This window comes from Rutidosis leptorrhynchoides, chromosome 1 (genome assembly GCF_046630445.1).
Source record: "Rutidosis leptorrhynchoides isolate AG116_Rl617_1_P2 chromosome 1, CSIRO_AGI_Rlap_v1, whole genome shotgun sequence".
In the NCBI taxonomy this organism is placed as follows: domain Eukaryota; kingdom Viridiplantae; phylum Streptophyta; class Magnoliopsida; order Asterales; family Asteraceae; genus Rutidosis; species Rutidosis leptorrhynchoides.
This window is the reverse complement of record NC_092333.1, coordinates 647600074-647672162: the sequence shown is the minus strand read 5'-3', so window position 1 is coordinate 647672162 and position 72089 is coordinate 647600074. Positions and strand designations below refer to the sequence as shown.

The window sequence follows — 72089 nt, the reverse complement described above, 5'->3', positions numbered from 1 at the left end:
GACTTAAGTTAAACAACTCAATAAAGGAACGATTTTTAAATAATTTTGGAGGTATAACTTGGTATGTACTAACCAAAAATAAGTAAAGGTAAATTTATTAACTTAAGTATATACATACATATATAATTTTATAAATTGCATAAGTGACAGGAAAATTTTATTATTTTCATTTGTCCATAAATCTCGTGAGGACCGCTCAAATAAACAACGTGCAAAAATCTTGATAAACATAGTTTTTCGTATTTCAAAGGTTACAAGTTGAAAAAGATTTAGTGAAAAATCTTTGAATCATCGGGTGACATGTCACTAGGTAATGAAAACTTAATGAATTAAATGTATTTTTGATAATTTTCAGGACATAAGTCTTTGGACAAAAAATGTTCACTTGTGAAGCCGTTGCTAAAAAGTGAGGTATGAAGGATAGAGCATGAGGATGAGAAGTTAATCGCTTCTTGACTTTGCAAAATGCCAAACAGGTTATGACTAATACTAAAGTCGGAATACTGATGGTGTTAATATCTCTAAATGAGAATCTCTCGGAATAAGTCAGGACTTAGAGTTATGCAAGAAATAGCATCGTTCCAACAGGCGTGGCAAATAAGATCCTTGAGGTAACGTAATAGCTTTGAATGGTTTAAGTGTTAGTGGATGCCTGAAGTCTCTGCATGACATGGTAGTAAGTGCCTTCATCACATACACACACACATGAATTTCTCAATTTCGACGGTTGTCATTCTTCATGATGACTTGGATACGAATAAGCAACGAAAAATTTTATATAATAAGCAACGAAAATTTTATAGAAATCGTTTAAGGTGACAACGTAAGAAAAGAAACGAAGTTCTTAGTAAACTGGGGTTATGTACAACACGTACCATTCAAAGTAAGATATCTTTTGAATAGAAGATTTGATTTGTAAAAGTGAAAGTTAAATTTCATATGTATTTGTCAAAAATAAGTAATCATTTACTTTAGTTTATATAACATATACGATTTCAAAATTTGCACGAATGGTAAATAAAATAAATTTACTTTTATAAAACCTTGAGAGGTTCGTACCGTAAAATAGTGTGTGAAAAATTTTGGCAAACAAAATTTTCATATTTCGGAGGTTACAAGTTGGAAAAAGATTGATGAGGATTGAGCAAAAGATTTTGAAAATTTCGGGGGATCTTTGAGGTACTAAAAACCATTGAGTTTAAATGTGGTTGATGACTATTGGTAGGACATAAGTCTTTCGACCAAAAATGCTTAAATGTAAAGTTGTTGCTTATAAGTGAGATACGAAAGGGAGAGTATGAAGATGAGAATTAACCACCCATTGATTTTGGAATATTTCGAACTGGTATGACTAATATCGAAGTAAGAAGGATGACGGTGTGATTATCATCGATTAAGTATTCTCTCAGAATAAGTTAGGATTCAGAGTCGCGTAAGAATGAGTATCAAATAAGATTCTTAGGTAGTCCTTAATATAGAATTCGAATCGCTGAAGTGACGGGATACAATTTCCTCTATGTATAGTTGTGCAGATTTGGTGAGATGGTCAACAATTACCCAGATAGTGTCCTAGCCGCCTACCGTTTTTGGTAGCTTCGTGATGAAATCCATTGTTATTCCTTCCCATTTCCATGGTGGGATTTCGGGTTGTTGTCATGCAACTAACAGGGTTCAACTTCGGGCTACTTCTCTCCCAATAAACTATTAACGGCTCACCATGCTTGTGAGATATACGAATGACCTTCTCACTATAAATAACTTTCGTTTTCATCCTTGAAAGCCATTCCGTTCCAACTATTTCATCAAAGCTTCCTAACTTGATGAGTATTAGGTTAATCCTAAAGTCCATTCCAACTTTTATATCAAGCTTCCTGACTTGATGAGTATTAGGTTAATCTTAAGGTTCATTCCAACCAAATTTTATTATACTATCGCGAAAAATTCTATCAACCTTCTCAAATAACATTTGTTTGTGCATAGGTAACTAATCCTTTCCAACTACTTTATTAAAATTTCCAAGTTTTATTGGCATGTGGTCATCTCCAAATGACCCACCTGTTAATTTTAAGGTACTACCTTAAATCATTCCTCTATCTCTGCCAGCTTACCATTAGCTTATCCTAGAGAATACTTAACTCTCATGGTTATTAACGGCTTATTAGTCATAACACTAAGGTCCTTAGATATAAGGTTTCTATCGCTCTAGTACTAAACAACTCCGAGATAATAAAACGTTGTGACGAAACGTACCCTAACTAAAATTAGGATCCATGCGGGTCTCCATAGCTGAGATAACGATTGCTCTATCGCAAGTAAGTCCAATGTTTTTCCTATTTGAGAACTTTTTCCTTAAGTGTCCAGGGTGTCTATATCATTAACAGATTTTTGGGTTATCGATTTTGCAATCAAGGCCCTTCTTGTACAGTATCTGGTCTACGCGGTCATTCTTTCCCTACCTCTAATAGACCATAATGCGTATACTCAAGTCGTTCCTATCAAAATTTTCTCTGAATCACTTCATATTCCTTATATAGTAACATTGGGACTTCTGCATGATTTACTTTAATATAATCACGCTGGCCTGTCGTCGTTATATTGTACTAAATCGTACGTTCATTCCAATATCACCCCATACGGTCAATGTAACGTGATCACTTCAAGTTCTACTCAATTTCATCTAACGGCGCTTTATCTATGCTATCTCAAAACAAAATCTACATAATCAATTTCACTTTTTCTCGGTGTGGGTGCGTAGGTTCCGTAGATCATGCATCATTGCCTAAATGTCCCGAAATTTTCTTCAAAATGTCCAGGTTCAGGTAATGCCGTTAGGTTCCTTTCTAGGAATTCAAGCTAGGTCTCGCGTCGAGTTATACGTGTAGCAAGTAGTAATACAATATGTTTTGAGGCGGTTCCCAAGTCTTTGGGTATGGCTGAGCATCAGTGGAAGACACTATGACTTTGTGAAAGGAGATGTCCTCCCGACTTCTCCAATGCCTAAGAGTGTTAGGGACCTAAGTCCAGAAGTATCGTTAGATCGTCGAGTAGTGGTGTAGAATGAAAGAGATAAGTGACGGTCATGAAAGCGTACAGGATACGAATCAACTTGCGGAAACTGAACATCCTTCTAATATTCATAAGTTGTATGTGGCTAATTAGGGTGAGCTTGGGGTGCGGTTACTCCGACAAGTCCTCACATATCTCCTCCTCCGAGGATTAACTTTAGTGGGCTTGTAATCCGAGGGGTACTCCTTCTAGATTGCGTGAAGTAATGTTTCGATCTCTGGAACGATGGAACTATAGTAGCAGGTGGATTACATTATTAGTTCTTAGGGTTAGACGAGTGGGAAAGTAGTTCAGAAAAACATCTGAACTGAGAAGGATAAGTTCTCCAAGTCGGTACAGCGAAAAGCAGACCGGTATCAAGCACGAAATCAGGCACTACAGCAACCTAGATCGTCTACCGCAGTACATAGCATGGCAATAACAACAGTACTAAACAAAGGTAACATGCAATTCAAAGCAGACAGTAGCATGCGGTAACGAGGATAAGCAAAGCATACATCGAGTTTACATAGCAGTAAAAGGAAACGGTAGCATGCAGCAAGTTCATACGGCAGTATAAGTAAGCAGTAACATACAGCAGTAGTAAGCAGTAACATGGAGTAATATAACACAGTAGCATGCAGCAGGTTCCGCAGAAACAAGTAAACGAGCAAGTTGTAGATTAGTCCTATTAGTGAATCCTAATCGGTCCGATCTAGACTCACTAATGTAACCTAATTCCCTACAACCAATGCTCTGATACCAAATGTGATGCCCTGTATAAAACCATCGTGTACGGTTCATCAACAACATGATTATTACAAGGTCAAACACTATATGCTGTTAGAAAACCAGTTTTGCATTCATAAAAGATAGCGTTTTACAAAAGATAACGTGCTTCCTATGAATAGAAGCATTAACATAAGTATGTGACCTAAAGGTCGTTACAAAGCCATTGTTTGAAAATAACATAAGTTATGAATGCAAAATATAAGTTTCATGATTGAGACATCTCTAAGTAATGTAGCGGAAATCTAACACAGCAGGTCCATAACAGCAAGTCTATAACACCAAGACAGCAAGTCTAACAGCGGAAGCAACAACATCTAAGCACCTGAGAAATATACGCTTAAAAGTCAACATGAATGTTGGTGAGCTATAGTTTGTTTGTAATCAGTAACGTAATGTAGACCACGAGATTTCAGTGCTTCAAATATCGTTTCAAAACAGTAAGATAAAGTATATGCTTATCCGTGGGCACCCGGTAACTAACTTAACGTAATAGTAATACCCCCTAAAAGTACACTTGGTGAGTGCGTATGTCCTCGAAGTATCAAACACCCGTAAAATGCTAGCGCGACTAGCCCGAGTGGGGATGTCAAACCCTATGGATCCATATCTAATATTCGCGTTCACCGGTTCAAAAACTAATGATTAAACGTTACCGTGCTAAGGGGAAAGTTTATGCCGTTATATAACTCACACATATGTAAAGTTTAAGTACTCATGTAAAGTAAGTAAAACATAAAAAGCATATGTATTCTCAGTCCCAAAATAGTAAAGTAGAAAAAGGGAAGCTATAACTCACAGTGAATAAGCAGTAAAAGTCGATACGAAACGTATGCAGGTAGTAAGTTGGTCCGAAAGGTCGTCAACCTAAGTCAAAGGTCACTAGGTCAGTATGTTGTCCCAAAAGGTTAAAAATTAATAAATTAAGTTTAAGTGTCATCATCGACATCATCATTATCATCATCATTCATCAACACTAAGGTAAGTTTAACAAGAATAGAGATCGAAATAAAAGGCTGATTTTGGACAGCTGTTACGACCTCTCTACAAAACAAAAAGATGCGTAGTCAGTGGCTATGGCTCCGTATGTGAGTCCTCTAACCGCTGACCAATTTTCAGAACCTAACTCATCTTTGTTTGACCGTGGAGACGGTTTAAGTACGAGTAGGTCAGAAATTTCAGCACAACGTTACAAGGGCGTAGTGACTTTCGGAAGGCTATAAATCTAAACCGTATATCGGATTAAGTCGAGGCCTAAACAAAAAGTCATCTACTCGAAACGAACTATCTGAAAATTATCAGATCCTAAAAAACAGTAAAAAAGTGCTCCGGTGAGGTTCTTGGTGCTTGATGCTCATCACGGTTCTCATCCTTGATGCTTGTAAGCTTCAAGTGTACAACTCTTTGATGTTTAGCATCACTTTGACCAAGGTTCAGCCATCAATACACAACTAAGAGTAAAATCTATCATTCTACAAGTTTTGAATATCAAGATTGCCTCTTTATTGCATAGATCCAATAAAGCTTCAACATTTGTCCATTTTACACAAGTTTATGCATCTCCATCATATATGATGATGAAGACTTGATCTTTATCATCACAACAAACACAAAAAGGTTTCAAGTAAGTGAGATGTGACGATCGCTCCAAATCCATATGGACAATACGTCATTCATTGATTTCATTGCGAGGTATTTGACCTCTATATGATACGTTTTGTAAACATTGCATTCTTTTGAAAAGGCACACCATAAATGAATATTTAAATCAAAGGTTTTTAACATCTGATGATTTCTACATATAGACAATCACTGTAAATAATAGTTTACAATAGTACTTCCGTTGACAGTACAGTCAAAATAAGATACATGGTGATGATTTGGTGAATGCAACGTTTCCTTGAAAAATATGCCATGTATGACTCCATGCACATAGCTTGTCTAACATATAAGCAAACAGCGGAAGACTTCTAGAAACCTGAGAATAAACATGCTTCAAGTGTCAACACAAAGGTTGGTGAGTTCATAGTTTTAATATTACACATAATCCGTATATCAATGTGGATTTACAAAAGTTCAGTTGTTTTATTCAAAACATTTATCAATAGGTTTTACATAAAAGGTGGATCACAAGATTTCAGTTGTTTCATCCGAAACGTTTATCAATAGGTTTTACATAAAAGGTGGATCACAAGATTTCAGTTGTTTCATCCGAAATGTTTATCAATCGGTTCTACAAAATTGAGCACCCTGGTAACTAAACTTTAATGCTTATATAATTTGTACCCTTTGTATAATCATCTTAATAATACACGCAAACCAACGTGTACGCTTCTCAAATAGCATACGTCCGTTAAAAGGCTAGTGCTCTAGCTCGGACGGGGATATCAAGCCCTATGGATCCATATACTACTACTCGCGCCCACCAGTTCTTATAACTGGCAGTTAACAGTTACCAAAGCTAAGGGATTTTCGGTTCAAACTCAGTGTAGAATTTAGTATGTACTTGTATCCATTGCGTTTAAAATAAAGTGCATGTATTCTCAGCCCAAAAATATAGATTGCAAAAGCAATTAAAAAGGGAGCAATGAAACTCACGCATATAATTATTGTAAAACAGTTAATAAAGCATTTGCATGTATTCTCAGCCCAAAAATGTAAAGGGTAAAAGGGATCATATGAAACTCACTGTTTAATATTGATATACAATATTGCAGGAAAGCACGTAGACGCATCGGAGATGATAAACACGAGGTTTGATTCACAAAAAAAATACCCCCGAACATTACCCATAACCTCCTTGGCAATAACCCATAATTTCCTTAGCTCTAGCTTGCTCGAAAACTCATTTTGAAAAATACTTGGACAGCACTCCGTCGTAATATTTTATGTACATTATTATTTTTGTATCACAAAAATAATAACACTAATAATAAAAATAATAAGATTAATAATAATCTTATTATTATTAATAATAATAATAATAATAATAATAATAAAATAAATAAATACGGAGTAAAAATAATATATATGTGTGTGTGATTTATCTGGCCAAAACTCGAGAATTTATAGCACTTGGCCTGAAATCTGGAGTCATGCGACTCGCATGGAAATGGCCTTCTGGCCATGCGACTCGCATGAGGACCAGGGACAGCTCACATTGATTTGTAATTTAGCTCGTCGACATAATTAAATATTAATATAATATATATAATTTAAATAATTAATTATATATTATATTAAATTCACGTGCATAGTTGACTTGTAATTTTTGTTCCGATAAGTCGTACGTCATCACTCGACTTATGTCCCGGTTCTGGTTTTTCGAATGTCCTTTCGTACGCTGAGAAAACTTGCATTTTACGTTTCGTGACACGTACCTTTGTCAAAATATAGCCTTAAGTTTTCCATAAACTATACCACTCATAGTATATCTTAAACTTTCGAGTATTTTGGTCATTTACTTCTATAAATCATCATCTCGTTATTTGCTAAAAATACATTTTAAAATAGTGTTTTACTGTAGCAAAGTTACTGTAGCAATTCACTGTAGCAATTCACTGTAGCAAAGTCAATTTCACTGTAGTAAATAGTGATTTTCGAAAACACTGTAGCATTTTGAGTAATGTGGCAATTTGAAAACACTGTAGCAAATTAGTGTTTAACTGGTTCATCTTAAACGCTTTAGTTAACTTATCTAAATATCAATTGAATCAATAAACGAATGTTACTATCGTTTATTATATATATGTATATATCTTTTTAATATACATAAATCAGTTTTTAAATACACATTGGACGTTATTTATAAATAAATTTTAATAATAAATATTTAAATTTATCATATACATTAAAATAGATATTTAAACCAATAAGTTTAATGTACGGTATCAAACAATTAATACATTGTTACCTTTTCATGTTATAGTATATATGTATCTTTTTACATATAATTGTTCGCGAATCGTCGAAAACAACCGAAGGTATTTAAATATATAAAAGTAATTCAAAAATTTTGAGATTCAGTTTTACAGACTTTGCTTATCGTGTCGGAATGTTAATCATACAAAGATTAAGTTTAAATTTAGTCAAAATTTCTGGGTCATCACATGAGATCTACAATAATAACTTAGATCTCAAGTATTAAGAAAACCCTAAGCTAGAAAGCTTGGATCTTTACAAGATTAATGAGACCATAAGCTAGAAAGCTAAGATCTTTAACAAAATAATGAAAGTAATGAGACCATAAGCTAAAAAGCTAAGATCTTTAACATAATAATGAAACCCTAAGCTAAAAAGCTTGGATCTTTAGTGTTCTTGAAGCTCTTGAAGCATAAAGCTTGGATCTTTAAGATACATGAAGATTACAAACACAAGTTTGAATCTTTATAACTAAATAACAAGATTAAAGCTAAAAAGATTTAGATCTACAAAATAAGTGAAGATTCAAAGCTAGAAAGCTTGAATCTTCCATGTTCTTGAAGGATTCAAATCCATGTTTGAATCTACAAGATGTAATAAGATCAAAAGCTAAAAAGCTAGACCCTTTAATGATGAATGATGAATTCGTGAATGATGAAGGGAGAAGAAGAATAAAAATCAAAAACTTACACTTTTTAGAGAGAGAAAGACTAGAGAAAGAATTAGAGAGTAAGTGTGTGTAAATTGCAAATGAGATCAAGTGTAAAATGGGTGAAATAAGGCTTGTATTTATAGGTGGTGAGGTGAAGGGAGGGAGGTGGTGGCCGTGAGTTGTATGGGGGACAAGGGGGACACCTTTTTGCTTTTTGGTTAATGGTTGTCTAAAGTTAGTGCTTATGTTAGGATCCCATGTAACATTAAGGATAATGCTTAACAAAAATGCTAGTATGTTCCCTCTAATAAATGAGCATTTGTCTTTCATTAATATGGGTCATTAACTTATTTAAATTGGACTAATTAAATAGTCCACTAGCTAGTGTAGGGTGGGCTAAAGTCCAACAAGGTAGAAAGTCCAACAAGACCAACTAGTGTGCTCTAGTAAATTACTAAGCGTAATTAAGCATCCAAAAACCCAAGTAATTGTTATTATAAAATAACAATTAGTATTACGCAGTCATAATATTCCGATTATGACCAAAGTTAAACGTGTACCAAGTACATAGCTCGTTTCAATCGTAAAGTGACACCAACGGTCGTAAAAGCATTCGGGGATCAAGTTAAGTGATTACACACTTAATAGCACGTTGTAAGATATTAATGAAAGTAATTAATCATTAAATAAGATCCCAGAGCATAAACTAGCTCAGTACGCACATATACGCAGTTTCGTGAAAGCACAAAGCACGAAAGCAAGTCGGAAAAACCAGGTCGTTACAATTAATACTTATAATAATGATAATGAATATAATTATAATACTTATACATGTGATAATAATAATAATAATATTAACAATCATAACAATAATAACAATAATAATAACAATAATAATAACAATAATAATAATAATAATAATAATAATAATAATAATAATAATAATAATAATAATAATAATAATAATAATAATAATAATAATAATAATAATAATAATAAAATTAGAAAACTACCTCAATTGAAATGTGTTTAAAAAAAAACAGTCCATGCCTGGACTCGAACCCGTGACCACTAGTTAACCCGCAAACACCCAAGACCACTGAACCAATTCGTTTTATCTGATTAAAACCCGTTTTAGTTAAACTTAAACTACCTTCTGGTTTCTCTCTTCTTCTTCAACAGATTGTGATCGACTAGGGATCAAACCTCTTTAACAGCGAATAAATACTTTGATTTAGGATTTGAATATTAACTGTAACCACTCTAAATTGAATACCTTTATTCACTAGATAAAAATAAAAACAGAAAAGTGTTGTTGCAGCCTCACGATGAACATCCTATACTCAAACCTTGATTTTGAAATCCAGACATGTTAAGACGATAATTGTAAAATGAAAAGTGTTTTAAATGATTAATAGAATCTTTAGGATTCATGAATTTCAACAGAAACAAACTAAAAATCTTCAATTTGATCTTAGAACACTCGGTTGACTTTTTATTCAAAAACCTTTGACTCCAAAATTCGTACTCAATATGAAAAATTGGCGTTTGATACTTTGCATAAAGTTTAAATGAAAGTTTTCTAATAACTTTACATTTATAGATTTTGAATTTTTATTCTCAATCGAGTTATTGATAAAAAGTTACACAAACAGAGGTACCTGCTGTGTTCTTCGTTTTTCTGTTTCAATTTGTTTAGATAAAGGCTGTTAAGATTAATGGTATTTGATATCCGATAGTGTACAGTCGTAATGCACCATTTTAACAACTAATTTGGATTCATTAATAGCAAACGTGATCGACAGATTAAAATCATCCAGTACAGAATAATAATAAAAAATAAAAGTTGAAACAGACATTTAACGGACTTTGGAATGTTTCAGTTTTAATTTCCACAATTTGAAGCAGTAGTTATCAATCAAATACAGTTTAACAATGTTTTAGAACTGATTTTGGATCTTATAAGTATATATACGTATTTTATCTATATTTATATATATGTATATAATCGAATTTATATATCTGATTATGTATTTGTCTTGTTGTTATATGTATAATACAGTATTATATATAATAGCTATATATGTAATGAAATATATATATTTATAATCGTATTATATATATATATATATATATATATATATATATATATATATATATATATATATGTGTGTGACAACCCGGAAATTTCCAACCAAATTTAAACTTTAATCTTTATATGTTTCCGACACGATAAGCAATATTTGTTAAGTTAAATTTCAAGAATTTTAAACTATGTTCATACATTCATTCAACCTCGACCAAGTTCCAACGATTCACGAACCATTAAACGAATATGATTATATATGTATGTGTGTATATATATTATAACTTGAAACGTAAACAAAATATTAGATTAAATACTTTATATGATTGTATCTGTTTCAAAATGTTTATCAATGGAATTAGAAGATAAGATCAAATGATTGAATTATCATATATATTGAATTATGATTACAAGTCTCTATTAAAAGGCCCACGTAGATTTGAGAAATCTTTCTATTTTAACAATATTCAGAAAATGGTAAAGTGATTTATAAATAAGAACAAATTGTCAATCATTGAGAACTAGACAAAGGATAGTGGAAGATTAAATCTCATAAAGACTCGATTAATCTATTTAGTTTCAAACGTACAAAAAAAGTTTTCAGTTTAAAAAGAACTTTATTATTAAAACGTATATAACTTTTATAAATATCTAGAACCACTTTTGACAACTCATTACTTAACTAGTATGATAAAGATAACGATATTTATATTTTATTTTATTAAATATATATAACGATTTAAATTGATATTATATATATTTATACGCGTATTATACGTACATAGTTTTATACTTTTACTATACTTAAACTTTACCTTTACTTTATTTTTACTTTACTTTAACTTTAATAATTCACTTTAATAATTCATACTTTAATAATTCACTTTAATAATTCATACTTTAATAATTCACTTTAATAATTCATACTTTAATAATTCACTTTAATAATTCATATTTTAATAATTCACTTTAATAATTCATACTTTAATAATTCACTTTAATAATTCAAAAATCTATTATAAATAGAATTCAATAGGTTTCATTATTTCATAGAAACTTGAAAATATTTTTCTCTAAACTCTCTCAATCGATTTACATATATATATTTACTCCGTATTATTTCAAGATATTATTAGTATACATAAAATATTACGACGGAGTGCTGTCCGAGTGATTTTGAAATTGTTTTTCGAGTGGGATAGGATTAAGGAAATTATGGGTTATAGCTATGGAGGTGATTGAGTATGGTTCATGGGTATGCTCGTGAGGTCAATATAGTGTTTATCATTTCCGTTGCGTCTACGTACCTTTCCTGCAATATTGAATCTCAATATTGATACGTGAGTACTCATAATTTAACTTTTACATACTAATAGTGTATCCCTGACTAGTGCTCGAGTATTTAGGATTATGCATGCTTGTACTTTTGATATTGCCCTTAGACAGGTTAGGTTGAATCTTGAATTAGTTACACTTGCGGCTGAGATAAGGTATAAGATATGCATGTCCTTGGAAAGCTAGCGAAAAATTAAGAACTTTTCCTTTAGATATCGAATGGTTTCGATGAACGGATTAGAAGTTATAATCAATTGAATTTTTGATATTTTTATTAAAAATGATTATTATTATCGTCGTTTTTATCGTCGTTCTAGTTTTATCTTATTATTATCATTATTATTATCTTTATCAATAAAAGGGATTTATCATTAAAAATTGTTATTTTTTTTATTATTATTATCGTTAAAGTTATAATTAGTATTATTATTATTATTATCCAATTATTATTATTATTGGTATTATTATTATTATTATTATTATTATTATCATTATTAATATATATATTATTATTTAAAAAAGGTTATTGTTATTGTTATTATTATTATTATTACTATATTATCATTAAGATAATTATTAGTATTATCGTTAATAATGTTATAGTAACTATCATTATTAATATTAGTGTAATTAAAACAAATATTTGTAACACCTAATTATTTTGATTACTATTATTATCATTATTATGAACACGATATAAAAGATGATTAAAAGCTATTAAACGAAACGATTAGGAAATAATGGGTAAGAGTATCATGATGAAATTAAAATATTATAAGATATTGATTTAGATAAAATTATCGTTCTTATTATTTTTATCATTACTATTATTATTAAAAGTAAAAGTATCGTTAGTATTAAAACTATCATTTTAACAAAAATTATCATTTTAATAGAAATGTCATTGTTACTATAAAATATCATTATTATTATTATTATTTTAAATAGAATTATTATTTTAAAGGTAATATTAAAAATTATCGTAAATATTAAAGTTATCATATTTAGAATTATCGTTTTATCATAATGTCATCTTAGTAATTATAAATATTGATATTTTTATAATAATAATTATTATTACAAAATAATACAACTTTTACTTACTATCATTAAAGATATTATTTTATCAAATAAATATGTGATACAAACATATTTTACTACGTGAAATAACTTAATTTAATAATACCTATCATATTATCTTTATGATATTAAATGAACCCTATAAATGTTATTACTTAATATATATAAAAGTATATTTTATTATATAACTTTAATATAAAATTTTATTTATTAATAAATAAATTATATTATTTACTCTAATAAATCTTCTAAAAATATTTAAAAATATAAAACGACGATATTTAAACTATATATTAATCATGTATAGATTTTTAGAAATTATTTTGAGTCAAATTTACTTTTGTTGACTTTTGCATATTAGTCTCGAGCATTAGGATTGTGGTACACTATGACTTGACCTAAATTGTTAGACAAATATTGATCAACACATAAATATATATAATTAATTTAGGTTCGTGAATCCGAGGCCAACCTTGCACTTGTTCAATGATGTTATATGTATTTTTATTACGAAATACAGTATGGTGAGTTTCATTTGCCTTTTTACCCTTTATATTTTTGGGACTGAGAATACATGCGCTTTTATAAATGTTTGACGAAATAGACACAAGTAATTGAAACTACATTCTATGGTTGAATTATCGAATATGCCCCTTTTTATTAAAGTCTGGTAATCTAAGAATTAGGGAACAGACACCCTAATTGACGCGAATCCTAAAGATAGATCTATTGGGCCTAACAAACCCCATCCAAAGTACCGGATGCTTTAGTACTTCGAAATTTATATCATGTCCGAAGGAGGATCCCGGAATGATAGGGGATATTCTTATATGTATCTAGTTAATGTCGGTTACCAGGTGTTCACCATATGAATGATTATTTTGGTCTCTATGCATGGGACGTATATTTATGAGAACTGGAAATGAAATTCTTGTGGTCTATTAAAATGATGAAAATAAATGATTATGATAAACTAATGAACTCACCAACCTTTTGGTTGACACTTTAAAGCATGTTTATTCTCAGGTGTTAAAGAAATCTTCCGCTGTGCATTTCCTCATTTTAAAGATATTACTTGGAGTCTTTCATAGCATATTTCGAAGAACGTTGCATTCGAGTCATTGAGTTCATCAAAGATTATTATTAAATCAACTTATAGTTGGATAGTGGATATTATGAAATGGTATGCATGCATGTCAATTTTCGATGTAAAGAAAGATTTTCTTTTAAAAACGAATGCAATGTTTGTAAAATGTATCATATAGAGGTCAAATACCTCGCAATGTAATCAACTATTGTGAATCATTTATAATGTATATGAACGGGTCCTTTCAGTTGGTATCAGAGCGGTGGTCTTAGCGAACCAGGTCTGCATTAGTGTGTCTAACTGATAAGTCGATAGGATGCGTTAGTGAGTCTGGACTTCGACCGTGTCTGCATGTCAAAAGTTTTGCTAATCATTTTGTGTCAAAAATTAACTACTTATCATCCTCAGGAAATTACCTGCTTATGATTTTTAGTCTAAGACACGTCTTGCTGCATTGATTGCATGAATAGTGTATAGACAAAAATTCATATCTTAGCATATCTGCTAAATCATATCTTATCGTATCTGTTACTTTAAACTTTGCCTGACATATCCCGCAAAGTCCTTCGTAATCTACGAAATCTTTTGATCTATATATATATATATATTCTATGTAATTAGAATACCATCCGTTAGCCAAAATCATTTCATATCGGAAAAAAAAATCCTTTATCCAATCGTACGAAATGAAATTCGTCATCAGTTCAAGTCACTCAGATTCCGAAATGGAATCCCATTCAAGCTCCGAAAGCAGTGTGACCGGAATAGATCAACCAATCAGTCATCACCTATTCTGGATGAATTGGGGATGGGTTCGTAGCCTCCTCAATCATTGGAGACAAGAAGAAGGTGATCCCTTCCATCCACCATATTGCCCTCTTGACGAAGAACCTGAAGCACTTATCGGCGAACCTGTCTGAAATACCATGTTCTCACTCATTTCCAGAGTTTCTCGTCACGATTATATATTACATCAAATTTTAGATTTTATTTATCCGCTCGTCCGAACCGACAATCACCCCAGTGTAATAGAAGAAGTCAACGAGCTTCGCGCTCGGATAGTGACTTTGGAGAATATGGTGCAGAGATTACAAACACCAGCAGCAGCATCAACAGCATAACCAGTACCACCATCATCAACGCCAACAGTACCATTACCACCTCCAACCACAACCGCGTCGTAAACCTCAACTTCACAATCTGTCCCACGAGCATCAACGTCATACGCACCATAGATACCAAGGAGTACCAACAACAATAACTGACGAAGTATTAATTCATAACTTCATTGGAGAAATATTTCGCGGCGATTATGTAATCTCTAAAGTCTTAGAGATTATCTAATCTAGCCCTAACCATAAATCAGTTAAGCGAACCAAAATGATAGAAGGAAGAGTAGAAACCCTGACAAAAATGGTGTGTGATTAACAAGCTAAACTTGCTTTACCAACAGCATCAACAGTAACGTCAGCGTTACCAGCATCGTCAGTACAGTCAACATCCGAATCAACAACACCGAAAATATCACAAACTCCGTCAGTTCAAGAATCAATGTGTACATCATTACGAATCAATAACGTATATATTGTATCAACGAGTTATGAAGAATTAACTCATTCCCTCTGAAGAAATTATATGTATATTATATATATATATATATATATATATATATATATATATATATATATATATATTTGAAATAAATCTTTCCGTGCTAAGCTATTGTGTGTGAATCTTAACTACTCGGTTAATTCATATTACAAATATGCAATAATGTACGTCCTTCGGCCGTAACTTAACCAGTGTTAACTACAATCTCTGTTGCAATTCAACAAATTTCAATTCATAATAAATCAAGTATATATTTGATTTTACACTTTCATCATCGATGTACCCGAAACTTTTCAGATAACATCATTCGTACTTTGCGAAATTCACAAGAATTCCACGAACCGAACATCATACATCAACAAATAATGAAGTATTGATTCATAATTTCAATGTCATTAAAGAAATACTGCGTAAAAGTTATGTACTTTTTAAAGCCTTTAGGGATTATTCAATTCTAGTTTCAACCGTAAATCAAATAAGTTTAATTTAACATTAACTCATTAAATCTATGTTACATCTGAAGAAAATATACATATATATATTTTCATAAAGACTGTAATAAAATTCTTTTGTACAAAATATTAATTGTGAAATTTTTTTTTACGGGTAGGTAATACCCGACAGATATATAAATTCACAAATAATATGTTACATTCTTCGAATCTGATTCAGCAAATCATCCATTATACTCCCTACTTTCACAACAATATACATTCTTTTATAGAAATCAAAACAACCATACTCATTCAAAATTTAATTACATATTCTGATTTTGAAATCTCAAAATTCAACTCGAGATATGACCAAAATCATCACTCTTAGATCCTTACATCTTTCACAAGCTATATTTTGACTTCAAAACTGTGTTAGAACATCAAATGTATGTTAACGATTACAATATGTGTTCAAACCCTTCGAAAATTTCTAAAGACACTTCGAATGATGAGCAATCGAGATGATGATCCAACCACATGTTACCCACATTTATGTACCCGAAAAACTCTTGAAACCAAAGTAAAAGTTTAAACAACGTATCCGCGTCAGATTCTTTGGCATTTATTAGCAAAAATAACTTTGCGACTCCTATTCAAAGTGGCCAGTTTTGTCACAGCTCCAGCAAGTCAACTTCGACTTTTCAGTCAGACTAACCTTATTATAACCTTGAGATATACACCATCGTTAACAGGGAACCTTTTACATTCCAACACATTATTAGCAGATGTACCAACAACTTCATTACCCTTTGACTTTAGCCTCTCCAAAAAGTCATTATAATTATTTATTGAAACCCCATCATTTACTCATTCGCATCTTGTAATGAGAATTGCCATACGAATCATTGGGAATTAGCAATCAGTATTTTGAAATCTCGCAGCATGTCGACGCCAACAGTTATATGTGTATATATAACGTCTATCTTCTGGACTTAATTTGAATGTGAAGTTTCTGAAAAACACTCCGAACTACGAATTGGTTCTCCGAAAATGGAAAAAAAAATGCTGATGAAGCAGCAAAAACTATATACGACTTTAAACGGTAAAAGCTGGATGATAATGATGAAGTGTGCTGGCAAAGCGCAGAAAAAGAGAAGTTTTGGAACTGGAAAACGGATTGAGCAAAGTAGGAAGGAGGCTGTGGACAAATTACAAAGACTGAACCTGACTTCAAAGGATCCAAATGATTCAGTACCTGCTGAAGTCATTAACGAATACCTTGCTCCTGACTCTAAACCCCTGCGGACAATATTCTTCATCATCCTCTGATATTAGAAATTCTAAAATATCATCATATCTTTCATTATAAATATCCTCCATAGTTCTGAAGATATTTTCTTAATTTTTCTTATTTGAAATCATTTACCTCTTCGCGCTATCTGTATTACATCATAAAAGAAACTATTTTAGTTTCTAAATTCTGAAACATTCAAGTTTAAAATAGGAATATTTTGAAGTAGTGTTGGGAACTGAAGCATGAATTAGTATAATATAATGACACTTGATCAACGTGATTATATTACAGTAAGTCATGCTGAGTTTCTAAATGGAACGTGATGATTCACAGATCATAACATCATCGTGTGCCATGTTATACAACTCTTGTATTCTATTTAACCTCTAAAATATCAAGAAAATATTTCTTGATGATTCGGCCTTTTCCAAGGTATTATAGTAATTTGACAAGTCAAGATCGTGCCATCACAATTTCCTTCCTAGAACATTAACAATGTTCATTCCGAAAATCATATCTGTGAATTCTGGACCATTACAAGCGGTGCTTAATCGCAAGAAGAAGAAACGAAAGGTCAAAACTCCGAAATAGAAATTGGGGTATAAATTGCAGCAAATAAAAGAGAGCATTAACTGTGAATGATAATGATTATAGAAGACAGAAGCAGAGACTTTGAAATATAAGGGAACATATAAAGCCCAACGATAAACCAGAAATTATAAACCATATATATCGATGCATATAGCAATATAAAGATATGGGAGAACTAGAAACACTATAAACCCAATAGTATAGTAGAAGTAAATAGATTCTTCCGGTGGTAGATGAAAAAGAAGAATGACCGATATGAAAGTTAGAAGTATATCGAGAATCAGAACTGGATGGAGCATATTGATGAATACTTTAAAATATGAGTTGAGGGAGAAAGAATAGAAGGTGATGAAACATGACTAGGAACTTAGAAATCAACAGATTTAACTCACACAATGGCGGAATAAGTGAATCAAACCCTCTAGTGAATAGGTTAAGTTTTTTTTTTTGATTAATTTAGTCAAACCACAACTAAATCAAGTGTGATTAGATCAACATCCAGAGCTATTATTCACCACCTGGGTGATTTGGACTGAGAGAGAATCGGAGGAGCTCACTAGATCTGAGTGTGTGTAATAAATGAGAGGCTTAACCTAAAATGAAGAACATAAGACTTTATATACCCCTGCTGTTGACTCACCCATACGATTCATTCATCACACGTACGAGTTGGCTTCATCAGTCGTACGGGTGATCACTCACTCGTGCCTTCTCATTTAGGTTGTAATTGTGACTTAGCTCAGCATCAACCGTGCGTATGAGCCTGTCAGCCGTACTAGTGAGGCTTCACTCGTACGTCTGACTAAGTCTAACATAGTCAAACATCTAAATCTCGTTCCTACAGTTCCTGTAACCACATACAAACATGGATAGGATAATAACGAGCAATCATGGTGACCTGTAAACTGTTGTACCTGCAATGGACGTGGGTAGATGTCTAGGGACTTGCATAAAATGCATCAACAGAAGGTGTGAGTTGTAAGGAAACGAAGGAGGTGAATTTATAAGAAAATCTCCGATAGAACAATTAAAATGGACGATCGCATTTAAAGTTGATCCTAATTCCCTTGATTACCAGAGAGTCAAATCTTATTAAGAAGATTTTCTTCAAATCCTTTGAAATCTGGGAATCAATCATATCTACGTCAAATGATAAGATGAATCTACACTTACTCATTTCACTCTTCTATGTTAGCTTCATTCGTACTCTTCATATAAATGAATTGTTTATCCAAATTATTCGCTGATGATAAAACTCTAATTTTCAGCCCGTATGCATCATGAAAACATGCTTATTATCATTCACGACCTTTCCACTCAAATTTCGGGACGAAATTTCTTTAACGGGTAGGTACTGTGACAACCCGGAAATTTCCAACCAAATTTAAACTTTAATCTTTATATGTTTCCGACACGATAAGCAATATTTGTTAAGTTAAATTTCAAGAATTTTAAACTACGTTCATACATTCATTCAACCTCGACCAAGTTCCAACGATTCACGAACCATTAAACGAATATGATTATATATGTATGTGTGTATATATATTATAACTTGAAACGTAAACAAAATATTAGATTAAATACTTTATATGATTGTATCTGTTTCAAAATGTTTATCAATGGAATTAGAAGATAAGATCAAATGATTGAATTATCAGATATATTGAATTATGATTACAAGTCTCTATTAAAAGGCCCACGTAGATTTGAGAAATCTTTCCATTTTAACAATATTCAGAAAATGGTAAAGTGATTTATAAATAAGAACAAATTGTCAATCATTGAGAACTAGACAAAGGATAGTGGAAGATTGAATCTCATAAAGACTCGATTGATCTATTTAGTTTCAAACGTACAAAAAAAGTTTTCAGTTTAAAAAGAACTTTATTATTAAAACGTATATAACTTTTATAAATATCTGGAACCACTTTTGACAACTCATTACTTAACTAGTATGATAAAGATAACGATATTTATATTTTATTTTATTAAATATATATAACGATTTAAATTAATATTATATATATTTATACGCGTATTATACGTACATAGTTTTATACTTTTACTATACTTAAACTTTACCTTTACTTTATTTTTACTTTACTTTAACTTTAATAATTCACTTTAATAATTCATACTTTAATAATTCACTTTAATAATTCATACTTTAATAATTCACTTTAATAATTCATACTTTAATAATTCACTTTAATAATTCATACTTTAATAATTCACTTTAATAATTCATACTTTAATAATTCACTTTAATAATTCAAAAATCTATTATAAATAGAATTCAATAGGTTTCATTATTTCATAGAAACTTGAAAATATTTTTCTCTAAACTCTCTCAATCGATTTACATATATATATTTACTCCGTATTATTTCAAGATATTATTAGTATACATAAAATATTACGACGGAGTGCTGTCCGAGTGATTTTGAAATTGTTTTTCGAGTGGGATAGGATTAAGGAAATTATGGGTTATAGCTATGGAGGTGATTGAGTATGGTTCATGGGTATGCTCGTGAGGTCAATATAGTGTTTATCATTTCCGTTGCGTCTACGTACCTTTCCTGCAATATTGAATCTCAATATTGATACGTGAGTACTCATAATTTAACTTTTACATACTAATAGTGTATCCCTGACTAGTGCTCGAGTATTTAGGATTATGCATGCTTGTACTTTTGATATTGCCCTTAGACAGGTTAGGTTGAATCTTGAATTAGTTACACTTGCGGCTGAGATAAGGTATAAGATATGCATGTCCTTGGAAAGCTAGCAAAAAATTAAGAACTTTTCCTTTAGATATCGAATGGTTTCGATGAACGGATTAGAAGTTATAATCAATTGAATTTTTGATATTTTTATTAAAAATGATTATTATTATCGTCGTTTTTATCGTCGTTCTAGTTTTATCTTATTATTATCGTTATTATTATCTTTATCAATAAAAGGGATTTATCATTAAAAATTGTTATTTTTTTTATTATTACTATCGTTAAAGTTATAATTAGTATTATTATTATTATTATCCAATTATTATTATTATTGGTATTATTATTATTATTATTATTATTATTATTATTATTATTATTATCATTATTAATATATATATTATTATTTAAAAAAGGTTATTGTTATTGTTATTATTATTATTATTACTATATTATCATTAAGATAATTATTAGTATTATCGTTAATAATGTTATAGTAACTATCATTATTAATATTAGTGTAATTAAAACAAATATTTGTAACACCTAATTATTTTGATTACTATTATTATCATTATTATGAACACGATATAAAAGACGATTAAAAGCTATTAAACGAAACGATTAGGAAATAATGGGTAAGAGTATCATGATGAAATTAAAATATTATAAGATATTGATTTAGATAAAATTATCGTTCTTATTATTTTTATCATTACTATTATTATTAAAAGTATCGTTAGTATTAAAACTATCATTTTAACAAAAATTATCATTTTAATAGAAATGTCATTGTTACTATAAAATATCATTATTATTATTATTATTATTATTTTAAATAGAATTATTATTTTAAAGATAATATTAAAAATTATCGTAAATATTAAAGTTATCATAATTAGAATTATCGTTTTATCATAATGTCATCTTAGTAATTATAAATATTGATATTTTTATAATAATAATTATTATTACAAAATAATACAACTTTTACTTACTATCATTATAGATATTATTTTATCAAATAAATATGTGATACAAACATATTTTACTACGTGAAATAACTTAATTTAATAATACCTATCATATTATCTTTATGATATTAAATGAACCCTATAAATGTTATTACTTAATATATATAAAAGTATATTTTATTATATAACTTTAATATAAAATTTTATTTATTAATAAATAAATTATATTATTTACTCTAATAAATCTTCTAAAAATATTTAAAAATATAAAACGACGATATTTAAACTATATATTAATCATGTATAGATTTTTGGAAATTATTTTGAGTCAAATTTACTTTTGTTGACTTTTGCATATTAGTCTCGAGCATTAGGATTGTGGTACACTATGACTTGACCTAATTTGTTAGACAAATATTGACCAACACATAAATATATATAATTAATTTAGGTTCGTGAATCCGAGGCCAACATTACACTTGTTCAATGATGTTATATGTATTTTTACTACGAAATACAGTATGGTGAGTTTCATTTGCCTTTTTACCCTTTATATTTTTGGGACTGAGAATACATGCGCTTTTATAAATGTTTGACGAAATAGACACAAGTAATTGAAACTACATTCTATGGTTGAATTATCGAATATGCCCCTTTTTATTAAAGTCTGGTAATCTAAGAATTAGGGAACAGACACCCTAATTGACGCGAATCCTAAAGATAGATCTATTGGGCCTAACAAACCCCATCCAAAGTACCGGATGCTTTAGTACTTCGAAATTTATATCATGTCCGAAGGAGGATCCCGGAATCATAGGGGATATTCTTATATGTATCTAGTTAATGTCGGTTACCAGGTGTTCACCATATGAATGATTATTTTGGTCTCTATGCATGGGACGTATATTTATGAGAACTGGAAATGAAATTCTTGTGGTCTATTAAAATGATGAAAATAAATGATTATGATAAACTAATGAACTCACCAACCTTTTGGTTGACACTTTAAAGCATGTTTATTCTCAGGTGTTAAAGAAATCTTCCGCTGTGCATTTGCTCATTTTAAAGATATTACTTGGAGTCTTTCATATCATATTTCGAAGAACGTTACATTCGAGTCATTGAGTTCATCAAAGATTATTATTAAATCAACTTATAGTTGGATAGTGGATATTATGAAATGGTATGCATGCATGTCAATTTTCGATGTAAAGAAAGATTTTCTTTTAAAAACGAATGCAATGTTTGTAAAATGTATCATATAGAGGTCAAATACCTCGCAATGTAATCAACTATTGTGAATCGTTTATAATGTATATGAACGGGTCCTTTCAATATATATATATATATATATATATATATATATATATATATATATATATATATATATTTATGTAACTGATTTTTATATATCTAATTATATATATCTGTTTATATACATACATAATTCATAAGTTTTGTTAATTAACAAATATATTAATACTATTAATAATATTATTAATAATTAATGATATTAATAATAATAATATTATTGATAAATAGGCTAGTAAAAATATATGATAATTAATAATATAATAATGTTAATTTTAACAAATTTAATTAATAATAATGATAATAAAAATGATAATAATAATTTGTTTCATGATACAAACAATAATACTAGTTATAATAATATTAAAATTATTATTGATAATAACATTAATAGTAATAATAATACAACTTAAACATATCAAATTTTTTATATATATATTTTATATTAAAAGTAATAATATTATTAATACAAATATAAATATTAATATTAACAATAATAACAATAATGAAAGTAATGATACTATTAATATATCAATTATATTCAAATTTGTTATTTAATATAATACCATTTATTATTCATGTAATATTATATTCTATGATGACATTTACTGAATAGTTAATAGTTATATATTTTATATATTTAATAGAAATCATATATAGATTCTTAATAACATATATATATATATATATATATATATATATATATATATATATGTTATTAAGAATCTATATATATATCTATATTTATTTTACTAGTAATTTAATTATTCTAATTATTATTTTTCATTTTTAAAGTGTACTTTATTAAGTCCCAAATATATATACACTTTTAATTATATATATATATATATATATATATATATATATATATATATATATATATATATATATATATATATATATATATATATATATTTACATATTTATTTACACACAATTGTTGGTGAATCGCCGGGAGTAGTTCAAGGTTAAATGTTTTCCCTGTAAACAGTTCAAAGATTGTGAGACTTCACATTACAGACTTTGCTTATAGTGTCAAAAACATTTAAAGATTAAGTCTAAATTTGGTCGGAAATTTCTGGGTCGTCACAGTACCTACCCGTTAAAGAAATTCGTCCCTGAAATTTGATAGAGATCATCATGGCTGACAATATGTATGTTTTCATGATGAAACTGAGTTGTTAAATAGAGTTTTATCACTATTGAATAATATAGATAAAACAATTTGATTACTCGAAGCGTCCGAATGAAGCTATCACTAAATAGTGAAATGAGATAGACAAGTTTCATCATAACTTTCCACTAGTCATGGTTGAATTCCGGAATTCCAGGGATTTAAAGAAAATCTTTGAAATCTTTATAAGATTTGATTCTTCGGTAATTAAGGAAATTAGGATCTCTCTAATTAAATGCAGAAATCTGCCTTGATTTCTTTATCGACTATTTCACTATAAATTAACTTCTTCCATTCCATTATTTTTACCACTCTTATACTCGATTCCCAAATTCAAAAGATTGTGAAAATGCTTAATCCAGTTCTGATTCTTGTCCTTACTATAGCAGCAATCATCCTCCTTTTCCAACTTTCACTGGAGGAATCTGTTTTCTTCTACTTCGCCCTTGGGGTTATAATATTTTTAATTCATCCTTGTCTTTATGTTGCAATAAACATTGATACACACGGTTTGTAATTTATGTGTTGTTATCGGGATTTATATTCTCCCTTATATTTCGGAGCTCTTTGCCTTTTTATTCTCTTCTCGACTCTAAATCAAGTGAAAAATGGTCCAGAAATCGTAGGTATGAAGTTTCGAATGAACATGACTAACGTTCTAAGAGAAAAATTGTAACAGCACGATCTTGATTTGTTAAATTACTAGAATTCAAGAGAAAAGATAGAACTATCAGGAAATTATGTTCTCGATATGTTCAGGGATTAGGTAGAATGTAAGAGTTGTGTAACATGGCACATGATGACGTTATGGTCTGTGAATCATCACGTTCCATTAGAAACTCAACATGACTTACTGTAATATAATCACGTTGATCAAGTGTCATTATATTATACTAACTCATGCTTCAGTTCCCAACACTACTTCAATAACATTCATATTTTAAGTTCGAATTGTTCAGAATTTAAAAACTAAAACAGTTTCCTTTCTGATGTAACACTGATATCGTGAAAAGATAAATGATTTCAGATAAGAATAGTTATGAAAATATCTTCAGAAATATCGAGGATATTTATAATAAAAGATACGATGATATCTTAGAATTTCTAAGATCATAGGATGATGAAGAAGATTTGGCCGTAAGAGTTTAGAGTCAGGAGTAAGGTACTTGTTAATGACTTCAGCAGATACTGAATCATTTGGATTCTTTGAAGATAGGTTTAGTCTTTGTGATTTATTCACAGCCTCCTTCATGGTTTACTTAATCTGTTTTCCAGTTCCAACTTTTCTGAGCTTTGCCAACACACTCATTCTTTATCTTTATACCTTCGACTGTTAAGGTCGTGTACAGTTTTTGTTGCTTCATTCAATTTTTTAAAATTCAGAGAATTGATTCGTAGACTGGGTGCTTTTCAGAATTTTAGAATGGAAGGTTATAATTCTAAGAGATAAATGTTATATGTATACATATAACTGTTGATATAGTAACGCTATGAGATTCAAAATACTGATTGCTAATTCCAGGTAGTTGGTATGGCAATTATTGTTACAAGATGTAAATGAGTACATGACAGAGTTTTAATGAATATAATGATTTTTTGAAAGGTCAAAGATCAATGAAGTTGTTGGTAAGTTTACTGCTAATGTGGCGGAATATAAAAGGTTTCCCCGATAACAATAAAAGAGCACGCATATATATCAGGGTTATAATAAGGTTATTTCGAACGAAAAGTCGAAGTTGACTTGCTGGAGCTGTGACAAAATTGGCTAATTTGGAAAGGGATTGCAAGGTTATTTTCGGTAATAACAACGCCAAAAGAGCTAACACATATACGTGTTAAACGTTTACTCAGGTTCCGAGTGTTTTCAGGTGCATAACTATATGCATCAATCTTTTCTTCCGTAATTGAAGTGCGGTTGGTTCATCCTCTCGATTGAGGTGTTTTCAGGAATCATGAAAGGTTTGAACGCAGTTTGTAATTGTCAAGATACAAATGAGGTTTAAGATGAAATCAAGTGGCAAACTTGAAGAATTGTTTAGTTTCATATGTTATAATCAATATTTTAATTCATTTTAATTGTCCAATGTTAGTAGTCCACAGTTAGTAATTCAATAATTCATATATAGTTTAATATATAATATTCGAATTAATTAATACGTATCGTGACCCATTGTATACATGTCTCAGACTCGATCACAACTCAAAGTGTTTATATTATTTTAGAATCAACCTCAACCCTGTATAGCTAACTCAAGCATTACTGCATATAGAGTGTCTATGGTTATTCCAAATAATATATATAGATGACGTCGATATGATATGTCAAAACCTTGTATATGTGTCCCGATATTTAAAGTGCATAAAATAAATAACAGAAATTAAATAACAATAAATAAAATTGTGAGAATTAAATTGCGATAAAATAAATTGCGATAATTAAAATGTAATAAGGAATTAGCAGTTAGCTAGGAACAGTTAGCTAGAATTTTGTTAGCGTGGATTCTTAACAAAATTTCTCATAGTTAATTTGTTTGTTTCTAACAAATTTTATTTTGTCCAATGTTTTCTTCATTATGCCACTTAATGGATTCTGTTAAGTCAAAATCCAAATATGAAATTGAATGAAAATGGTTATTCTGTGGTGAACGGATTCGTATATCTGTGGATATAAGTAGGATAGTAAATGACTGTTGAACCAGATTCGAAGAATATACAGTGTAACTTATTAAGGTGAAATCTAAATATTCTTCGGGTATTACCTACCCGTTAAAATATTTTCACCATTAACAGTTTGTACAAAAGAATTTTTAATTACAGTCTTTATGAAAATATATATACATATATTTTCTTCAGATGTAATATAGATTTAATGAGTTAATATGATATTAATCTCATTTGATTTTTCGGTTGAAACTAGAATAAATAATCTCTAAAACTTTAGAAATTACATGATCGCCATGTAGAATGAAGATAAAGTAGATAGATCGATACGTAGAACTATGATTATATTCGAGGTACAGAATGAGATGTTGAGGCATGTGATGTTGAAACTTGGGTTGTTGGTGGTACTGGTACTGTTGGTGCCGGTGATGTTGCTGAAGCTGGTACGTTTTGCACCATATTTTCCAAGGCTACAACTCGGGCGCGAAGCTCGTTGACTTCTTCTATTACACTAAAATGATTGGTGGTTCGAACGAGCGGATGAATAAGATCTAGAATGTGAGATAGTATATAATTGTGACAAGATACTCTGGAAATGAGAGATAAAATGGTATTACGAACAGGTTTGCCGATAAATGCTTCAGGTTCTTCACCAAGAGGGGAATGTGTGGGATGGAAAGAATCACCTTCTTCTCCTTTCCATTGATTAAGTCGACTACGAACTCAGCCCCAATTCATCCAGAATTGAAGATGACTAATTGGTTGATCCATTTCATTTACACTGCTTTCGGAGCTTAGGTGAATATCAATGTCGGAATAGCTGTCAGAATCCGAGGAATTTGAACTAGTTGTGAGTTCCATCTTGTACGGTTAGGTAAAGGGTTTTCGATATGAAATGATTTTCGGATATCGGATGATATTCTAACTACACAGAATACTTATATATATAGAGCAAAAGATTTCATAGATTACGGAGAAATTTACGAAATATGTCAGGCAAAGTATACATTAATAGATAAGCTAAAATATGAATTAGCAGATACGCTAAGATATGAATTTTGTCTATCCACTATTCATGCAATCAATGCAGTAAGACGTGTCTAGACTAAGAATGATAAGCAAGTGATTCCCTAAGAATTATAAGCATGTAATTTTCGACACGAAATGATAAGCAAAACTTTTGACATGCAGACACGGTCGAAGTCCAGACCCACTAATGCATCTAAACAACTATCAGTTAGACACACTAATGCAAGACCTGGTTCGCTAAGACCACTGCTCTAATACCACATGAGACAACCCGTCCTAATCCATAAGAACGAATATAATAACATATGATTACATCGCGAGGAATTTGACCTCTATATGATACATTTTACAAACATTGCATTCGTTTTTAAAAGACAAACTTTCTTTACATCGAAAGTTGACGGTATGTATACTATTTCATAATACATCCAACTATAATTCTATCATAGAATGTAGTTTTAAATATTTGTGTCTATTTCGTCAATCATTTATAAAAGCAGTTCATGTATTCTCAGATCAAAAATATAGATTTCAAAGGCATTTAATAAAACAGTTGTAAATCAGTTATAAAGCAACGCATGTATTCTCAGCCCAAAAATGTAATGAGTAAAAAGGGATTCAAATGAACTCACAATACGATATTTTGTAGTAAAAATATTCATACGACGATACTGAACAATGCAGGGTTGGCCTTGGATTCACGAACCTATATCATTTGTATATCTATTAATAAATATAATGGAAATCACATTCATCCATTTATTAATATATATTATTTATATATTTGTAGTTATATAGAATTTATAATACATTCAATTTAAAAGCGTTTACTTATTTTATATCTTAGATTATATGTTATCTATATATTTATTTTGTATATGTTTTTAAAATGATTAATATCTATATGAAATTTTAATATAATTATAGTATACGTAATAAGTATATTTTTATATACAAAATATTTATTTATAAAAAAATGCTAGTTTTGATAATATTGACTCTTTTAATAATAATAATAACTTTAATAATAATGTTAACACTAATAGCGAAAATGATAATGGTAATAATAATAATAGTAGTTATGTTAATAATAATATTACTAATAATTTAAAATAATACAAATTCTAATATTCATGATAATAATAAATTTTTATTACTTTCATAATACTAATAATAACAATAATCATAATCATAATAATGGTAATAATACTAAAATGATAAGGTTATTACTAATAATAATATGATTAATACTTATAATAACGATAATGAATATAATTATAATACTTATACATGTGATAATAATAATAATAATAATAACATTAACAATCATAACAATAATAATAATAATAATAATAACAATAATAATAATAATAATAATAATAATAATAATAATAATAATAATAATAATAATAATAATAATAATAATAATAATAATAATAATAATAAAATTAGAAAACTACCTCAATTGAAATGTATTTAAAAAAAACAGTCCATGCCTGGACTCGAACCCGTGACCACTAGTTAACCCGCAAACACCCAAGACCACTGAACCAATTCATTTTATCTGATTAAAACCCGTTTTAATTAAACTTAAACAGCCTTCTGGTTTCTCTCTCTCTCTTCTTCAACAGATTGTGATCGACTAGGATCAAACCTCTTTAACAGCGAATAAATACTTTGATTTAGGATTTGAATATTAACTGTAACCACTCTAAATTGAATACCTTTATTCACTAGATAAAAATAAAAACAGAAAAGTGATGTTGCAGCCTCACGATGAACATCCTATACTCAAACCTTGATTTTGAAATCCAGACATGTTAAGACGATAATTACAAAATGAAAAGTGTTTTAAATGATTAATAGAATCTTTAGGATTCATGAATTTCAACAGAAACAAACTAAAAATCTTCAATTTGATCTTAGAACACTCGGTTGACTTTTTATTCAAAAACCTTTGACTCCAAAATTCGTACTCAATATGAAAAATTGGCATTTGATACTTTGCAGAAAATTTAAATGAAAGTTTTCTAATAACTTTACATTTATAGATTTTGAAATTTTATTCTCGATCGAGCTATTGATAAAAAGTTACACAAACAGAGGTACCTGCTGTGTTCTTCGTTTTTCTGTTTCAATTTGTTTAGATAAAGGATGTTAAGATTAATGGTATTTGATATCCGATAGTGTAAAGTCGTAATGCACCATTTTAACAACTAATTTGGATTCATTAATAGCAAACGTGATCGACAGATTAAAATCATCCAGTACAGAATAATAATAAAAAAATAAAAGTTGAAACAGACATGTAACGGACTTTGGAATGTTTTAGTTTTAATTTCCACAATTTGAAGCAGTAGTTATCAATCAAATACAGTTTAACAATGTTTTAGAACTGATTTTGGATCTTATAAGTATATATACATATTTTATCTATATTTATATATATGTATATATATGTATATAATCGAATTTATATATCTGATTATGTATTTGTCTTGTATTTATATGTATAATACAGTATTATATAGAATAGCTGTATATGTAATGATATATATATTTATAATCGTATTATATATATATATATATATATATATATATATATATATATATATATATATATATATAACTGATTTTTATATATCTAATTATATATATCTGTTTATATACATACATAATTCAAAAGTTTTGGTAATTAACAAATATATTAATACTATTAATAATATTATTAATAATTAATGATATTAATAATAATAATATTATTGATAAATAGACTAGTAAAAATATATGATAATTAATAATATAATAATGATAATTTTAACAAATTTAATTAATAAAAATGATAATAATAATCTGTTTCATGATACAAACAATAATACTAGTTATAATAATATTAAAATTATTATTGATAATAACATTAATAGTAATAATAATACAACTTAAACATATCAAAAAAATTTATATATATATTTTATATTAAAAGTAATAATATTATTAATACAAATATAAATACTAATATTAACAATAATAACAATAATGAAAGTAATGATACTATTAATATATCAATTATATTCAAATTTTTAATTTAATATAATACCATTTATTATTCATGTAATATTATATTCTATGATGACATTTACTGAATATTTAATAGTTATATATTTTATATATTTAATAGAAATCATATATAGATTCTTAATAACATATATATATATATATATATATATATATATATATATATATATATATATATATATATTTATTTTACTAGTAACTTAATTATTCTAATTATTATTTTTCATTTTTAAAGTGTACTTTATTAAGTCCCAAATATATATACACTTTTAATTATATATATATATATTTACATATTTATTTACATACAATTGTTCGTGAAACGCCGGGAGTAGTTCAAGGTTAAATGTTTTCCCTGTAAACAGTTCAAAGATTTTGAGACTCCACATTATAGACTTTGCTTATCGTGTCGAAAACATTTAAAGATTAAGTCTAAATTTGGTCGGAAATTTCCGGGTCGTCACAATGAAGGTGAAGCATCTGATGTTGTTCGTAGAGAAAGTGCTCAACATTTTTTAGCGGATGCTTTTAGAAGCATTGCGCCTAAGTCAATGCAACATAAGTTTGAGCAACCGAATTTCTTGCAAGATATGATCGCCAAATTCTGCGCGGAGAATACTGATACTCGCACAAAAAAGGTGACTGAAATCACCACTACTGCAGACAAGTTTGTCCAGCATATTTCTGATTATCCAATTGTTGCACCGCCTATTGTGCCAGCAACATTGGGAGTTTACTCAGGGTTGACTGACCCCTTGGATTTTTTGCAGCGATTTGAAGGTGTGGTAAGCACCTATAATTGGGATGAACCGGTTGCGTGTAGGGTATTTCCTATGGTTTTGCAAGGATCCGCCAGGGAGTGGTTTCATATCCTACAAGCTCGCAGTATTATTGGCTTCATTGATCTTCGTGATAAATTTTTGCTGCACTTTCAGAATCTCTTACCGCATAAGAAGACACATATAGAATGTCATGATATTAAGCAGGGCAACAAGGAAACTTTGAACGCATTACTTACGCGATACATTTATGAATACCAAAAGATACCAAGTTTGAATAAGGATCAAAAAATCTCTGGTTTTTGCATGCTATTAATTCGCAGCGACATCCAACGCTTGTGCGAAGACTGCGAAGAGATGTCTCGCCAACTTTTGCTAAGGTCCAACAAGAAACATATGATTATCTCAGAGGTGGAGAAGATTGTACTATAACCCCTGCATGTGGGTGGGGTAAAGACAAAAGTTGGCGGCATGACAATGATTCTTTTCATGATGGAAATGGTGAAAATTACCGCGGTTCTGGATATCCGCTGCGAAATGGCTGCGGTGGTTACCCGCGAAACGATAGATATCAAGGTCAAAATGATAACCATGGATATGGTCGTCGGGATCGCTATTCTACGTGAAAATGGAATAATGAATCTTTCAATATCATTCAGATGCTAACAAAAATGCCTAAGGAAATTTTGTTACAAGAAAGGGTTGCTAAGTCTTTTCCTGATCCGCAACCTTTAGGGGAGAATAGCAGGCGAGATAGGTCAAAGTTTTGTGTTTTCCATGATGATTACGGTCATGACACCAATCGTTGTAGAGATTTGGCGAAACTGATCACGGAGGCATATGAGCAAGGCAAGCTGGACCATTTAATTACGCAGGGTGCTGCAAGTACTGCGAATGTGATTATCATGCCTGCAGAAACCAATGCTCTGCAAGTGCCAAATGTAGCTGAGCGAAAAGCTCCCGCGGTAAAAAATCTTGGGGTGAAAATGGTAAGTAAGAAAGAAAATCAGCGCGGAATTCAGGTCATTAATATGGTAGAAGTGCAAGGCGAAATGTCGGTACTTCAAATAGCTGAACAAATTGTAAGCTGGAAATGTCCTTCTATTACTTTTCCTCCTGCAAGTCTGACTGCGGATGTTGACAAACCAGTAGTGGTTTCATGCCGCATTGCGAACACCGGCATTGTAATTATGAAGGTACATGTTGACACTGGTAGCAGTGTAGATGTTATGTTTGAACAATGTTTTAGCAAATTGCCTGCAAATATTCAAGCTTTGGTAAAACCTACTGCGGCTTCACTTGCTGGATTTTCAGGAGAGTCAACTTGGCATATAGGTCAGTTGGAGTTGCAAATTGAGCTGGTTGATGATTGTGATGAGTTGCTAAGGCGCCAAGCTTCGTTGAATCTTTACATAATACAAAATCAGTCGCGATTCAATATGATTCTTGGGCGCACTGTTTTGCGCATGTTTGGCGCAATTCCTTATATTATACATGGCATGGTTAAATTTTCTGCTAATAAGGGAATTGGCACGCTAATTTATGCGAAAGAAGAGCCAATTTGTGCTATGATTATAGCAAGAGTAAGTATAGGCGTTGAGGGGCATTCAGTCCACTCTGAATAGTGCGAATATTTGTAATGGAAAGCTTGTGATAGAATACTTAGTCAAGTTTGATCAATGATTGATCTGCTATTTTTATTTTCTGAAATTTGTATTACGGAAAATTACTGAATAAAACAAAGTTAGTTTCAGTGTTAGTGGTTGTTTCTATACAAAGCGAAAACACTGCGTGTGGTCACGCGTAGTGATTATTTTGCAGAATACAATTACTTAATTTTCATGACACTGAATTAATGTTTGTGTAAATGTAATTAGGGCTTCGCAGATATTTCAAACAAAATGGCATGATTTTCGCTAAACACGGCCTGCACAATGTTATAATAATACGAATGTGCATTGCGAAATTGTATGTTTAAAACCAAGTGATGAAATTGCCCACTTGTGTTAAGTAGCGAATGTTGCGAAAGGATAAAATTTCCTGAATGTTTGATCTTGCCAACACTTATATGCATCGCAATGCAAAAAATTGCCTAAGGATCGATTTATCGGACTTAGAAGATTCATAATGAATAGAAGATTGTTTCGCATAAGTACGCGTTTGTTATGTGCACAATAGCGAATGTGGAAATTGCAAAGGGAAAGTATGAATTATGAATATATGATAAAGTAAAGCGCTATATAAATAAGACAAGTTGCAACTGTGGAACATAACCATTTTATTAATAAACACGCTATGCAAGTGCGCGAAATTACAAAAAACGCAATCTATAAATTGCGGGATTACAATTTACAACCTACTTAAGATGTTTTAAAGCTCGAGCGCTTTAATATCTTCAAACGTAACGCCCTCGCCTTGGCTAAGCTCTACTAAAGCTGGTATGGTGACTTTCTCAACCCCCTTCTTCGCTGCAGCTAGTGCTTCGCGGGCATCATCGGTTGCACATATCTCATTTGCCATATCCGAGGGAAGTGGTTGGGAAAGATCGCCAAGTTTTCAAAGCAAGTCATACCACTCGCAACGAGTAACGAGTTTGGATGCCTGGGCGTATGCTCGAAACTTCTCAGTTACTGGTTTTGAATCCATGATTTTGTCGCCAAGCTCGGGAAGGTATTTGATGAGTTGAGCGAATTGTTCCTCAGCATTTTCCGCTCTCTTTTTGAGTTTGACATTTTCTTCCGCAGCCTTTTTGAGTTGAGCCTCAAGTTTCTGCGCTTTTCTTTGTTGAGCGTTAGCGACTTTAAGCTGCTTTTCATACTCATCGGATATCTCGTTGAAACACTCAACGTTGTCGATGGCCAGGCAAATTGCGTTATAGCAATTATGGAGTCGCTGTCTTTCGGCTTGAGGATAAGTCAGTTTGCGATATTCATCTTGAGTATTTTTGGGGATGAATTTGAAGAGTTTGCGGTATAACCGGTTGGCTTGTTCTGCTTCTGCGGCTTCATCCGCATGCTCTTCTTCTTGATTGGATGTTTCAGCGTCAGAAGGAAGGCTTAAGTCCTCATTACCGGGCTCTTCCAGAATGTCCTCGGGGATATTCCCGGTGATGTTGTATAGCGGTCCAGGCTCACCCGTGGAGTCTGAAAGCACAACTAAAAAGAGATAAGCGAATATAATAAATTAGTGCGGTAAAAATAAAAATGCACTATAAATAATAACGCGGTTTGAAATTTACTTACTCATTTCTTGTTCAGCAAAAGAACGACTACGTCTTTTGCGAGGAGTCGTAGCTCCCTCTGTTGCTTTTCGCTTTCCGCGGTCTTCACCGGGAATAGTAAGCGTATTGATAATAGGCTCATCAATGGGAATAATCTCGCCGTCGCCGACTTTTAAGCGACATGCTGGTTTAATCCCATTGATGTCCGCTAACCTCATTACCAGCTCAAGGTCAATCTCTGCAACATAGTACCGCAAAACGTTATGCAATTATAAGGGTAATATATAATGCGTATTTGTATAAAATAAAAAGTATAAGCAATATACCGTTGTTGGCGGCGTCGACTAAAAGCGCGTTGCAATCGTCCCATAGCCAGTACATGGATACTCCGCCAATATAAAGCGGCACATTGGAGTAGGCCCGCATAACCAAGCCCGCGTTCTTGATAGTTTTCAGTAAATCCTGTTCAAGGTCATCCGGGGTGACCTTGTCATTCACCGTTGCGTCCATTTCGGTACACCATGCTTTGGGTATGTTGCTATCAACGTGGGCGGTGTTATTAAAGTGTAAGACTGTTAAAAGAGCGAAAGGTGTTAAGTAGTGGTTGCTCATTTAGTGCTTTGCAATACATCTCGAATAGCACAATTTTATTAATCGCATTCGGGTGCAGTTGTGCAACTGCAACCTTGTAGTATTCGCATACGCTGCGAAAAAAGGGAGTAAGAGGAAGGCGTAGGTTGCCATGTGAAATGGCAGCCTCGTAAATCGTAATCATTCCCTTGGGCGGAGCATTCGCCCTATCCTCCGCTGATGGGGCGGTGGGTGAAAACTGTGCAAGCAGTGGATAATACTGTTGCAGGGTTTGGATTTTCGCCTCCATCATATATGACACGAAGGTGCTGGGAGTGTTGGTCGAAGATGAGGATGCCATTTGTAATAATAGGTAAAAATGGTAATGATTTGAAAAGTGTTAAGGGTTGAATTGCTTAATTGCAATGAACGTGTAAAAAGTTTCGATGTGAGAGTTTGATTAAATAAGCAATTGAGGAAGAAAGCGTAAAGTTGTTAATGCGAATTATCCAGCTATTTATAATTGAAATTAGGGCGAGGAAGTCGAAAGGGTAATGATTACTCTTAAACGGCTAAAATTACCGCAACGTGTAAACGGTAATTTTCTAGCCGTTACAGCGTTTCTGATTTGACAGTTTGCGAAGTTACCGTTGCTGTTTTGCGTTGAGATTAATAAAACCAACGGTAATAATTAGATGGAAAAAAATTATTACAACTTGCTGCAAATATATTTTAATGTAACACGATTTATTTTTTAGAGTTTATCATGATGCATCTGCTTCGCGAAATGTATCATAATAAACTGGGGGACTTGATCATATACATAGCATTGTATATGTATATTTTATTTGCTAAAAGCCAAAAGCAGAAGTAATGCGAACTATAATCAAAAGGTTTGGAACATTCGCTGAAAATAAGGATAGCGAATCGGTTTCTGCGTTAATAAAAGACTGCGGTTTATTCCGCTAAGCTTCCGCGGATAGTTGAGCAAACCGCAGACTGCGGATATTTTGCATACTATAAATAGGGAGCTTGGCCTCTCATTTATGGGTTGTTGATTCTCTGCCATTTGCCTAAGCTTTTGTAATTTTCACTTGTGACTTTGCCCAAGGAACTTTTACATTGAGTTAAGGTGAATCATGCTAATTAACAATCAAGACCGGGTCGGGGTGGTTGATCACTTGATAGTTAAAGTGAAAGACGATCATCGGGGCCCAAAATAATCATCAAACATCTCATCCTCTATTATAATTCATTGCACTCAATCCATAATTAAGTAACTCATTAATTAGGGATTGATCAGTGAACTTTTATACTTGTTAGGTCAAAATTTTGACCAATTTTTCATATTTATGGAGTATTCAACAAGAATAAAAATCTCGTTTCAACATTTTATACGAAATACATATTCGTGATAATTTTATACTACAACATCATTTCGAATAAAAAATACATTAAAACCGGTTAAATACCGAAAAATGGGTCCGAGCCCAAACGTAACACATCTACTTGAAGCCCAATTAGAAAAACGATATATAAAGTACCTATATATATATATATATATATATATATATATATATATATATATATATATATATATATATATATATATATAAAGTATAAACCCTAATTTGTTCTTGTCTGGTTTGTTACAAAATAATCACAACAATAACTTCAGAAACTCAGTTAGTGCTAAACAGACATGCCGAAATCCAAAAGAGATCGTTCGGGTAAGTTTTCATAATTTAATCAACTTGCTTACAGTTTTAGTGATATAATTTGCAGCTGATAGTTTTTTTTTTTTTTTTTTTTCAATTAGTTTAAGTTAATTATACTTGTAATGTTTTTAAGTTAGTTGAAGTTTTTTTTTTATTTTTTCAGTAGCACAAAATTTAATTTTTGACACAAGACCTAGAAATCTAGCTTAATTGTATAAATATCACACAAAATGAAAGTAGAAATATGTGCCTATCACTCTATCAGTTATACTGATTTAAGTGTGCTAAATTGATTTCTACATAAGTTTCTGTTTATTTAAGTATGAATGTGGTTAATGTTTTATTTTGTGTGTTTTTGTATTTACCGATTGCTTATAATTTATTGCAGTTACATTGTCGAAGACAAAGAAGAAAGGGAGGGAGCACAAAGAGACAATTGTGAACTCGATTCGAGAGGCGGTTGAGCAGTATAACTCTATATATGTTTTTAGCTTTGAGAATATGAGGAATCTTAAGTTTAAGCAGTTCAGGGAGCAGCTTAAATCCACAAGCAGGTACTTTATACCTAAATACATTGTAGTTGGTTAGTAGTTTATGCTTAAGTGCTTATGATATCGGAAAAGATCAAGAAATTATCTGGGAAGACAAATCAATGAATTTTGTTAAGGAAAGCTTAAGTTATGAATAGTTAGTTTTTTGGTATAGACGTTGAATGAGTCTGGTGAGTTTTAGACACATGTGTATTTGATATGCTATAGGAAGTGACAATCTTTGCTCAGTTATTGTAACTTATAAGGTTCCTTATTCATCCAAAAGTATTGATCCTGAGTAGCTTAGCAAGCATGTCAGTTTGTAAATATCATAATATGAATATCAATAGAGAGGTGTAGGCAGGAGTATTTAGTGGATGACAACCCACACATATATTGATGAATTGCATCTTTTATTCAAATGCCCACATAAATAGTTCCTGCTTACTTTAGCCCGTGTTCATATATTTTTTTGCCCGCGTAATAAATCATAGGTGCTGAATTGATATGCACATACAACTTCTCAGCAAATTTGCGTACAACATTTGGATTTGTACACCTTAAAGACTTGTTTATGCATTTCAACCAACTTGAATCACATTGTAGTTTCTATTCTATATATGATATGATGAATAACATGTTGTAACCATCCAATGACTGATTACACATGTGCAATTTTCTATCTTTGGTGTTTCAGATTTTTTCTTGGGTCAAACAAAGTCATGCAGGTTGCTTTAGGTCGCTCTGATTCTGATGAAGTAAAATCAGGGCTTCACAAGGTGTCCAAGGTACACAATATATTCAATACTTTGTAGTCTTGGGGGAGAATGGATTATGATGTGTCTATTTTATTGCACTAATTGTACCTTTATTTGTATTGTTTTTTTATTTCATTACGTACATACAGCTTCTTCGTGGGGATTCTGGGCTTTGCGTAACAAATATGCCTAAAGAAGAGGCCCAAAGGTAACCTCTACACTTCTACCTTTTTAATCACTTAAACATGATCCAATTAAAGATCTTGACCGTGTTACCTTCTTGGTGAATAACAAGATAATCACTTAAAGAAACATCTTTTGGTAGGATATATATATATATATATATATATATATATATATATATATATATATATATATATATATATATATATATATATATATATATATATATATATATATATATAATCATTCTCATGTAAACAAGGAGGCACTGATTACTGCTCTTTGTACACAAATTCATATTTTGTTGCTTTTATTGCTTCGACTATCATGTTGTTATTACATGCATATTAAAACATGTTTATCTTTAGCAGAATATTTAACGAGTATGAAGATTATGATTTTGCTCGAACTGGAAGTATTGCCACGGAAACCGTTAGTAAAACTTCTCATCTAATTCATTTTTCAAATATCTTATTATAAGCTCTTAACTCGTGTACCGCAGTGATACGATAGATGTTGTCATGTTTATTTATTTATATTTTGCTGCTAAATTGATGTTTGACTCCAGGTGGAACTTAAGGAAGGTCCTCTCGACCAGTTCACCCATGAAATGGAACCCTTTTTGCGTAAGCAGGGGATGCCAGTGCGCTTAAATAGAGGTATCCGTTAACTCTCTTACCAATTACATCACACACACATAAAACAAAATTAGGAAGGAAGTTAAGCCTCTCAATTCACTCATTAGACAGCCTGTTTTTGGAAAAGTATGATTGATATCTGCATATGCATATCAGGAGATCTAAGAGTTATTTTGTAGGCCATTTGTTTCCTTCGATTTCATTTCTAGTATTGTAATATATATTGTTGAATAGAAGAGAACACGGATCATACTTACTAGCATACAAAAAGAAAAGTAGCAAGCTGGAATTTTACTGTAAAAATACACTATATCATAAATGAGAGGAACTATGAAAGTTATATGGAACCAAACTGAAAGGAAACTACTTACACTTGTTTAAGTCACTTTCAGATTTGAAAATATGTTAGAAACCATTAAAAAGGAAAAAAAGAAGAAGTAAAATGAGCATAAACCGTTAATCCGTGTATATTAACAAATGAATGAACGATGTAGGAAAATGTTGCACCTTTTTAAACATCGTCTTTATTATTGACATACTAATGTACTATATACGATTTGCCAAATAGTTATTCTATTGGGCATTGGTTTTAAAGATTATTTAAATCATCAATCTAAGATTAATCATGTTGTCTTCTGCCTCTTGCTGATAATCCCTTCTTCACTACCTTGGCGCCTCCTCGTGTCCCTACCGAAATCACTACCACAACCTTTTCAGGTTCTTCTAGATGTCCTCCGTCACTAGCACCGGCCTCTTCAGGTTCTTTCGTATGTCCTCCATTATTACCTAAATCTATCTATTGTCGATTTTTCTAATGACTCTCTTCTACTCGTTCTTTATGACCTTTTTTTAATTGTTCCTGATCCCATCTAACTCCAACCATTGGATCCCGCTTAAGTCATGAACACCATCATTGATAACAGACACGTGATACCCGTCACCAACAAGGTCCCATTGCACTAGCCAAATCTCATCCAATTCAGAACCTTTGATCCTACTTAGCCTCTACTTCAATAACAGTAGGAATACCATCGTCATCACGTAACACTCAGCACAAACATCGGGTCCCCAGCCCTAACAACCGTTGTTGGAGTCGGGAATCTGTTGTGGGTGTCGGGTTTCGCGTGCCCGTTGATGGTGTTCCAATTGTTGCCGATTTAGATGTTGAGCGAGATCAAATGTTCGGAGTTGGATGGGATCAGGCCCGTGCTGTTGGACCGACTGTTAGTTACGGGTTTCACATGCCCGTTATTGGTAATGGTTTTACAGTGGTTGATGACATCGAGCTCGAGTGGAATCTAATGTTTGGAGTTGGATAGAATCGGGAAGGATTAGAAGAACATCCGGAAGTACCTTAAGAGGCTAATTTTTTATTTTTATTTTCAAAAAGCACCTTAAGAGGCTAGTGATGGAAGATATCCTGAAGAGGCTATTAGTAGTGATTTTGGTAGAGGCGGCAACGTAGTGATGAAAGGAGTAACAACAAGAGGTGAAAGATGACGTGATTAGTTTTAGATTGATATCTAATAGCTTTCATTTAACCAATAGAACTAACATTTTGGTAATCATGGTAGTATGAACAAAATTTTTTGTGGGCTGCAACATTGTTCATTCGTTTGTCGAGTATACACGGATTGATGGTTTATGGTTATTTAACTTACTTTTTGTTCTTTCTAGTCGTTTCAAACATATTTGCAGTCTGAAGGTGACCTAACTAGGTGTAAGTAGTTTTCTTTTAGTTCTCTGTAGCTTTCATAGTTCCTATCATTTCTGATCTAATGCAGTGTTGAATAGTAGAATTTCAGTTGGCTACTTTTCTTTGTATGTCCGTTAGTGTGGTCCGTGTTCTCTTCTTTTCAACAAAATACTCCGTATATTATAAATGAAACTGAAGGAAACAAAATGGCCCATAAAGTAGCTATGCTTGGTGTGGGGTAAGGGTGCTCATAATATCTGAAAATCCGATCCGAAAAATCGGATATCCGATTTTTCGGATGCCACTTTTCCATATAATCGGATTTCTGAAATTACATATACTTAGTTGGAAATATCAGACTTGACATCAAAACAATCACATGAACTGTACAATACTTTGTTGGAGACACGAATTCAAAACAATACAAAGCGTATGCTGAACAATTTGGTACTATTTCCTGAGATATTTTTTATGCTAAAACAAATGTTTACAGTGAATAGGAAATTAAAAAACATAAGGAAACTATCTCTACTTTTTCTAATAATAAGCAATAGAAATCTATTCCTAAAAAATAGCAAAAACTATCCCACATGTGCCCGCGTTTTATCCTGAATGGAGTCTTTTTCTCATTCTAATACTAATCCCACAATCCGATCATATCTTTGACAACTTCAGAATTACTCCAACATACTTATTTTTAAAGAACATGTGTTGTATGTGGTTTGTACTTCATATATAATTATATATAAAATAAAATTGTATTTGATCTCAAATTAAAATTTAAGCTCGGATATTTGGATAATCTGATCACTATCGAATTTGCGGATATCCGGTTTGAACAACCCTATGGTCTAGTACCAATTATAGATCTCTTACTGTTGATCAGGAGTCGTGGAGCTTGTCGGAGACTTCGTTGTATGTGAAGAAGGGAAGCCCATATCACCTGAATCTTCTCGCATACTGGTTTGTTCTTCACCTTTTTGCTGTATATTCTGAATTGCATTTTGTAACTGATATATTTGTTATTAGTTGGCTTAGCCTTAAGCTCCTTAAGATATCATACGTTTGCCACTATTTTGTGGTGATGGTTTCCATACATTATGCTGCGATGTTATTTCATCTGTACCTAGCTTTTTATTATCGAAGAATCATTGTTCTCACTGCTGCATATTATCATTTGTACAAGTGTATCTGTGTATCAAACACTAGTAGTAACAAATAGGTGACCTTTACATTGTGGTATATATGCAGCGCTTAATGGGAATCAAGATGGCTACTTTTAAGCTACGTTTAATCTGCAGATGGAGCCCTGAAGATTTTGAAATCTATCAAGAAGGTTTGGAAGGTTCAGATATTGAATCTGATTAAAAATCACATCACTGTACCAAGTTACTCTAGGACAAGTTGTATCTTACGTATTAAACGTTAAATTAACAGTTTTGTTTGATTGCACTGGAAGCTTGCTTGAAAAATTATTGTGATAGCTGGATTTTGTAAAAATTCCAAAAGAAATATGGCAAGGTTATTGATTGAATTGCTGCTTCTTGAATTGATTTTTTGTGTCATAAATCTAGTTTTATCCCCCAATAGATGTGATGTTTTGTAGTTCTGTGTCGTGGTAGAGGTTGATAAATTAATGAGTTAGTTTATCAGTTTATGGCTGAAATGAGCTTGCTGATAAACAGCTCATCTCTGAAAGAAAAAACCTATTTACTTAACAAGTTAAGTCATAATAACTATATGTGCAATTAACTATTTAAGATTTAGTATAAGTTTTGAAACATGATTATTTTATTAAAAAATCTACAAGTTCTATATGTTTGAGGCTTTGAGCTATTCAATCACAAATTGTTGCAAGAATTTAACTTTTTATCAAGCCAAACGACATAGGGTTTTTTCATGGATAGCCTTTACAAGAATAAAATGAACTCAAGTTTGAGACCCAATAGTTGCATTATAAGCATAGCCGTATATGGGTTGAAATGCTCAATTAAATATGATCTTAACAGAATGATTGCAAAATTTTCTCAGAGTATTTCATATCATTCTTTTTAAAGATGAAGCATATATCCAGACAAAGGCACAAAGCAGACTATAAAAAGGGACCTGTGATATGTCCCTAAACATTAGTGATGTAACACGTATTCAAGTTAAATATATCTAATAATAATAGTACACGACAGAAATTAGATAAATAACCCGGAACCCACACATAAGTTTACAAACCCCCAGAGGCTTGCTATAGAACTTCCAAAGAACTTTCCTGCAAAAGCTTCAACTCTGTACGCCAATCTTCCATTTTGGCAATCTTCTCCAATTGTTCGGGATTCAAGTCGTGCCCTGTTTTTTGCATTTGAGCTTCTGTCAGTCGGATCTGCAAGCAAAAGTTTTCTCAGCAAAATTATTGTAACCAACCATTCATTTGTGTGGCTACAGGCTATAAACAATCATTACAAAGAAAACAACTTTTTGAAAATCACATTGTTAACACTTATCAACTATAACACCAACAATTTGCCAATGAGTTGGGTCCACAAAGTCAAAATCGTTTAACAATGATACAAATGAAGTCTATTTCAAGTGATAACTCATGTAGCTATAAGATTTACCTTCTTTTTCAGTGCACGAATTTTTTTATCAATATCAGGAACTTGGTCTCCTGTAGTTGAACACTCCGTTGAGTTTCCAGAAATAGTGATCTCATTTATCTGGGACACAATTGACTCAACAGGTCCCGATGATTGTTCTACATCTCCACTAGGTGAAATTCCATTTTGTTCCTTATCAGATGCAGCCTGCTTCATTAAACAAGAATCAGTATATAAACTAAACAGTACAAGCTAATGGTGCAAACGGGAACAAAAAAACAACAGAAACAAAGTCCAACTTCTTTCGGTCCAACCATAACAATGACAACCCAACCGGGAAAGAATCAAGATAAACAAAACATAAGATACGGAAGAAGATAGTAAAAATTACAACAAGTATCTAGTTTCTAGGGGATCAATTTTAATTTTCTAGTCTTCTCTCTACTTAGCATCATGACATCATCTATCTATCTATCTATCTATGATATATCTATACAAAGATCTTATTTAAATATTTTACCACGTAAATAGAGGCGGGTATAAGGCGAACACACTGTCCAAATACTACACTTAAACTTATTAGGGGCGACATATTATATGTTTTGTTGCTTGTGGAATCAAAAGCTGTCAAATTCAATAGGACCTGAAGTTTTTAGGTTTCAATTTCGGTTGTTACACCATCAATAGGGACAATTTAAAACTACAAATTGATTTCAACAGAGAAAAGTCAGCGTAAGAAGAGGTTTAATAATCTGAACAGTTATAAACTCACATTTACACAAGTTTCAAATTTTTTTTTTTTTTTTTAACAATAGTATGGGACCACCCAGGGGTACTTAACCACCCACACGTTCATCACCCACACGTTCATCACCCACAATTGCATAACTCGCCCCAACTGCTGCCCAAGAGGAAACCCGGCCCAATCCGAGGGCATGGGCGGTAAAACCCCCCTCCCCCACTGCCCTCGCAACGCGATGTGCAAAGACACCCTTGGGTAGAATTCAAGGGTAAAGGGGCAACAACCTTGTGTGCAATGCACCCCACGGGAGTGAACTCCTGACCTCTCGCTCTATACAAGGTTTATACGGAGTAAAACACAACACAAGGTTGATACAAGTTTCCATTTAAATAAAGAGTATGAACAATATACCAGTTCACATTTTTATGAACAGACAGAATATTAACATGATGATAGTTGTATAAAAATATACCTGCGATAAGCGCTTTTCTTTCTTTCTTTCGTTTCGCTTAGCTGCTTTTGTCTTTGATTTGTTAACAACAACAATATCTTCAGGATCATAACCAGGTGGCACTGTTTCAGTCCTCAACTGCTAATTAACATTATATACTTTTTCAATTTTAAAAATCACTTGTAACAATGCCATAATATATGTGTACGTATGCTATGATATAATTATAAAGCTATGGAAAAGAATTAAAAACCTGAGATCCTTTCGATTTGTAAACAGCGACTTCATCCTGAGGAACATAACCAGCCCTAATTCGAATGGGTTTGCGTAGAGTACCATCGGGTCTTCGGGTCGGGCCAAGTATTCTTTCACCTTCTTTTAGGGTTTTGCTAATCTCAGCTACTTCTTTGAGTTTAGTTCCCATTATCAAGTATATCAACCTTCTCCAAAGATGCCACAAGCCAAATTTATACGGATTACTACGTTTTTAAGGAAATAAATATAAAGCTAAAATTGTGATTTTATTAATATAAAATTAAAAATTTGATCATTTTTTTTTTTTATTAGCCGGGTTTCTCCTCGCTATGCGAGTCCCCAGGGCGACTAACCACTTTGCGAGCAGTCCGGAGTCATCGCGGGTGAACCTCCGTGGCCAATATGAGGTTTTTAATTGCTTGCATGGATTTGAACCCATGATCCCCTTGTTAAAGGGGTAGGCCCTTGTCCACTCCACCACCACCAACTTGGTTGAATTTGATCATCTTAGACCCTCTTTAATCGTGGTGTTGGGTCATGTGTTTGCCAACACGCCTATAATCATAGTGTGCTGCTTCATGTGCTAGCGGCGTGCTTCAAGTGAGTACCGAACATTTTGTAGGCGTGTTGCATTTTTCTCCATTTTTTAATTAATTTTTATCCCCCTTTTCACTCAACTTCGAATCAGATTTTAACACATCACTCAACACGCCACTTAACACTCCACCCCATTACACACCGGTATGACAGCACCCTCATCAAGCACCCCACCCCACCCAGTAACACGCCCATCATCCCCTTCAGGGATAAAGATGGTCTTATAGTTGGTTTCGTATTCTTTACCATAAGACAATATTTATCCCTGATGGGCGTGTTGGTGTTTTGCTGGGTGGGGGTGGGGTGCTTGATGAGCGTGTTGCTAGACTGCTGTGTAATGGGGCGGAGTGTTAAGTGGTGTGTTGAGTGATCTGTTAAAATCTGATTGGAAGTTGGGTGAGAAGGGGAATAAAAACTAATAAAAAATGGTGAAAAATGCAGCACGCAATGGATTTGTTCGGTGCTCACTTGGTGCACGCCACCAACACATGGTGGAGCACACAAGGGTTACATGGCGTGTGCAGGCATGTTGGCTCAATTGGTGGAGCACACACGCCGCGATATTCATGTTCTAAAAACTTTTTACCTCCACCGTAATTTTTCCTGTAAACTTGTGAAATTAAAAACTTGTATCGTATAAACTCTGAATATAGAATTTCAATAAAGAGGCATAGAATATATGATCCCCCTTTTGTAAACGTAATATTTTCTAATTTTTTATGCCATGTTAAACAAAATAAATACGACAATATGTACATATCTATCTATCTATATATTTATAGTTAATATTAAATCTCTAATGTTATGATGTATAAATAAGTAATTATCCTTTATAAAAATAAATAAGAAAAAAATAGAAGACATCTAGTCATAAACACTAATTAAAATAAATTAATAAAAAAGAGTAACTATTTATCTTTACTTTTTAGTAAATTATTTTTTCCTTTCATAATAATAACTAAATAATTATTCCGTATTATTTTATAACGAACGTGATTATCTTGTGCATCATTTCTTATTCTTTTCTTTTCTTCAATCGTAACAACTAATTAATTTGTGTGGCTAAAATGCCAAGTCAGAGTGTGGTTGATATTGTGTGATATATTTGTGTAGGAATAGCAAATCTCTTATAACATACTTAAAATAAAATTTCTTAAGCACAACAAAATATCATTTATTAGTCAACTTTTTAAACACAAAATATTAGATCACTTTTTAAAATTATGATAAAACAACATGACCATATGTACAAACTTTAAAAAAATTATACAATCTTTTACAAAAGACCTCATTAACACATGTACAAACTTTAAAACATATTATATTACCTTCATATAATAATTGTAATTTTATTTTTATTTTTTTAAATAAAGAGACATGTGTTATTACTAATACATATTATTATAATATAAATACTCAATTTTAGAGCAAAATTTATTATTATTATATTATTATTATTCAACTATGGGTTTTTTTACAGCATTAATTACGTTACATATGTATACAAAATACACGTCTCAATAAAATGTTGTAATGTAGACTTTTATGACAAGGAAAATAGCAATTGTGATAAAAATTGGAAGAAGGTCGTGGGAGAATAAACGTAATTCATTTATTCAAACCAAGTTAAGTATATCAATATATTTGTAAAAACAATGACAAGTTTCTTAGTCGAATTCTGTGATTCCACGGGTCATTGAACTAAATGACTTTAACATTTACGTTCACTTAATACCTAAAACATATGATTAAACTATTTCATTAAAACAAACTCGTGGTTTCACGGGTCATTTCACTAGTTTACGATTATATACGTAGTAATAGATACACTTAAACCTTTAAACTCATGATTAGAAATTTTAGGAGCACCACTTTACCGATGGATCAATTGTCTTTTAATCTTTACTAACATTTGATTGATCAAAATTCTCTCCGCATGTAAACTAAATCTTACCATTTTTAGATGTACATTTTTGTATAGTAGAATTGCATAAACTTTAAATAAAATCAACTCCTAATGAATGCGTAAACAACTTGGTTTACTGTCAAGGATGAATATAAACAAAAGATGTATGAAAAACGTTTCAACAATGAAATACTTCAAACCCACATTCATTGTATAATCTGGAAGACTAATGATTCAGTGACAACCCAGTACTATTCATACATACACTCCCTAATAAACAACATAAAGGGAATTAGCTTGTGAAGCCCAAATTCATATTTTACATCGATCGACAACTGCAAGCTATAAAAGAGTAAACCAGCTCATGCTAACAGCAACATAGTCATTAAATTACAGAACATAACTAGACAGCATAAAACAATTGGGCAAAAAGTAAAATGTCATCATAAATTAATGGAATGGAAAACCATTCATTCATACAAGTTTGATATAGTTATGGGTTGATGGGGGGTTTAGAGATGTTTTCAGATTTAGGCACCTCGGGACTCGTCTGCTGCAGGAGGCATATCATCTTCATCGTGGTATATATTTTCAGCCATCTGCCATATTTGAAGTATGTTATCCTCTGCAACACTAGCAACAATCCAATCTTCACATGGGTTCCAGGAGAAATCTGATACTTTACTTGTATGTCCACCATGAACAAACAACAATTCTGGTGGGCCATCTTCAGCATCCTCCGGTGTTTGTTCTTGGTCAATCCTGTGTTAATATTATACATTCATATTATAATGCATTTTTCTTAATATATTTAATTGAACAGAAAGTACAACAAGGCTATTAATCAACAACAGAAACAGTGCAGCATACCTACTAAGATCCCACACCATGAGTCTCCTACCAAGACAACAAGAAGCTAATATTGTCTCATTTTGTGGATTCCATCCAACCTGGAAAACCTCCTCCCTGGGGAAGGAAACATGGTACAATAATTCAATTAAAACTGAGAAATTTAATAAAATAAAGGTAATGCAAATAAAGTATGTAACAAGTCTTACTTGTGAGAATTAAAGGTGTGAAGGGCAGTGTTGATTTTTCTTAAATCAAACAACTTAACAGTCTTATCTGTAGACCCCGTCGCCATAACCCACTCATTAAAAGGATTAAACGCCAAGCAGTTCACCTAGCATAGAAACATCATGCAGAAGGTGTATAAAATACTTGAGTATCCTAAAAACGAATCCCCGTCCTAGGAGACTTGTGTTTTGATTAACATATATATTGAAACTTATAATCAGATTACTGAGGTTTGAAGTTGCAGTGATCAGTTTTCAGTGTTCAGATAAACTAATTATATACGGGTTAAAATACCAGTTACAGATAATCCGTTTCACACCATCCAGTTCTAATGAAAACTGAATATATAATGGTTAACTAATAGTTAACAGCTTCAAAAATTTCACCATTATTGAACTAAATTGAGAAGCATATACTCTCATTAGAAAAAAGTCTGTAGTCTCTCCTTTCACCAAAAAAGTGTCCTTTATTATTACTCTAGCTGTCTAGCAACTAATTCATTATTAGAAGAATTTGCCAAACAATTTGAAGTTTAAATTATCTAATTTTGACGGAAAGTTCCTACACCTGAAGCACATTCAAAACACTAATGAGTTTTCTACTTCCCATCTTATGTCAATTAATTTGATCATCTAGTTCCGCTTGCTCAATATCACAAAATCACTTTAAAACACATATCCAGACCTCCCAAAGTGAATCTTCCCAAGGGATTTCAATTTTCTCGACCTTGAACCAATAATACACAGTTAACTCTTTAGTTGCCCGCTCTATCGCAATTAGCTAACTATGCCACAGTTTCAATACGAGGCGTAAGTTTGCAGAAACCCACATAAGAGATACACCCATAAACAATTTCTGGTGCCATTATGAATTGTTAATTTATTGACTTATTGTTCGATAATTCATATATATATATATATATATATATATATATATATATATATATATATATATATATATATATATATATATATATATATATATAACCCAATGTATGATGATTCCTGTTTGTACCTCACTTTGATGAGCCATTACACTCTGGGCAGGCTTGGTAACTGATGGAGACCGAATATCCCATACATGCAAGTATTGGTCATCCCCACATGAACCAAACAAATATTCATGCCGCAAATGCCATGCTACATCTTCTACTACACCATCATGAACCTACACATTTTCAAATAGAATATAAGATACCATTAAATTATATGATAATCTAAACACCAATGAGGCATTTTATGTTTCAAGAAACATACAGATGTTTTTACATGAACATGTAGTCACTGAAAGGTTAATTCACAACTTGAATAACAAGTAGATATACCTTGTATATTTGCATAGCATTAAGTGATTTATTTTTGGGAGTTCCATTAATGTCCCATAAGCAAATTTGAGCATCATCAGAACCACTCAACAAATGACCTTGTTTAAACTTACTCCATGATAAGCCATATCCTTCAGTGTTGTGTCCCCGTAATCTTATATCAGGGTTGCAAGCTCCATCTAGAGATGGCTTAGACGGGTGTTTGCTATAATCAAATACATAGACTTCTGCGCTGACTGTTTTTGTGGCAATAATGAAAGAGTTTTGAGGCATATAGCGAGCCCTGTTCACCTCTCCTTCATGATTTATTTGCTGAATTATCTGTACCTGCAACAGAAAAACAAATCATATCCCCAGATATCATGACTGTAATCTTCAGTTTTAAACTGTTAATGACCCAAATTCCTCTCTCTAGAAATCTCAAATATGCCCATCATGAGCCATGCATGTAATTAGGTGTAAAACACTTAATGGGTGGTCCAAATTGTAAAAAAACAAACTTGATTGTTTAATACAAAATATTATGGACAGGGATTGCAATATCTGAAAGTATTAATCTTATATTGTAGTTTAGCTTTCATCACAAATTCACAAGGGTGTGGTTATAACTAACTCATAAAAAAATGATGAATGAAAACTTTACTCATATTATTGTATATACCAACAAATACTTATTAACTTTGACTTTATAGCTGAAACAATGCTGAATAATGACCTAATATGAATTTCAGAAGCTAATCCAGATGTAACACATATAAAAACTGATACAAATTTACCGATATAGAGCTCTAAAAGACGAATTTCAACTTTATCATACTATACACCAAAATACTCAATAAGTATGTGGGCACACACGAACATAAACATATTTTTCATGAGTTAATGCAAACATATACTAGAAACAAACTCAGATCTGAATGTCGCTTAATAAAAACTTTAAAAGGCATCGCATTTCATCACATACTGCAACACTTGTAACATTAGACTTTAAAACTCAGATCAAGCTTCCAGATACTACATAGTTACCAAAATAAATCCCAAATATAACTTTGAGAGAACAATTCAAGACTATAATATTTTAACTTTTCTATCCTACACCCCTATGAAACTTTCTAAGATCAATCTGCACCTGCAGATGAACTGGTTTCTTCACATGAGATACAGCCCAGCCCCTAACCCTGGCTCCTAACAAACAAAGACTAATAACTAATCAACTAGAATGCACATTGCAGATTGCTTTTTTAAATTATGTAGTAACAACTTAGTAAACTTACCAAACACAATATTTTTATAAAAAAGATGATTCCTTTTTGGTACTAAATTTAATTTTGTATTTTTAAAAACTTAATACAACATCAATTATAAGTTTATAATCCAAAATGTAACAAATTATGAACTTGAAAACCCTAACCCAATTTTTACACACACACCAAAAAATCAACAAAAATTAATCTAAACAACTACATAGCATCAACTATAAATGTATATACAAACCTTGCCATTAGCACCACCAAATCCACCAAGATCAGATCGATCATCATCATAATGACGAGCATCATACTCAGCATCATCAAGCGGTAACTGAACCTGAGCTAACATCAGGTAATTAGGTTCATTTTCAGATGTGTGGGTCCCAAGTATCATCTTCTGTACGGAATAATCTTTTCCGGCAGGCTCCTCACGGTCCGGTAACCACTCAACGGTCAACGACGGCCACTCGAGCGCATGTGTAATCACCAAATCGTATAAAAACGGTGTATTTTTCTTCCAAACTTTGTATTCTTCATTAATTAACCGTTCTTCCAATTCACCTCGCATATCTTCTTCATCTTTCCCCATAATTAGGGTTGAATTTGATCTGAATTTGAGGTTATTTGTATAAAGATTTGATTTATGAGGGTTTTGAAGGCGCGAGAAAGAGAGGGAAGATTGGGGGGGATTAAAGGATTTATTGTGTGTACTTTTATTTTCTATTTTTTAATTTTTTATGTAACTTTAACTTCTTTGCCAGTACGAGTTATTAAGGATTTTATTAAGGCGACATGTTGTTGGGCCAAGTGCATTTGGGCCGAATAGGTTTGTTATTTAAAAATCCAACACAGCAATAATTCATTTTAGTTTATAACGAGTGAATTGTTCGCGGGTTGTTGCGATAAATGATTTCTCTATATACTTTAAATATTATAATATAAGTGATAAGTGATAGCGACAATCTGTTCATTGCGGCTGGATGTCGTTTGAAGCAATATATGGTTTCATTATACATTAAAAGTGTTTTTAGTAATATATGGTTTCATTATACATTAAAAGTGTTTTTAGTACGCATATCGAGAATGATAGAGTAGGAATCAATTGAGATTTTGTAATAGAGGAATAGGTTGATGATTGAGTATGTAATTGTAAATAAATGAAAAAACAAACTTGTAAAAAGAGATTTTATTAAGATGATGAAAATGAAAATTACAAATATCAGTAAGACAAAATTACGCGCGTCGTCCCTGAACTTGTTTTCAGCCTTCTCAAGTCATCCTGATTCTTTTTTTTTTTTGCTTGCGTCATCCCTGTTCTTCTAAAATATAACATAGGTCGTCCTTCTATATACATTCCGTCCAATATCTCCGTTAAAGTCAATCATGTGCGAATCATGTGAGGGTATTTTAGTCTTTTAATAACTTGAGGGATGACGAGCGTAATTTTGTCTAATAATAATAATAATAATTTGAGGGACGACGCACGTAATTTTATTTATTAATAATAATAATAATAATTATAATAATTATGATTATAATTATAATTATAATAATAATTATAATAATAATAATAATAATAATAATAATTGTTATTATAATAATAATTATTATTATTATAATTATTATAATTATTATAATTATTATAATTATTATTATAATTATTATTATTATTATTATTATATTATTATTATTATTATTATTATTATTATTATTATTATTATTATTATTATTATTATTATTATGTGCTTATTATTATTGGGGCAAAATCCATAAAAAGGTAACATGTTATACCACTTTTCCTACTTTAGGTAATATATTTCATTTCGCTATAAAAAAGGAGTGTATTTTTGAAAGTTAATCAAAAGAGGGGTATCGTTAACTTTTGTTAACTTTCTCAGTTAAATGTCAACTTTGCATAACATGTCAAGTCCTTTATCAACCAACGTTTTCAAATCGCGATTTTGACGCACGTTTTTTATGCGCGAATCCGAAACGCGTTTTCGAAGTGCATTTTCGATGTGCGTTTTCGACACGCAATTTCGACGCGCGTTTTTAACGCGCGTTTTCGAGGTGTGTTTTTCGACACACGATTTCGACGCGCGTTTTCGAGGCGTGTTTTTTCGACACGCGATTTTCTGGCGTGTTTTTCGAGACGCGCGAAAAACGCACATCGAAAACGCACATCGAAATCGCGTGTCGAAAAACACCCCTCGAAAACGCCGAAATCGTGTGTCGAAAAACACACCTCTAAAACATGCGTCGAAATTGCGTGTCGAAAACGCGCCTCGAAAACTCGTTTCGGATTCGCGCATCGAAAACGTGCGTCGAAGTCGCGATTTGAAAACGTTGGTCGATAATAACAATAATAATAATAATAATTATTATATTATTATTATTGTTATTATTACTGTTATTATTATTATTATTATTATTATTATTATTATTATTATTATTATTATTATTAAATAAAATTACGTGCGTCGTCCCTCAAATTATTATTATTATTATTAGACAAAATTACGCTCGTCATCCCTCAAGTTATTAAAAGACTGAAATACCCTCACATGATTCGCACATGATTGACTTTAACGGAGATATTGGACGGAATGTATACAGAAGGACGACCTATGTTATATTTTAGAAGAACAGGGATGACGCAAGCAAAAAAAAAGAATCAGGATGACTTGAGAAGGCTGGAAACAAGTTCAGGGACGACGCGCGTAATTTTGTCTATCAGTAACATGTATCTTAAGATTAACCCCCTCTTCAAGCCAACAAGGTCGATTATAATATCAAAACTGAAATTCCAAAATAATGAAAATACATGTTATGTAAGATAGTTTCTGGTCTATCAACATGTACAACATATAAACTCATGATTTTCATAGTATTCTAAAACTAATTAGTGATAGAGAAATGTTCTCTTAATAGATACAAAATTGTGTATCAGCAGATTTATTTAATTAAACAATACACGAACGTCGACTCCACCATCGACCCTTTATGGTTTTTACCTTTTTTCTTAACAATTAAAATGTTGTAGACGGTGATCGACCCTTTTAATGATATTTGTAGTCATTGTAAAAATATTTCAAAGTAAATTTAAATAACATGTTAGCGTTAATGTTTGATTGAAGAGTCGATATAAAATATCGTGTCACCTACTCGATTATCACTATTGATCTTATACTTCAATTTTAGCATATGTGTAGTAAATAAATAAAAAAATATTCTTAAAGCGTGTTATAATATTTTTTTGTACGCATACAAATTATTCTAAATTCTAGATTATTAGAGTGCTCCCAATAGATACGCCCTGCCCGCCACCTTGACCATTGTTCTCGAGGGCGCCATTGGCACCATCCAGCCCTGCCCACTCCCTGGTTTGTGTCTTTCTCAGGCAGAAGCTATCACGGAAGTAATTGGAAGAAAAGGGTAACATGACTTGTACATTTGGTTCCAATATTTGTACCACGATAATTAATTAATATAGTGGTCCTAACTTATTTAAAGAAGTATGTCATAGTTAAGGTGTTGATGTAGCGTTAATGGCAGTTAGTCATTGTGAGAAAACATGTCATGGTTGGAATCACCCTTAATAGATTTAAAATATATGAACTTTTATTATTAAGTTTGAATGATCAATATATAGGAGGTATTTTTATATTGATTTTTTTTTTTTTTTTACAAATTGAAATTGATTAAAGACACAAATCAATCAAATAAAGAGTGTTAAAATGAGTGGTTCTATATTAAGCGACGACAGCAGACATGGTAATGACGCCAAAAGAGATATAAAAAAAATAAATATATATGAGTTACGAAGAGTTATTTGAAACATTGAAATTTTAAATTCATACTCCGTATGTTTTACGAGTCATTGTCCACATTACTATTATCTAGTACAGATTTTGTGTAACCTATTAAATCACATGTATTATAAGTAGCTTGGTTTTTAATAGCTTATAATTTTTATAAGCTCTACTTTTTATGTCTACCAAACAAGGGTGTGTTTGGATGAAACTACTGGAGTTGAAGCTGGAGTTTATGAGCAAGTGTTTGGCGCACGAGCTTATTAAAACTTATGGTAGTTTAACAAACACTTGTAGAAAATAAGGTACTTCTAGTAGCTTATGGAAAAAAAGTAGAGCTTATGAATTGAAAAATAAGTTCCAGCTAGTTTAACAAACACTTATAGAAAATAATAAGCTCCAGCTACCAGTTTAAAAATAAGCTTCATCTCCAGCTCTAGTCCATAAGCTCCAGCTCCAGCTAGTTTCATCCAAACACACCCGCTGGAGCTTATTATTTTTTATAAATGTTTGATAAACTAGCTGGAGCCCATTTTCAAGTTCATAAGCTCTACTTTTTTTTCTTCATAAACTACTAAAAGTAGCTTATTTTTTAAGAGCTTATAATTTTCATAAGTTCCATTTTTTATGTCTACCAAACAAAGTTTATGGCTTGAGGCTTATTAAAATCATAAGCTCAAGCTCCAATAAGCTCGAAGAAACTGTGTGTCACACACACCCAAAGCTTATGACTTGAAGCTTATTAAAATCATAAACTCAAGCTCCTATAAGCTTCAATAAGCTGATGTACCAAACACACCCACTTTCATTATGGGTGTGTTTGGACGAAAGGAGCTGGAGCTGGAGCTTATAGCTGGAGCTGGAGCTTATGAGCAGGAGTTTGAGCTGGAGCTTATTTTTGAAGCTGATAGCTGGAGCTTATAATTTTTTATAAATGTTTGGTAAACTAGTTGGAGCTTATTTTTCAGTTCATAAGCTCTACTTTTTTTCATAAGCTACTATAAGTAGCTTATTTTTTCAGAGCTTATGATTTTCATAAGCTCTACTTTTTTTGTCTACCAAACGAGACTTATGACTTGGAGCTTATTAAAATCATAAGCTCAAGCTCCAATAAGCTTCCATAAGCTCCAATAAGCTACACGCCAAACACACAAACACACCCTATGGGTGTGTTTGACACACAACTTCTGTAGTGACCCGAATTTTTCCATGTTTATTTATATTAATTGAATTTGATAATTACATGATTAAGTGTTTCCAACATGTTAAGCAATCAAACTTGTTAAGACGTGATTAATTGAAATAAGTTTCATATAGACAATTGACCACCCAAGTTGACCGGTGATTCACGAACGTTAAAACTTGTAAAAACTATATGATGACATATATATGATTATATATATAGTTAATATAACGATCCGTTCCTAATCCATTCGGACAACGTCCATATCGATTACAAACGAATTATAATAGTTGATAACATCGCGAGGTATTTGACCTCTATATGATACATTTTACAAACGTTGCATTTATTCTTAAAAAGACAATCTACCATTACATCAAAATTGACATGTTCGTCTAACATTTCCCAAAATTCAAATAACTAAATTTTAGCTCTTAATGATCTTCAATGACTCGAATGCAACGTTCTTGTATCATGACTTAAATGGTCCCAACTAGTATCCTTTATATGAGCTAATGCACAGCGGAAGACTTAATTCGTACCTGAGAATAAACATGCTTAAAAGTGTCAACCAAAAGGTTGGTGAGTTCATAAGTTTATCGCAACAACAGTTATCAAAAGTTTCAATAGACCACAAGATTTCATAGTTATAAATATCTGTACACTCGCAAGTGTATAAAAACATTCTAAGTGGTTGAGCACTTGGTAACCATACTTAACATTTAATCACGTCGCATATTCCCTTTAATATATATAATCTTACTACACTGTACCAAAGTGTAGTCGCTTTAACGAAGTACTGTGCAACCGTTGAATACTGGTCGTCCAGTCCGGTTGGGGTTGTCAGGCCCGATAGATCTATCAACAGGATTCGCGTTTACAATACAGCTGTAAATATTAGTTACCAAGCTACAGGGAAGTATGCAAGTGGTACAACTCAACGTAGAATGTATTTTAAGTACTTGTGTCTATTTCGTAAACATTTATAAAAGCATCGCATGTATTCTCAGTCCCAAAAATATATATTGCAAAAGCAATTAAAAAGGGAGCAAATGAAACTCACCAATCGTATTTTGTAGTAAAAATACATATAACACCGTTGGTAACTTATATGGTTGGCATTTGATTCACGAACCTAATTAATTATATAATTATATATCGATTAATATCTAAATAACAATTTAAGTCAATTTATAGTGTACCAACCCTAATGCTCGAGACTAATATGTAAAAGTTAACAGAAATTTGTTTGACTCAAAAAGATTTCCAAAAAAATACAGTTATATATCACTGTTTTATATTCTCAAATATTTTGACAATACTTATTAAAGTAAATAATAATGTAATTCTTTTATGATATCTTAAAATTATACTAACTTTTGATATAAAGATACTTTTCACTTTTAGATAATATTTTTAAATAATAATTTTAATATTAATAATATTGATAATTGAAATTTTTATAGTTTTAACATAATTAATATTTTTAATTACAACAAAAATAATAAGTTTATAGTTTTGATAAAAATATTAGTTTCTTTGAAATATTAATAACAAGAAACATAATAATCGTAAAAATAATATTTTTAGTAAAATAATATTTAGTAGTTTTAATAATAACAACTAAAATAAAAATTTTATAGTTGTTAATAAAATTATTAGTTTTCCCATAAAATTATAATATCAATAATAATAGAAATTTATAACAACAACGTAATGTTAAAATATTCATTTTTGGTAATTTGTACAAAGTTCAATTGATTATAACTTCAAATTCATCCGCCGAATCCATTCGACATCTAAATGAAAAGTTTATAGTTTTTCGCCACCTTTCCAAAAACATATTATTCATATACCTTATCTTAACCGCAGAGGTAACTAATTCAGATTCTATCCTAAAATATAATTTGTTAAAAATAAATAAAATAACAGGTACGATCCTAATTTCTCGAGCACTAGTCAGGGATACACTAAAAGTAAATAAAAGTTAAGTTTAGAGTGCTCACGTATCAATATTGAGATTCAATATTGCAGGATAATATTTAGACGCAACGGAGATGACAAACACTAGTTTGTCTCATAAGCAAAACCCCCGATCCATACCCATAACCTCCATAGCTATAACCCATAATCTAGCTCAATCACTCCCACTCATGAAACCATTTTTGGAAACATTTGGGCAGAACCTTGTCGTAGTATTTTATGTATAAGCTGATAATATCACTCCTAATACTACTAATAATACTTGTTTATGCTACTAATAATAATACTTGAATTAATAATATTAGTAGATAAGTAAATAAATAAAATAAATAAATAAATCTTACGGAGTAATATAGAGAGAAAGAGAAGTTTAGAAAAAAAAAAAAAAGTGTAAATGACCAAATCCAGCGAATTTATGGTGTCCACTTTTTTTATGTCGGCAAACATTACACGATTCGTGTAGATGGGTACACGATTCGTGTAAGGTATATTCACAAAAGTTGTAGATTTTTGAGTTACGGTCGTTTGGACACCAAGATCACCCTTTTTCGAGTCCGAATGAATTAGTTATGATTTTTCTCGTGCAAGTGCGCAGGTTTAGTGATTTCCAAAGTTTTAACTTAAAATCATGTGATGAAATGTTGTAGTCTTTTGGTGCTTATTAAAAATCTTTATTTTATTAAAATGACTCGTTAATAATTTGACAAAGACAGTTTCAGATATTTATAAAATTTATATTATCTTTTACACTTGTCGATAATTATAGTAATCTTATATCGAAACCTGATATTACATATCTAATATCTTGTTAACGTTATCAGTTAATAAATATATATCATACATACACATAATGTTCGTGAATCGTCAGGCTTGGTCAAAGGTAACTAATCATTCCAATATAGATTTCAGACTTTCTAAACTCAACATTAGGGTTTTTGCTTATCGTGTCGGAAACATATAGAGATTAGAGTTTAAATTTGGTCGGAAATTTCCGGGTCGTTACAGTACCCACCCGTTAAAGAAATTTCGTCCCGAAATTTGTTAGAGGTCGTTATGGATAACAATAGGAATGCTTTCATGACGAATATGTAGTGATAACAAAGTTTTATCATTATTAGATATAGATAAAACATTTCGATTATGTGAAGCGTACTAGCGAAGCTAAAAGGGAGTGAAATGAGTAAATATAGAATTGTTGTAACCGATGACATGATTATGATTGATTTCCGGAATTTAAGGGTTTCGAGAAAAATCTTATGTAATAAGATTTGGCTTTGCGGCGATCAGGATCTTCTTTGATTTAACGCAGCAATCTGTTTTGATTTCTTTGTCGAACATCTCACTATAAATTTACCTCCTTCTTTTCCTTACTGCCCACACCTTCTATTCTTTCTCTTTAGTTTCTATTTTAAGACATTCACTAAAAATGCTCCATCCCATTCTAATCCTTGTTATATTTCTAACTTTCATATCTTTCATTCTTCTTTTTCATCTATCACCAGAAGAATCTATTTTCTTTTATCCTTTCCTTGGAATTATAATGTCTTTAATTCTCCCGTGCCTTTACGTTGCCATACGTATTGATATGCACGGTTTGTAGTTTCAAGGTTGTGGTTAGGTTTTATATCTTCCCGTCCTCGAACCAAGCGAATAATGATCCGAATTTCGTAGGTATGAGATTCAGAATGAACATAGATATTGCTCTTAGAAAGAAATGGTAATGGTATGATTTTGATTAGTAAAAATTACCAGAATATTTTGGGAAATTAGAACTATCAGGGTGATACGTTCTAATATGTTTGAAGATTGTATAGAATGTAAGAGCCGCGTAACATGGCACATGAGGATGGTACTGTGAATCATCACATTTCATTAAAAACTTATCATAACTTAATGTAATATAATGAAGTTGATCAAGTTTCATTATATTATACTAATTTATGCATCAGTTCTCAACACTGCTTCAGAACATTCTTATTTTAACCTGAAGGTTTCAGAATTTAGAAACTAACACAGTTTCTTTTACGTTGTAACGTAGATATTACGGAGGAATGAATGATTTCAAATAAGGATAGCTTCGAAAACATCTTCAGAAATATTGAGGATATTTATAATGAATGATATGATAATGTTTTAGAATTTCTAATGTCGAAGGATGATGATGAAGATTGACCCGTAAGGGTTTAGATTCGGAAGCAAGGTGTTTGCTATGGAATTGTCATGATTCTTTTATGTACAAGTTTAGTCCTTGTAATTTGTTCAGAGTCTCCTTCACGATTTGCTCAATCCGGTTTTCAGTACCAAATTTTCTATCGAGCATTCCTAACACTTCCTCTTTTTATCATCAAGTTTTGGTCATTATGACTGTCTTACAACATGTTGCTTCGTCGGTATTTCAAGAACTACTTCATAGTTCAAGACGTTCTTCAGAAACTTCACATTCAGGGTATGAAGTTCTTAGAGATAATATCATAAGTATAGATGAAGAAATTCTGCAAGATTTTCAAAATACGACTTGCGGATTCCGTCCTAGGAATGTCAAGCTGCTGGTACATCTGCTGATAACGTTGTAGATTATAAAAGATTCTTCGGTGGTAACGGCGAAAGAACAAGGTATAGATTTCGAGATTATAGTAGGAGTAGTCTTACTGAGAAGCCGAAGTGGAGCTGTGACAAAATTAGCTTCTTGAAAAGGAATTGTAGGGTTGTTTTTGCTAATAAACAGCAAAGGATTCAACACGGTATGTGTTAAACTATGAATTTGGTTTCGAGAGTTTTCCGGCGTATAAATCTTTGCTTCGGTAGACGAGGCGCGGCGGTTTCGACTTCTCGATCGAAATGTTTTCAAGAATCATGAAAGGATTTGAATACGAATTGTAATCGTCAAGATACGAATGAGGTTTGAGATAAAATCAAGTGGCAAACTTGAAGAATTGTTTAGTTTCATATGTTATATTCTATATTTTAATTCATTTTACTTGTCCATAGTTAGCAGTCTGTTAGTTCGATTGTCCAATAATACAATAGTTAAATAATATATATATATATATTATAATATTCGAATTAAATAATACATATCGTGACCCGTGTACCGGTCTCGGTATTGATCACAACTCAAACTATATATATAGATGGGTCGATATGATAAATCGAAACCTTGTATACGTGTCCCGTTATATAAAGTGCGTAAAATAAATAAATGTATATCATGACCCATGCACCGGTGTTGTCTCAGAATTAATCCGACGTGTTGCGTATATGTGTCCCGACAGTAGTACAGTGCGGAAATTAAAATTGCGGGAATGTAAATTGCGGAAATGTAAATTGCGAGAATGTAAATTGCGAGAATATAAATTGCGATAAATTAAATGTTAGTCAGTTAGCTGGGAACAGTTAGCCGAAACAGTTAGCGTGAAATCCTTAATAGATTTTCAATTAGTTAAATCGTGTGTTTCTAACAATTTTAATATATCCAATGTGTTCTTCATTATGCCACTTGTTGGATTCTGATAAGTCAAAATCCGAATATGAAATGAGAATGGTTATTCTGGGATGAGCGGATACGAATACCGGTGGTTGCGAGTAAAATAATAGATGACCGTTGAATCAGATTCAAAGAATGTACAGTGTACTTATTAATGTGAATTCTAAATATTCCTCGGGTGCTACCCACCCGTTAAAATATTTTCATCATTATTAGTTTGTACGAAAGAAATTTTTAATTACAATCTTTATGAAAATATATTTGCATATATATTTTCTTCAGATGTAATCATAAATTTAATGAGTCAATAAGATATTATACTCATTTGATTTATCGTTAACACTGGATTACATGATCTCTAAAACATTAGAGATTACATAATCACCATGTCGAACGAAGATATATGAGGTAGAACGATACGTAAAGCGAAGATAATCGATGTAGAATGATATGTAGAACGAAGATCATACTCGTGATACAGGTGGTAATATCGAGGCGTGTGATGTTGATAGTTACGACGCGGTTATGGTTGCTGCTGGTGTTTGTAACCGTCGCACCATATTCTCCATAGCCGTCACACGAGCGCGAAGTTCGTTAACTTATGCTTGTACTCCGGGATAATTGGCGATTGAAGCGAACGGATGTATAAGATTCGAAATACGAAATGGTATGTAATTTATGATGAGATATCCGGAAAAAGGGGAAAATAAATGGTTCCTCGAACAGGTTTGTCGGTAAGTGTTTCAGGTTTATCGCCAAAAGAACAATTTAGTGGATGGAAAGAATCCTCGATGTGAAATGATTTTCGGATGTCGTATGATATTCTAACTTTATAGAATATCTATATATATTACCAAAGATTTCATAAACTTCAGAGGAATTTACAGCATAAGTCAGGCAAATCTAGGATGCGCTAAGATATGAATTTCGTCTATACACTATCGATGCACTAAATGCAGTAAAACGTGTCTAGGCTTAAGAATGCTAAGCAGGCAATTCCCTAAAGATGATAAGCAGATGATTTCCGACTAAAGTGATAAGCAAAACTTTTTGACAGGCAGACACGGTCGAAGTCCAGACTCACTAATGTATCCTAACAACCACCAGTTAGACACACTAATGGGTGACCTGGTTCGCTAAGACCAACGCTCTGATACCACCTATAACGATCCGTTCCTAATCCATTCGGACAACGTCCATATCGATTACAAACGAATTATAATAGTTGATAACATCGCGAGGTATTTGACCTCTATATGATACATTTTACAAACGTTGCATTTATTCTTAAAAAGACAATCTACCATTACATCAAAATTGACATGTTCGTCTAACATTTCCCAAAATTCAAATAACTAAATTTTAGCTCTTAATGATCTTCAATGACTCGAATGCAACGTTCTTGTATCATGACTTAAATGGTCCCAACTAGTATCCTTTATATGAGCTAATGCACAGCGGAAGACTTAATTCGTACCTGAGAATAAACATGCTTAAAAGTGTCAACCAAAAGGTTGGTGAGTTCATAAGTTTATCGCAACAACAGTTATCAAAAGTTTCAATAGACCACAAGATTTCATAGTTATAAATATCTGTACACTCGCAAGTGTATAAAAACATTCTAAGTGGTTGAGCACTTGGTAACCATACTTAACATTTAATCACGTCGCATATTCCCTTTAATATATATAATCTTACTACACTGTACCAAAGTGTAGTCGCTTTAACGAAGTACTGTGCAACCGTTGAATACTGGTCGTCCAGTCCGGTTGGGGTTGTCAGGCCCGATAGATCTATCAACAGGATTCGCGTTTACAATACAGCTGTAAATATTAGTTACCAAGCTACAGGGAAGTATGCAAGTGGTACAACTCAACGTAGAATGTATTTTAAGTACTTGTGTCTATTTCGTAAACATTTATAAAAGCATCGCATGTATTCTCAGTCCCAAAAATATATATTGCAAAAGCAATTAAAAAGGGAGCAAATGAAACTCACCAATCGTATTTTGTAGTAAAAATACATATAACACCGTTGGTAACTTATATGGTTGGCATTTGATTCACGAACCTAATTAATTATATAATTATATATCGATTAATATCTAAATAACAATTTAAGTCAATTTATAGTGTACCAACCCTAATGCTCGAGACTAATATGTAAAAGTTAACAGAAATTTGTTTGACTCAAAAAGATTTCCAAAAAAATACAGTTATATATCACTGTTTTATATTCTCAAATATTTTGACAATACTTATTAAAGTAAATAATAATGTAATTCTTTTATGATATCTTAAAATTATACTAACTTTTGATATAAAGATACTTTTCACTTTTAGATAATATTTTTAAATAATAATTTTAATATTAATAATATTGATAATTGAAATTTTTATAGTTTTAACATAATTAATATTTTTAATTACAACAAAAATAATAAGTTTATAGTTTTGATAAAAATATTAGTTTCTTTGAAATATTAATAACAAGAAACATAATAATCGTAAAAATAATATTTTTAGTAAAATAATATTTAGTAGTTTTAATAATAACAACTAAAATAAAAATTTTATAGTTGTTAATAAAATTATTAGTTTTCCCATAAAATTATAATATCAATAATAATAGAAATTTATAACAACAACGTAATGTTAAAATATTCATTTTTGGTAATTTGTACAAAGTTCAATTGATTATAACTTCAAATTCATCCGCCGAATCCATTCGACATCTAAATGAAAAGTTTATAGTTTTTCGCCACCTTTCCAAAAACATATTATTCATATACCTTATCTTAACCGCAGAGGTAACTAATTCAGATTCTATCCTAAAATATAATTTGTTAAAAATAAATAAAATAACAGGTACGATCCTAATTTCTCGAGCACTAGTCAGGGATACACTAAAAGTAAATAAAAGTTAAGTTTAGAGTGCTCACGTATCAATATTGAGATTCAATATTGCAGGATAATATTTAGACGCAACGGAGATGACAAACACTAGTTTGTCTCATAAGCAAAACCCCCGATCCATACCCATAACCTCCATAGCTATAACCCATAATCTAGCTCAATCACTCCCACTCATGAAACCATTTTTGGAAACATTTGGGCAGAACCTTGTCGTAGTATTTTATGTATAAGCTGATAATATCACTCCTAATACTACTAATAATACTTGTTTATGCTACTAATAATAATACTTGAATTAATAATATTAGTAGATAAGTAAATAAATAAAATAAATAAATAAATCTTACGGAGTAATATAGAGAGAAAGAGAAGTTTAGAAAAAAAAAAAAAAGTGTAAATGACCAAATCCAGCGAATTTATGGTGTCCACTTTTTTTATGTCGGCAAACATTACACGATTCGTGTAGATGGGTACACGATTCGTGTAAGGTATATTCACAAAAGTTGTAGATTTTTGAGTTACGGTCGTTTGGACACCAAGATCACCCTTTTTCGAGTCCGAATGAATTAGTTATGATTTTTCTCGTGCAAGTGCGCAGGTTTAGTGATTTCCAAAGTTTTAACTTAAAATCATGTGATGAAATGTTGTAGTCTTTTGGTGCTTATTAAAAATCTTTATTTTATTAAAATGACTCGTTAATAATTTGACAAAGACAGTTTCAGATATTTATAAAATTTATATTATCTTTTACACTTGTCGATAATTATAGTAATCTTATATCGAAACCTGATATTACATATCTAATATCTTGTTAACGTTATCAGTTAATAAATATATATCATACATACACATAATGTTCGTGAATCGTCAGGCTTGGTCAAAGGTAACTAATCATTCCAATATAGATTTCAGACTTTCTAAACTCAACATTAGGGTTTTTGCTTATCGTGTCGGAAACATATAGAGATTAGAGTTTAAATTTGGTCGGAAATTTCCGGGTCGTTACAGTTAACATGATATTATGATAAGTAAGTATCTCATTAGGTATTTTAACAATGAGTTATATACATAAAATTGAGTTTATTGAATTAAGAAACTCGAAACGATATATATAACGATTATCGTTATAACAACGTCTTACTAAATACATATGAATCATATTAAGATATTGATACACTATGTTTAATCATGATAAATGATAAGTAAACATGTCATTAAGTGTATTAACAATGAACTACATATGTAAAAACAAGACTACTAACTTAATGATTTCGAAACGAGATATATATGTAACGATTATCGTTGTAACAACATTTAATTGTATGTATATCATACTAAGATATATTAATATATCATAATATCATGATAATGTAATAATTTAACATCTCTTTAGATATAATAAACAATGGGTTAACAACATTTAACAAGATCGTTAACCTAAAGGTTTCAAAACAACATTTACATGTAACGACTAACGATGACTTAACGACTCAGTTAAAATGTATATACATGTAGTGTTTTAATATGTATTCATACACTTTTATAAGACTTCAAGACACTTATCAAAATACTTCTACTTAATAAAAATGCTTACAATTACATCCTCGTTCAGTTTCATCAACAATTCTACTCGTATGCACCCGTATTCGTACTCGTACAATACACAGCTTTTAGATGTATTTACTATTGGTATATACACTCCAATGATCAGCTCTTAGCAGCCCATGTGAGTCACCTAACACATGTGGGAACCATCATTTAGCAACTAGCATGAAATATCTCATAAAATTACAAAAATATTAGTAATCATTCATGACTTACTTACATGTAAACAAAATTACACATCCTTTATATCTAATCCATATACCAACGACCAAAAACACCTACAAACACTTTTATTCTTCAATTTTCTTCATCTAATTGATATCTCTTAAGTTCTATCTTCAAGTTCTAAGTGTTCTTCATAAATTCTATAAGTTCTAGTTTCATAAAATCAAGAATACTTCCAAGTTTGCTAGCTTACTTCCAATCTTGTAAAGTGATCATCCAACCTCAAGAAATCTTTCTTATTTACAGTAAGATATCTTTCTAATACAAGGTAATACTCATATTCAAACTTTGATTCAATTTATATGTGATGACCCGAAAATTTCTGACCAAATTTAAACTTAATCTTTGTATGATTAACATTTCCGACACGATAAGCAAAGTCTGTAAAACTGAATCTCAAAATTTTTGAACTACTTTTATATATTTAAATACCCTTCGGTTGTTTTCGACGATTCGCGAACAATTATATGTAAATAGATACATATATACTATAACTTGAAAAGGTAACAATGTATTAATTATTTGATACCGTACATTAAACTTATTGATTTAAATATCTATTTGAATATATATGATAAGTTGAAATATTTATTATTAAAATTTATTTATAAATAACTTCCAAGGTGTATTTAAAAATTGATTTATGTATATTAAAAAGATATATACATATATATAATTTCAAGTTATTTAGTAAACGATAGTAACATTCGTTTATTGATTCGATTGATATTTAGATAAGTTAACTAAAGCGTTTAAGATGAACCAGTAAAACACTAATTTGCTACAGTATTTTCAAATTGCTACAGTACCCAAAATGCTACAGTGTTTTCAAAAATCACTATTTGCTACAATGAAATTGCTACAGTAAAAATTGACTTTGCTACAGTGAATTGCTACAGTAAAAATTGACTTTGCTACAGTGGTATAGTTTATGGATGATTTAAGACTATATTTTGACAAAGGTAAGAGTCACGAAACGAAAAGAATTAGTTTTCTCAGCGTACGAAAGGGCGTTCGAAAAACCGGAACCGGGACATAAGTCGAGTGACGACGTACGACTTTTCGGGACAAAAATTACAAATTAACTATGCACATGAATTTAATATAATATATAATTAATTATATAAATTATATATATTATATTAATATTAAAATATGTCGACAAGCAAGAAAACAAAAGGGTTGTGTGCTGGACAGCCGGCCCATGCGATCGCGTGGGATATAGCCTTCCCAGCCATGCGATCGCATGGCCACCAGGGACAGGCCACAACTATAAATACCCGATCATTTATGTTTCTGATCTCATTGTAATTACTCCGTAGATATTTATTTATTATATTATTATTATTATTATTATTATTATTATTATTATTATTATTATTAAGATTAATATTATTATTATTAATCTTATTATAATATTATTATTAGTAGTATATATACATAAAATACTACGACGAGGTTATGAGCGTGTCACCTTCAAAATAGTTTTATGAGCGGGATAAAGCTAAGGAAATTATGGGTTATTGCCAAGGAGGTTATGGGTAATATTCATGGGTATTATTTACAAGTCAAACCTAGTGTTATCATCTCCGTTACGTCTACGTACTTTTCTACAATATTGAATCTCAATATTGATATGTTGAGATTTACGGTTATTTCGTAATCCGTGTTTCGATCACATTTTGGTGAACGACTTTATATGCTGCTAAGGTGAGTTTCATATGATCCCTTTTACTCAATATATTTTTGGGCTGAGAATACATGCGACTGTTTATAAATACTAAAAATACTAGATTTATATGCGTGAGTTTCATAAGATCCCTTTTACTCTCTACATTTTTGGGCTGAGAATACATGCAAATGCTTTATTAACCGATATACAATATTTATATGTGTGAGTTTCATTTGCTCCCTTTTTAATTGCTTTTGCAATATATATTTTTGGGCTGAGAATACATGCACTTTATTTAAACGCAATGGATACAAGTACATACTAAATTCTACACCGAGTTTGAACCGAAAATCCCTTAGCTTTGGTAACTAGTAACTGCCGGTTATAAGAACTGGTGGGCGCGAGTAGTTGTGTATGGATCCATAGGGCTTGATATCCCCGTCCGAGCTAGAGCACTAGCCTTTTAACGGACGTATGCTATTTGAGAAGCGTACACGTTGGTTTGCGTGTATTATTAAGATGATTATACAAAGGGTATAAATTATATATACGTTAAGTTTAGTTACCAGGGTGCTCAATTTTGTAGCACATTTTGATAAACGTTTCTGGATGAAACAACGGAAATCTTGTGATCCACCTTTATATACAGATTATGCGCAACATTAAAACTATGAACTCACCAACTTTTGTGTTGACACTTGTTAGCATGTTTATTCTCAGGTTTCCTAGAAGTCTTCCGCTGTTTGCTTAGATGTTAGACAAGCTATGTGCATGGAGTCTTACATGACATATTTTTCAAGGAAACGTTGAATTCACCAAATCATCACCATGTATCTTATTTTGACTGCATTGTCAACGGAAATACTGTTGTAAACTATTATTTATGGTGATTGTCTATATGTAGAAATCATCGGATGTCGAAAACCTTTGATTTAAATATTCATTTATGATGTGCCTTTTCAAAAGAATGCAATGTTTACAAAACGTATCATATAGAGGTCAAATACCTCGCAATGAAATCAATGAATGACGTGTTCGTCCATATAACTATAACAATCTTATTTCGAGTGGAAATCTTACTTGAACTTGTTTTCGTGTCATGATTCTGCTTCAAGAACTTTCAAGCCATCCAAGGATCCTTTGAAGCTAGATCTATTTTTCTCATTTCCAGTAGGTTTATCCACAAAACCTGAGGTAGTAATGATGTTCATAACATCATTCGATTCATATATATAAAACTACCTTATTCGAAGGTTTAAACTTGAAATCACTAGAACATAGTTTAGTTAATTCTAAACTTGTTCGCAAACAAAAGTTAATCCTTCTAACTTGACTTTTAAAATCAACTAAACACATGTTCTATATCTATATGATATGCTAACTTAATGATTTAAAACCTGGAAACACGAAAAACACCGTAAAACCGGACATACGCCGTCGTAGTAACAACGCGGGCTGTTTTAGGTTTGATAATTAAAAACTATGATAAACTTTGATTTAAAAGTTGTTCTTCTGGAAAAATGATTTTTCTTATGAACATGAAACTATATCCAAAAATCATGGTTAAACTCAAAGTGGAAATATGTTTTTCAAAATGGTCATCAAGACGTCGTTCTTTCGACTGAAATGACTACCTCTTACAAAAATGACTTGTAACTTATATTTCCGACTATAAACCTATACTTTTTCTGTTTAGATTCATAAAATGAGTTCAATATGAAACCATAGCAATTTGATTCACTCAAAACGGATTTAAAATGAAGAAGTTATGGGTAAAACAAGATTGGATATTTTTTTGATTGTTGTAGCTACGGGAAATATTGTAACAATTCTATACAAATCATATCCTAGCTAACTTATATTGTATTATACATGTATTCTAATATATTATGTAATCTTGGGATACCATAGACACGTATGCAAATGTTTTGACATATCATATCGACCCATGTATATATATTATTTGGAATAACCATAGACACTCTATATGCAGTAATGTTTGAGTTAGCTATACAGGGTTGAGGTTGATTCCAAAAATATATATACTTTGAGTTGTGATCTAGCCTGAGATGTGTATACACTGGGTCGTGGATTGGGTCAAGATAATATATATCAATTTATTTTCTGTACATCTAACTATGGACAACTAGTTGTAGGTTACTAACAAGGACATCTGACTTAATAAACTTAAAACATTAAAACGTATTAAAATTGTTGTAAATATATTTTGAACATACTTTGATATATATGTACATATTTGTTATAGGTTCGTGAATCGACCAGTGGCCAAGTATTACTTCCCGACGAAGTAAAAATCTGCGAAAGTGAGTTATAGTCCCACTTTTAAAATCTAATATTTTGAGATGAGAATACATGCAGTTTTATAAATGTTTTACGAAATAGACACAAGTAAATGAAACTACATTATATGGGTGAATGATCGAAGCCGAATATGCCCCTTTTGCTTGGTAGCCTAAGAATTAGTAAACCGATCTACTAATTGACGCGAATCCTAAAGATAGATCTATTGGGCCTAACGAACCCCATCCAAAGTACCGGATGCTTTAGTACTTCGAATTCGTTTTTATCATGTCCGAAGGATTTCCCGGAATGATAGGGGATATTCTTATATGCATCTTGTTAATGTCGGTTACCCGGTGTTCACCGTATGAATGATTTTTATCTCTATGTATGAGATGTATATTGAAATATGAAATCTTGTGGTCTATTTTTATGATTCGATAATATATAGGTTAAACCTATAACTCACCAACATTTTTGTTGACGTTTTAAGCATGTTTATTCTTAGGTGATTATTAAGAGCTTCCGCTGTTGCATACTAAAATAAGGACAAGATTTGGAGTCCATGCTTGTATGATATTATGTAAAAACTGCATTCAAGAAACTTATTTTTGATGTAATATATTCTTATTGTAAACCATTATGTAATGGTCGTGTGTAAACGGTATATTTTAGATTATCATTATTTGATAATCTACGTAATGCTTTTTAAACCTTTATAGATAAAATAAAGGTTATGGTTGTTTTAAAAATGAATGCAGTCTTTGAAAAACGTCTCATATAGAGGTCAAAACCTCGCAACGAAATCAATTAATATGGAACGTTTATAATCAATATGAACGGGACATTTCAGTTGGTATCTGAGCGTTGGTCTTAGAGAACTAGAAATTTGCATTAGTGTGTCTTATCGAGTTTGTTAGGATACGTTAGTGAGTCTGGACTTCGACCGTGTTTTCTTTAAAAACGATTGCTTAATACTTTTGTTGGAAACTATATATTATTAACATGTAAATATTATGTGATATATTAACCTCTTAATGTGTTTGATATTGTGTGATAGATATCTACCACTAGTACAAATCCCATCGATTCACCTAATAATAATGAAGAGTCGAATATATTTTGGAAAGATTCACAAATTCCCGAAGAGGAACCGGAAGAAGAGGAACCGAAAGAGGAGGAACCGGAAGAGGAGGAACCGGAAGAAGAGGAACCGGAAGAGGAGGAACCGAAAGAGGAGGAACTGGAAGAAGAAGAGGTTCCGGAGGAAGAAATATTGATACCTATAGTAAATCGATTAAATAAAAGAAAATACTCAACCAACGGAACAAAGTTAATAATGGTCAATGGTGTTTCCGCCGAGGAAGCAAAATATTGGGAAGATTACCAATTTTCCGATGAATCGGATCCCGACGAGGATTCCGATGATGTTATAGAAATTACCTCGACCCAATAAAATAAAGCAAAAGAAAATAATAAGGTAAAAGGTATAAAAATAGAGAAACCTGATTCCAACCCCGATGAACTTTATACGTATCTGCAACGTCCGTTCTTCCTAAATTGTAACAATAACCCGGGAACCTCTAAACCACCAGGTTTTTCGAAACCATTGTGGAAAATGACGGCTCGTATTAGAGAAACACCATATATCCCTAGAAAATTAGGAAAACGAACCAAGTCCGAAGAAGAAGAAACCAGTGATTCAGATTAGAGGGTTGTAATCATGTTGTGTATTATATGTATTGTAGTGTG

General features: G+C 31.5%; 4 protein-coding genes across 5 annotated transcripts; 2 read left to right on the top strand and 2 right to left on the bottom strand.

Moving 5' to 3' along the window:
• The first annotated feature begins 31426 nt into the window (after positions 1-31426).
• Positions 31427-33564, top strand: LOC139849690 (uncharacterized). Its single transcript, XM_071839323.1, has 4 exons — positions 31427-31882; positions 31978-32230; positions 32390-33237; positions 33532-33564. The coding sequence occupies exons 1-4, from the start codon at positions 31427-31429 to the stop codon at positions 33562-33564; spliced, it is 1590 nt and encodes a 529-aa protein (XP_071695424.1).
• A 3488-nt stretch (positions 33565-37052) lies between these two features.
• On the top strand, positions 37053-42483 carry LOC139885763 (uncharacterized). The gene is made up of 8 exons (XM_071869522.1): positions 37053-37174; positions 37551-37716; positions 38390-38480; positions 38600-38658; positions 39005-39065; positions 39202-39292; positions 41854-41930; positions 42219-42483. Exons 1-8 carry the CDS (start codon positions 37147-37149, stop codon positions 42333-42335), a joined length of 690 nt encoding a protein of 229 aa, XP_071725623.1. The 5' UTR covers positions 37053-37146; the 3' UTR covers positions 42336-42483.
• A 548-nt stretch (positions 42484-43031) lies between these two features.
• On the bottom strand, positions 43032-45197 carry LOC139885762 (partner of Y14 and mago-like). Of its 2 annotated transcripts, none has more exons than XM_071869520.1 (4): positions 45002-45197; positions 44770-44889; positions 43577-43762; positions 43032-43341 (listed from the first exon to the last, which is right to left on the bottom strand). In XM_071869520.1, the coding sequence occupies exons 1-4, from the start codon at positions 45170-45172 to the stop codon at positions 43207-43209; spliced, it is 612 nt and encodes a 203-aa protein (XP_071725621.1). In that variant the 5' UTR covers positions 45173-45197; the 3' UTR covers positions 43032-43206. The 2 variants fall into 2 exon arrangements, with proteins under 2 accessions (XP_071725621.1, XP_071725622.1); XM_071869521.1 differs by having other exon boundaries at positions 44770-44886.
• Positions 45198-47696: 2499 nt separating this feature from the next.
• On the bottom strand, positions 47697-51888 carry LOC139885761 (histone-binding protein MSI1-like). The gene is made up of 6 exons (XM_071869519.1): positions 51402-51888; positions 49908-50234; positions 49598-49750; positions 48565-48689; positions 48377-48472; positions 47697-48268 (listed from the first exon to the last, which is right to left on the bottom strand). The coding sequence occupies exons 1-6, from the start codon at positions 51744-51746 to the stop codon at positions 48037-48039; spliced, it is 1278 nt and encodes a 425-aa protein (XP_071725620.1). The 5' UTR covers positions 51747-51888; the 3' UTR covers positions 47697-48036.
• Positions 51889-72089: the final 20201 nt, after the last annotated feature.

What these genes read in the sequence shown, in the direction of transcription:
- LOC139885763 (XM_071869522.1), top strand. Translation starts at nt 37,147, where the DNA reads ATGCCGAAATCCAAAAGAGATCGTTCGG. An exon ending in CCTAAAGAAGAGGCCCAAAG is followed by an intron (nt 38,659 to 39,004) that starts GTAACCTCTACA and finishes TATCTTTAGCAG; the next exon opens with AATATTTAACGAGTATGAAG. An exon ending in GCCAGTGCGCTTAAATAGAG is followed by an intron (nt 39,293 to 41,853) that starts GTATCCGTTAAC and finishes ACTGTTGATCAG; the next exon opens with GAGTCGTGGAGCTTGTCGGA.
- LOC139885761 (XM_071869519.1), bottom strand. Translation starts at nt 51,746, where the DNA reads ATGGGGAAAGATGAAGAAGATATGCGAGGTGAATTGGAAGAACGGTTA. An exon ending in ATGCTATGCAAATATACAAG is followed by an intron (nt 49,751 to 49,907) that starts GTATATCTACTT and finishes GAAAATGTGTAG; the next exon opens with GTTCATGATGGTGTAGTAGA. An exon ending in ATGGTGTGGGATCTTAGTAG is followed by an intron (nt 48,269 to 48,376) that starts GTATGCTGCACT and finishes ATATTAACACAG; the next exon opens with GATTGACCAAGAACAAACAC.
- LOC139885762 (XM_071869520.1), bottom strand. Translation starts at nt 45,172, where the DNA reads ATGGGAACTAAACTCAAAGAAGTAGCTGAGATTAGCAAAACCCTAAAA. An exon ending in ACAAATCGAAAGGATCTCAG is followed by an intron (nt 44,890 to 45,001) that starts GTTTTTAATTCT and finishes AATGTTAATTAG; the next exon opens with CAGTTGAGGACTGAAACAGT. An exon ending in AAGAAAAGCGCTTATCGCAG is followed by an intron (nt 43,763 to 44,769) that starts GTATATTTTTAT and finishes TTAATGAAGCAG; the next exon opens with GCTGCATCTGATAAGGAACA.
- LOC139849690 (XM_071839323.1), top strand. Translation starts at nt 31,427, where the DNA reads ATGCAACATAAGTTTGAGCAACCGAATTTCTTGCAAGATATGATCGCC. An exon ending in GCGAAACGATAGATATCAAG is followed by an intron (nt 32,231 to 32,389) that starts GTCAAAATGATA and finishes CGCAACCTTTAG; the next exon opens with GGGAGAATAGCAGGCGAGAT. An exon ending in GTGCTATGATTATAGCAAGA is followed by an intron (nt 33,238 to 33,531) that starts GTAAGTATAGGC and finishes AAATGTAATTAG; the next exon opens with GGCTTCGCAGATATTTCAAA.